This window comes from Myotis nattereri (assembly GCF_964212035.1).
Source record: "Myotis nattereri genome assembly, chromosome: 2".
NCBI classification, from domain to species: domain Eukaryota; kingdom Metazoa; phylum Chordata; class Mammalia; order Chiroptera; family Vespertilionidae; genus Myotis; species Myotis nattereri.
Window position 1 is genome coordinate 32783056 of NC_138076.1, and position 72089 is coordinate 32855144.

General features: G+C 37.9%; 2 protein-coding genes and 1 pseudogene across 4 annotated transcripts in view; all 3 read right to left on the reverse strand.

The window, feature by feature from the left end:
- Nucleotides 1-7685: 7685 nt before the first annotated feature.
- Nucleotides 7686-37447, reverse strand: TNFSF13B (TNF superfamily member 13b). 2 transcript variants are annotated; one of them, XM_081083254.1, is made up of 6 exons: nt 36909-37447; nt 36711-36798; nt 22079-22135; nt 12182-12294; nt 11944-12094; nt 7686-9293 (listed from the first exon to the last, which is right to left on the reverse strand). In XM_081083254.1, exons 1-6 carry the CDS (start codon nt 37257-37259, stop codon nt 9181-9183), a joined length of 873 nt encoding a protein of 290 aa, XP_080939380.1. In that variant the 5' UTR covers nt 37260-37447; the 3' UTR covers nt 7686-9180. The 2 variants fall into 2 exon arrangements, with proteins under 2 accessions (XP_080939380.1, XP_080939381.1); XM_081083255.1 differs by lacking the exon at nt 22079-22135 and having other exon boundaries at nt 36909-37431.
- A 21703-nt stretch (nt 37448-59150) lies between these two features.
- Nucleotides 59151-61381, reverse strand: ABHD13 (abhydrolase domain containing 13). Its single transcript, XM_081083256.1, has one exon. The coding sequence runs from the start codon at nt 61376-61378 to the stop codon at nt 60365-60367; it is 1014 nt and encodes a 337-aa protein (XP_080939382.1). The 5' UTR covers nt 61379-61381; the 3' UTR covers nt 59151-60364.
- Nucleotides 61382-71095: 9714 nt separating this feature from the next.
- The window catches only part of LOC308513321 (farnesyl pyrophosphate synthase-like), a 1052-nt pseudogene continuing 58 nt past the window's right edge, over nt 71096-72089 (reverse strand). The window contains exon 1 of the transcript in view: nt 71096-72089. This exon is cut by the window's right edge and continues 58 nt beyond it. The product of the transcript in view is annotated as a farnesyl pyrophosphate synthase-like (transcript).

Here is a 72089-nt window from a genome sequence, read left to right on the forward strand (position 1 = left end):
GCCCTTGAAATATTTTCTCAGACACAGAGGGTGTTTTTTTCTTCTTTTTCATCTTCCTCTCAGCCACTTCCCTTCCTTCTTGGGAATATAATTTCAAGTTTCTAAAGTTTTAAATTAAATTCTGTAAGATTTCCGCACAAATCTTCAAAATTTATTTTTTGAAAACATTCAATTTTGCATTTTAAATGGGTAATTTGTACCTTAATGAGGCTGTTAAAAAGGAAAAAGAAGAAAATCTGTAAGCTCTATCCATTGATTCTAATTGTATCCTCCAACATGTTATAGCTCTTTAAATATTGAAAATAGTCCCCCCTCCCTCCCTCTCTCCCTTCTTGCCTTCTTCTTCCTCTTCCTCTTTATTGTTAAAATTTATTGGGGGGGGGGGTCTTTCTTTTTTGATTTATTCTTCTTGTATAGAAATTTCTAGTTTCTTTACACTTCATTATTTGACAGTTTCCTTATTTTTCGCTCTCAGGTCATGTATTGGGAAACTCAGAGTCTCTCACCACAGGCGGGTGAACAACCTTTCTTTTCTCCTTCAAATTATAAGAGAAAATTTATTTGGAAAGTTACAGAGTAACTTACTTCGTAGAAGTGAACCAGCTGGGCTGGGTGGGCTCAGGAAATGAGTTACAGAGGCAGAAGGGCCCTTGGAGCTTAGGAAAGAGAAAGGCAAAGGTACCCTGCCTGGGGGGACCTAGAGGGGGCGGGGAAAGGCACCTTGGTGCTCCCAAGAGGGAGAGCCTGCTGCGACCAATCCTTCTTGAGACAGATGTGGACTCCTCATTCCCCGAGTTAACACTCAGGCAACAGCTAGCAGTCTGATGACTTATGAGTTTCACAAATGAAAATGAGCTTCCCCCACTCATTCAAATGGCTGGACATAACCTCCTGGTGATGTATCCACTCTGCTAATGTGGGTTAAAAGGAATGCACGCTAAGTGCTAAATTTCCTCTCTTGACACGTGTGAAGACAGATCCCTCAATGCACAGACCACATCCTCACTCCCTACGGACCCTAATTTCAACCCTAAAGCAGCCTAGCTTCTCTGGAGGGCTTCCCTCCCAGGCTGGATGGCAGCCTTTCAAGGTGATTGAGGCGATTTCTCAGCAGGCAGGATGCTGTTTAGAAATGTCTAGTTCATTTAAACTGCGGTTTTGGACTCTAATCTGGCAGCCCTGTCAACTCTGAGGTTTACACTTAAGAAAAGAAATTAATCCATTTGTCTTAACATCCAAGGGAGCCAAACTGCCATGTATTATGCAACAGACTTATCTGAAATGCAAGTGAAAATGTGGCTGTGGTTTTGTTCCCAAGTGACTCTACCCACACAGTCCTGTCCATACTGAGTGTGGCTGCCATTCCACTAGGTGATCAGGGACCCCAGCTCTGTGCACTCTCCCTGTTGAAACACCTCAGGAGGACCCATTCTTTCTCAGCACTTAGAGGAAGGCTGAGCAGAACCCTTCTCCCCTTTAACCCTCCTTGCTCCCAGCTGAGCCCTGCCTGCTGGTCTCATATGGAAACCCCTTGGCCCATGAAAGAGTCTTCCCTGTGGACATTTTTTCTCATCAAACTCCCTCTTATGTGGTTCTCTTGCCACTGCCATCTGATCTCCTGAATCTGGTTCCCTCTCACTACTATCTGGTTAAACTTAGCGTGACCTTCTGTTCCCATACTGAAGTTTTTGCCCCACCTGTCTCCTAAGTCTTGGAAATACTTAGCTTCCAGGGTTGGGTGTAACAAGAGATGTTTGTTTTCTTTTTCATTTGCATTGCTGAGTAGAGGGAAGGACCTGAAGAAGCGCCAGAAATGTTCCTAAACCCAAGGAACCCCTTCTTTCCTTCCTTCCTTCCTTCCTTCCTTCCTTCCTTCCTTCCTTCCTTCCTTTCTTCTTCTTCTCCTTCTTCTTCTTCTTCTTCTTCTTCTTCTTCTTCTTCTTCTTCTTCTTCTTCTTCTTCTTCTTCTTCTCCTTCTTCTTCTTCTCTCAATCATTCTCTCTCTCTTTCTCTCTCTCTCTCTCTCTCTCTCTCTCTCTCTCTCTCTCTCTCTCTCTCTCTCCCCTAATCTATTCAAGATATCTTAAAACTAAACAACCAAACCAGGTATTCCTGACAATTTACCTTAGCTTAGCTTCCATTTCCTTTGCAAAAATAAAACCAAAGAGTGCATGTCTCTTTCCTTCTTTTGATTTCCAATTCAAATCCCTATTCTTATGTATGTGTCTGAGGATGTGCGTATGCGTGTCTTTTAAGCAAGAGCATTTAGCACTTAGAATGTGCCAGACACTATATCAGTTCATTTATTTCTCATAGCAACTCCATGAGTTTACCAGTACTGTTACCTTCATCCCCCAAATTATAAAACTAGTAAACAACTGAACTGGGATTTGAATTCCAGGGGTGTGGCCCTAGAGATGTGCTCTTAACTACCATTCTCCATGTCTTCTCTCTAATATCTTCAAGCAGGGACACCTCATAATTTGTGCGGCCCAGTGCAAAATAAAAATGCAGGGCCCCTTGTTGGAAAAATATTATGAACTTTGCAATGGCAATAGCGGAGAATTAATCTAAAAATAGGGCCTTCCAGAGAGTGTGTGGCACCTTGTGCTGTTGCTTAGATGGCATATCCAAGAGGTCAGTTTTGTCTCCAAATACTCTTTTCTAATATAGTGTGTGTGTGTGTGTGTGTGTGTGTGTGTGTGTGTGTGTGTGTGGCTATAATGGCTTCAAGGAGAGGGGTGATGGGCAATTATTCACATGCAAGACCACGTTGTATCAAAGGTACTGTCCTAATTTTTATTTTAGTTCTGTAAAATGCTAACATGTGGGGAATAAAAGTAAAGGGTATAAGAGATGTCCTTGTACTCCTTCTTCTCTATATTTTTATAAGCTTTAAATTATTTCAATATGAAAACTCAGAAATTCAAAAACATGTAAAGCAGAGTGAATCAGTCACTTCAATGGTAAAGAATTCCCTCCTTTCTTTCGTACCGATTTTTTCCTGTTATTTGTCCATTCGTCACCATCATCTAATTTTGAATGATGCCAGTAAACAAGTTGAATCTCTTTTTTGGCCTCTGATATCCAGAGAGTGGGGTCAGGGCCTCGGTGTGGGGTCAGGAGGTTGCTGACAGTGAGCTTGCACTCAGTGGTCACATCATGGTCATCACAGAACCTTTTCCAGATGGAATTTTGCCACTTCATAGTCAGCTCCAGGGGAGAATATTTGGCCTGCTATTGGTTTTTACTACTCTTTAAAAACACACACAATAGCATTAGTTTTATAAAAACATTCTCATAAAATATATCTACCACTATCAACACAAGCCTAAAGGTAATGTTGCTACCTACCATCATAACTAGCTAGCTAATATTAAAAATAGGAAAGGAGCAAAGGGGAGGCCAGACATTATAAGCATGGTCATCAGGGCAGCTTCACCAGGAAGCTGCAACTTCACGCTCCACAGGGAACCATCGGTCCATTCGCTGCCAATCACTGGGGAAGGGATCCAACAAAGCGGGTGATGGGCACATGCCTAGAGAAGTGGGGTGAGATAGGGAAGGTATTTGCCTGTCAGTCTAACCTGGGAAAAAGATAATTAGCCACAGGGATGGAGCCACTGCAAGCATGTGAAATCCTGAAGGATTTCTTGGATAAGCTCCCACTTAAAATCCCCCAAACAATGAATTCTCTCTCTTGCCACTTGCACTCCAGTTTCTCTTTGCTCTGTGACCTGCACTTGTTGTGAGCCTCCATAGCCATGTAACCCCAGAAGCCATATGGCCCATGGCCATGCGGACTGCAGCTGGGAACATATGGAACAAGAACTCTGGGCAATGGCTTTGATCCTAGCTCTGCTGAAGACAAGATGGGTCTTTTTCCATGGCAGCATGGACGGAGACAGGACCTTGCAAACTAAGGGACTTAATTCCACAGAAAGAAAACTTTCCACAGCACCTCATTCTCCCATGGGGGCCTCAGGAAATATTTATTCTCATGACACCCCAAGAAGCCCACTTCCACCAGCAATAGGTGGGGACACAGAGAGCACCCCATCAAAAACAATGATACAACCAATGTTTTCCTCTAAATGGTCTAAAATGGATTTCATTATTTTATTCATTTATTTGTGAAAAAATGCTACTTTTGTGTAGCTGGAAATGTTAAACAAAGAAATTAATCAACTTGCACTGCTGCATACCAGATATATCATTGTTTCTGTATTGTTGACCTCATTTGTTTAGTCCTTGAAAATGACAAAGTAATCAGCCACTGGGTGATCCAAATTGACAGTTCAGTGTCATAACACCATCTCAAACATTTCTTCATCACACAGAGCTACTCACCCAATCTCAGCACATTGGTTCCTATCTTTGTGATTGGTTTTAAATACAGTGCACAGTTGCAGTAGGACCTACAAAAACATACAAGATAAAACTAAAACAAAACAAATGCCCAAAATTGTAGAGAAAAAAGTATCGCATATTCTAAATATATCATTCAAAGTATTGGTAAGGGCCATAAGATTGTGAAATAAATCTAAATAAGTAACAAATCTTTCCTTGTACTGTATTATTAAATATTTCTATAATTTTATTTTATCTTTATTTTTAAAGTGATCTTAAACACAATGTCATTAAATTATTTTTTAAATAACAAAAGGCTTAGTAACTTGGATAATGCCAATGGTGAAGATGAGAAAATCAAAGACAACTTCAAACCAAGCTTAAAAGAAAATTGCACTCTCTTCTGATGGTCTGGACATGGCTTCGCAGGGATAGCCCGTGTTTGGAGGTGCTGACTGCCCCATGCCAGCCCTTCATTCCTGTGTGTGGCCCAAAAAAGAGGAACACGGAGAAGCTACTCCGACGTGAGCAAGGCTAGAGATCTTAGATTCCCTTTCTAATCATAATTAATTTGTAAAACTTAATCAAATTTATTTTATATACTAGAGGCCTGGTGCACAAAATTCATGCACTGGGGTGCGGGGGTGTCTAAATTGGCAGTCGGACATCCATCTCACAATCCAGGACTGCTGGCTCCCAACTGCTCACCTGCCTTCCTGCCTGCCTGATTACCTCCTAACCACTTCCCTGCCAGCCTGATCAATGCCTAACTGCTCCCCTGCTGGCCCAATTGCCCCCAACTGCCCTCCCCTGCCAGCCCGGTAACCTCCAACTGCCCTCCCCTGCAGGCCTGGTCCCCCCCAACTGCCCTCCCTCCACTGCAGGTCCGGTCACTCCCAACTGTTCTCCCCTGCTGGCCATCTTGTGGTGGCCATCTTGTGACCACATGGGTGTGGCCATCTTTGACCACATGGGGACAGCCATCTTGTGTGAAGGTGTGACAGTCAATTTACATATTACCTCTTTATTATATAGGATATTTTTTTATTGTTGATGGTATTACAGATGTCCCTCGTTTTCACCACTTTATCCCCCTCCACCCAGCCTCTATCCCCATTTCCCAGGCCTTCACCACCCTATTACCCGTATCCATGGGCTATGCATATGGGTATATAACTTCTTTGGTTTATGTCTTCTCACCCCCCACCCCCACACTGAGGTATGTCAGTTTGTTCAATGCCATGCTTCAGGTTTTATTTTGTTGGTCAATTCATTTTGTTCATTAGATTCCACAAATAAGTGAGATCATGTGATATTTGTCTTTCTCTGATTGGCTTATTTCACTTAGCATAATAGTCTCCAGGTCCATCCATGATGTCCCAAAGAGTAAGAGATCCTTCTTTTTCACAAGTACATAGTATTCCATTGTGTAAATGTACCAAAGCTTTTTTATCCATTCATCTAAAGATGGGCACTTGGGCTATTTCCAAATCTTAGTTATTGTAAAAAAATAAATAAATAAATAAATTTTAAAAGGGAGAGATATCCCACTTACCCAATTAATGAGAGTTTGTTAATAAAGACAGATCCTGTGGTGAAACTCTCCTTCTAGTAACAGTTCAAGAGGTGAGAAGTGTTTCATCATTAAAACAGCGCATACTTATTGTAGAACACTCAGAGAAGGCAGAGAAAGGAAATTAAAACTATTCTATCATTCTAAGATAACCCCCTGCACTCAAAGACAATCACCATTGCTTTCGTGTTTGCTTTTCTTTTGTCCTTTATTTTTATGCTGATATTTTTTGTTTTACCAAAAATGGGATCATACTCTACATGCTGTTATAACCTACTTTTCCACTTGACTCTCTTGATCATCTTCCAGGACTTGGAATAGAGTTCTAGGACATAATTTTAATGGCTGCATAGCATTCCATTATGTAGGCATACCTTAATCTACACAGCCAGACACTTATTGAAGTTGTTTCTTTTTTTGTTAGGGTGTGAGGGGCTACTCTTAAAATCATGCTGTGACAAATATCCTCAAAGGGGGGGGGGGGAAGGAGGTAAATCAAATTTATACAAACTTACAAGATTAATTTTACAAAGTGAATGTGCATACAGTTAATGTGGAGTAAGCAATATTTTATAACACCCAGGTTCTTAGCATAGGGCCAGACAGATAACAGGCACTATTTTATAATTCATAATTCAAATTACAAAAGAATTTATGAAATTTTATCAATAAATTGCTGCATCCATAACAAACCACACTGGGAGGACCGTCTCTTACACGATGACTGAGAGTGGAGCTGATTTCTCCAGAGGTCACTGAGGGCTACACATGATTTCCCTCTGGGCTCTGTGCTAACTGGCTTAGTTCCCACACAAGTGAACAATTTAATACCCTCAAGTAGTTATTCATCACACTCCTGATTTCAGATTTGGACACGAGTGTCTGGACTGGATCCATACACTTAAACCTTAGAAATGTTCTGTTGTAGGTAATCCTAGTATAACATCTTTTTTTTTCCTAAAATAAGTTGGGGGAAGGGTAGAGCAGTGGGAACTCGGGCAGCTGCTGCTGCAGTGGGAGCCCCATACACACCTTAATTCTATTTCCTGATATCTAAATAAACTTTCATTCAACCAAAGTCTAATATTTCTCACATTTCATATACGAGGAAGACAGGGTTCACATTTTAACAATGGTTTAAACTGAAAGTAATATAAGATTTAAGAATATTTCATGTGGCTGAATTCTACACCTGCTGACAAAATATGCTAGGTCATTTATAAAGAATAATGGTGCAAGCTGCAGATTTTAATAGCTTAATGTGCAAGCTTATTATAGTGCAGGATTATCTTTTCGAACTTATTCTTCAAGAAATATGTAATTTATATCCTTTCTTTATATAATACTAATGTGTACAAATCCTTTTTTAAATTTAAATATATTTTATTGATTTTTTTACAGAGAGGAAGGGAGAGGGATAGTTAGAAACATCGATGAGAGAGAAACATCAATCAGCTGCCTCCTGCACACCTCCTACTGGGGATGTGCCCGCAACCAAGGTACATGCCCTTGACCGGAATCGAACCTGGGACCCTTCAGTCCACAGGCCAACACTCTATACACTGAGCCAAACCAGCTAGGGCTACAAATCCTTTTTGAAATATATAAAATATTCTTGATTTCAAATACCTTATTGTCATGCCCTAACACATGTGACTTTCTAATGTTTTACAAGTATGTACTTAATTTTTAAAGTGGCATTTAGTAGTTAAATGGAAAGAAACTAAAAGAGGAGTGGTGTTAGACAAACTCAATAAAAAATGAGGCGAAAGACTCGGAGAGTTTTTATTTGGCAATCCAAGTTAGCAGCAACACTAGGAAAATTCCTAACCACCTCCTGGTATCGAAACTCCTACCCTACCTACCCCTTCCTTTTAATGATTATATTGTAAAACAAAATAATTGCAAAATAGATTTTGTTTTAACCAAAAAAGTCAAAACTATAGTTTAACAAAGGTTAAGTTTATATACAAAAATACAAATCATTCCTTTTGTTTTGAAAATTGTACCTTTAAAATTGTTTTCATACAGTCTGGGGAAAATTTAGTGCTGAGCAGGGTCTATTCTTCCAGCTACTGATTAAACTAATGAAAGAAACTGTTTAATGAAGTGAAAGCTCTTTAAATTGATGACATTTAAAAAACAACAGCAAGCAAAACAAAGGGAAAATAGATGTAATAAATGTCAGTATTATAGCATTCTCAAATGTGGTTCTTTATAAAATGAAAATTAGGTGGTATCTTCTGGCATATGGTAACTTTATAAACAGCATATAGCATATAGCATAATTCAGGATGCCAAGAAATTGAATTAAACCTCACCTTCAGTAAAGCTAATAACATGACTGTTTTTGAAGGTTGGGACATGTGAACAGTAGTTTAAAACAGAAAAGGAAATAAAGAAAATTTATATTACATTATTACAAATGTATTCATTAATTTCTAGTGAAGGTTTTGTTTTTATATAAGAACAATTATAGTATTTTTTTCAATTAATGGTTATATGCATGAATTAAAATTACCCTACATTAAGTTTCTGAATATTAGCTACAAACAACACACATACGTGCAGACACATGAGTTATCCTCCTTCTATGAAACCTGTTGGGGAGTGTTCCATTGGGTAATATATAACATCAGAGAGAAAAATTGTAAACTTGAAATAAACCAAAAAGGACTTAAATAGTACTATATCTTCAACTGTTTAATATGATGTTTAAATTTAGGCTTTAATTACTTTTACATGTAGGAAATGCAAAATTTCTATATATTTTTTCTTTTTACTTTCTCCAATGTTAACTGAAAAGGAGAGGGGTGTATTTTACATAAACAGAGAGGATGAATTCTGAGATTTTCCCCTAATGTCTTACTGTCCTATGGAAATGGGCACTTGTTTCATAGTGAAAAATGGAATACTGTTTTTGAACAAATCATTACGGCCCTTTCGAACCCTGAGCTTCCTCTAAGACAAGAAGCTATGACTAAATTGTTTGACATGGCATTATGGTGAAAAAGTCTTTCTAATTCTATCTTTCCTTAAATGAGCTCTACTTCTTGTAATTCACATGACACCCTTTGGCTGTGGTTGTCTGTTAAATTTCCTGTCCGGTCTAGTTTCAGCAAACCAAAACAAATAGCTCACAGAAAAGGCTATGGTAACTACTTTTTTTTTCCCCTTTTGGTATTTCCAGTTAAGTGCTTTCTCCTTAGAGATACATTTAAAGGGAGGAAATTAGCCACAAACAAGGTGTAAATAGGTCACAGAAGTTTCAATGCACCAAAAAAAGTGCCATCTCCATCCTGTGAAATTTTAGCATCTCCACGTGGTATCGCAAGTAGAAGTTCATCTCCTTCTTCCAGCTTTGCAATGCCTGGAAAAGAATGGTTTACAAAAACTTTAAGTGGTTGTCCAATGGGGAAGAAAATAAAAAGGAATGTCAAATAAAACAATTTTGTTTTGGAAAAAGGTTAATGTAGGCATTTACACTTCAAATTACAACAGTGGACTTCTAAACCAGTTACTATTCTACTAGCCTAAAGAAAATTAAATGAACAGAAGGAGTTCCATCAGATGTAAATGTATTTACCACTTACTGCTTATAAAATGAAGAATCTAAACAGGAACCAAATGTTAAAGTTTAAGAAAAAAAAATGTTAAGTGCATCATAGCACATCCATTGATGGAATATTATATAGTTAAAAATGGTTTTGCTTCATTTTATTGACATGATAAACTTTTTATAATAATTTAAAACAAAAATACACAACTATATTTACTTCTAAATGTACATATAAGATGTATAAATCATTAAAAGTATAAAAAATGCTATTCATTAACAAAGCACATCTATTACATAGTTTTTCTCTAGACTAGAGGCAAGATTATGGGATAAGGAGTAATTTGGATTACTTTTTATTAGTCATTATCATAGAGATTAAAGATAATATGATATTTTGGCAAAGGCTATAGATCACAAAGCATTAAGTAATATTAACTCTTAAATAAAATGGGAATTAACCCCTACCAAAACCTGTTTTGTTTTTTATTTTTCTGTAGGAAATTGTCAAAAGTTTTCTAAAGTAGAGAGAATAATATAAACTCCATGTACTCAGTATTTAGTTTCAATGATTGTTAACCCATTCTCAATCTTGTTTCATCTATAATTTGAAGCAAATTCTAGACATCATATCATTTGAATGCTTCTGTGTGCATCTACACAACTTCTCCACAAAAACTGACTACTTTTAAGGTAGATTCTATTTAAAATTCTGACACTAAGTTATTGGCTATTTCAATTCTTTGCGCTTATAGCAATCTAAACTTTTCTACAATAAACACATTTAATTTGTAAATGGAATAATGAATAAGATTCTGCTTAGTGTACAAAAGAGGTTCTTTGGAATTATGTTGGGTCCCTCAAAAGGACCAGTTTTAACTTTTTTTTCAGGTTACTATGGAAGCATTTTGGACATTTACATAGTTTTGTATAGTTTTTAATGGTTTTGAACACATGTGCCCTAGAACAGATACAAACCTGAATTTTCCTATAGAATGGATTTATTTAATACTAAGCTTATTAGCATGGAGAAATATCTTCAGGGTCAATATTTATTCTTAAAAAGTAAGGCACCCAGGAAATCTGTCAAGAAAGTAAATATGAGAGCAGCAGCTTATTAGAAAATCTGAAAGTTTGCTGTAAAGCTATAACTACTAATGGGTATAAATAAATAGCAGGTTGGCATAGCCTCGTTTAATAAAATTTTGCAACACCAAAATACTAGTCACTGCTGGGTGCAGGGAAGCTTTTTTTTAAATGAAAATTAGGGGTTTCCAATGTAACAAATTTCCTCATCGCCCTATTAAAGCTGTTTATGGCTGCAGACCCAGAATGACATCATCTCTATAATCACATGCTATTTCCCTTTCTTCTGATTCATTGTGCATTTTTTAATAAAGGCCTTTGAAATATGCCATTTCAAGTTGAGCAGCCAGTCTCCAACCCTGTTTTTCCTACTGCCATGCATGGCAACTGCAACTGAAGACATTCCTTGGGGTTCCAAATGGATTTGTCAAACTCACCATAGAGGAATGAATGAGTTAAGATAAATATTATTTTTTTCTAATACCAGCCTTGATTCATTTGGAATTACCCCCCCCCAAACAAAATAAAGGCCACATCAATACAGCCCAAACAGACCTGAAATAAATAAAGCCTACCCTTTCTCTTTTCTCTCCGTATCTTTACTGCCCCTGAGTTGAAATACAGGCTCACTGCCGCAATTTCACATCCCCAAGTCACCTGTCTGGGATCCATTGCACCACATGTCACCTGTATGAAAGTGTGAGAAGCCACTGGGCAACTTGACCTGATGCTCACATCAGCCAAGGGGAACGCCTTCCATAGCAAGTAAAGAAGAGTTTCTGTTAGCTCACACTCTGGAATCAACCTGGCTGGTTTAAACCAAGTTCTGGAACTTGGTCATTGTGCAACCTAAGACAACGTGGGTCTTAGATTCCACCTTCTTGAAACAGGAGGGTTAAGTGAACAACCATAAAGCACAGACCAGGGCGCCTGGCATATGGTAATCATTCTCTTATTCTTCTACTAGAGGCCCAGTGCATGAAATTCATGCAAGAGTAGGCCTTCCTTCCCCCGGCTGCCAGTACCGGCTTTCCTCTGGCACCCAGGACCCAGGCTTTCCTCACAGCCCTGGCTTCATCCCGAAGATTCTCCAGTCTAATTATCATATTATGCTTTGATTAATATAGATTATTATCACTGTTGTTATTACAGTGTGAAGAAGATACAGCTTAGAATGGTTCTCAGTGTTGATTGCTATGAAGTTACTGCCCTTTTTATATGTATGTTAAATTTATTATGTGTATAAAAATGATAAAACTATTAGTAATGATTTTATCTGCTTCAATTAAAACAGACCAGCTTATCACTCAAGATAATCAAAACCACACAGTATATCGAGGAATGTCTTTTTGTCTATTTACAGAGAACTATTATTTACCAGCTGAATAACAGGAATTATTGGGTAGTGTTTCAGGCATGTTTTGAATACATCTGAACAAAGTCACCAGACTCAATTCATCCCCAAAGACATGGACTTTTTTCCTCTGTATTAGGTGTCCCATGGCAAACGTGCTATCGGTGTATAAAACCTGAGAAACAAACCAAAGAGCTTTGTCAGAGATGAGCACAAAATAGGAAGCATTGTACAGCAACAGCAGAATGAGGGTGGAACCTACCTGACCATATATAAAAAAGTAACCGGTTTCTTTAACTAATATTTTATTTTCTCTTTCTTCTAGGGCTCTTCCTCTTTTAAAGCTGAGAAGCCAGGGAACAAATGTGTAATCTCCTACAATGAAGAGAACAATTTATAAGACAGGAAATTGAGAAAGTCAGTTTTTCACCTCTGCCTGATTACTAAACTAAGTCTGAGACATAGAGGAGATTTTATCTTGAAGAAGAAGGAGGAGGAGGAGGAGGAGGAGGAGGAGGAGGAGGAGGAGGAGGAGGAGGGGGAGGAGGAGGAGGAGGGGGAGGAGGAAGAGGAGGAGGAGGAAGAGGAATAAGAAGAAGAAGAAGAAGAAGAAGAAGAAGAAGAAGAAGAAGAAGAAGAAGAAGAGGAGGAGGAGGAAGAAGAAGAAGGAGGAGGAGGAAGGTGAGGGGGAGGAGGAGGAGGAGGAGGAGGAGGAGGAAGAAGGAGGAGGAGGAGGAAGGTGAGGGGGAGGGGAGGGGAGGAGGAGGAGGAAGTGGAGGAGGAGGAGGAGGAAGGTGAGGGGGAGGGGAGGGGGAGGGGGAGGAGGAAGAGGAAGAGGAAGAGGAAGAGGAAGAAGAAGACAAATCACAGTACTCCACTGGTTTCTCCACTGTTATTTACATATTAACCCAGACAACTACCAGACATAGGAACTTGAGACCAAACCCTTCATTTGAAATGTCTGTTTTTTCTCTCATTCTTCTGAATTCCAGCAATTCACCTAATAAAGGCTGGATGGGAAAGGCTGAGGCAAAGGGTGTACAAAGTGTCTCCGAATAACACACTAAGAGAGATTTCTCAGTTTTCCTTCTGTTCCCAGAGCAGACTCAGTGAGTTTGTGAGAGTTTAGCAAAGGTTATCAGCAGAAAGCAAACTCCTCTTTTCACTGAAACAATGTTAGATCCACTGTGTAAATGGACTGGTTCCTTTCAAGGTGAAGAATGCAGATGGTTTGGTCACCATGATGAAGAGGAAGTAAAGTCCGTAGATGTCCATGTAGCAATCATGGATCCAGGATGTTTGTTGTTCAACTTTGAGTTGAGTTTAGCAAAAGGTCAGCGACTTAACAACAGTTCTAAGAACTGAGACACCAGATGTGCACAGGCCCCACCTACTCAGTGGCCTCCCTACTCCATTTTAGGTGACTCTGAGCAATGCTTATTGCATTTTATTTTTTCCATTACCACTTACTGGAAATATTCCTATTAAAGAGAGTACGTGTTTATTTGTTTTTATGTATTGTCTGTATTTCCCCCCACTGCACACACATGCATATACATCCACATTCACACTCACATACACACATGGATTCTACTCCATAAGGCCAAGGCTATGGTTCTTCTATGGTCATAGCTGTAAACCCAAATGCTAAGAATAAAGCCTAGCACATAGTATGCAAACAGTAATATATGCTGTTGAATAAATATCAAATCCTTAAAGAAAACAAACTAAACAGTAAATTAAAAGCTAGAATATACACTTAAGCATAAACATTATAACATGTTTCTACATCTTACAACTTAGATTTTTAGCATGCTAGTTAGACTAAGTGCTGTGATTTAAAGTAAATTTCATCACTGCCTTTATGAAATAATTATGTTGGCATAAAATAAACAAGAGACTTCCACTATCAACATGAGTATGAAAATACACCTCTCCTTCTTTACCTCCTATAAATAATATGAAATAAACAGATCTGTGTTCTACAAAATAACTGCAAATGAGATCACACTGAGGGCTGAGTGTAGAAGTAAAGAGAAGAAGAATAAAAAATGATGAGAAGGGCTGGGAGTGCAAACCTCACAAAGAACCAACAAAAATCAGCTCCCTAAAGGTGAACAACCTCTAACTTACATACAGAAATCTCTTACAGACAGACAATCCAGGAAATTTCACTGTCAGCTAAAACACTTGGGAAATTAGGAAGGGGGGCAAAGCTCATTTAAATGAAGGGGAAAAAAGTTTCTGAAGGGGGAAAAAGGTTTTGCATAAAACAAAATAAGATGGAAATAAAAAAGGTTAAGAAAAATGTACAACAATAGAATATAGAAAAGAGGTAGGAATTACCAGCATATACTTAATTGGAACCTTGGAGTTTTGACAAAACAAACAACAAAAAGTCAAGCAGGCTAGAGCTACTACAGACTGAAAGGGAACACCATGTGCCAGGAAAAATTGGTTCCAAATAGTTTTATTAGTTTACTAAAGGCCCAGTGCATGAAATGCATGCACTCGGTGGGGGTCCCTCAGGCTGGCCTGTGCCATCCGTCAGACATCGTTAGTGCTGTTCTCTCCAGACATGAGCCCGGCTCAGGGCTTCTGGCAGAGTGGTGCTCGCCCTGTGGGAATGCACTGACCGCCAGGAGGCAGCACCTGCATTGAGCATCTGTCCCCTGGTGGTCAGTGCACGTCATAGCAACCGGTCATTCTGCCGTACAATTGATTTGCATATTACCCTTTTATCATATTGGATTAGTTGCTGCTGTACCAAATGATCACAAATACACTGACAACAACACACATTTATTATCTCACAATTCTAAACATCAGAAGTCTCACTGGGCAAAATCAGGGTGTTGGCAAGTCTATGGGGTTTTTTTCAGGAATTTGGAAAACACATCCTTGCCTTTCCAGCTCTGCAATCTGCCTGTGTTCCTTGGCTCATGGCCTCTTCCATTTTCCCAGGCAGCAAGTACCTCATTCTGAAATCTGCTTTCATTACGATGTTACTTTCTCTGGACTCTGACCCTGCTAATCTCTCTTTTAAAAGGATCTTTGTATTTACACTGGGCCTACGCCAATAAACCAGACTAATCTCTCCTAATTCCTTTTCTTAATCACACTTGCAAAGATCCCTCTGAACTATAAGGTAATATACTCACAAGTTTTGGGGATTAGGATGTGGATATTTACTCTATCTACCACAATAGGCAATTCTGAGATATATATTAAAATAAGTATTACATTTTTAAGGTAAGTAAATAATTCTTTTAATAACCAAATAAGAAAGTCAAACCACTTATGAGAACAAAAATTTTTCTTATTATAGTTTTCTTCAAAGTACAAAAGACAGTGTAGAAATTTCTACAAGACACTCAAGTAAAGAAAGGGTAAACTGAGAATGTTATATCTAGCCATCTGTCCTAAAAGTGTAAAAACTAAAAAGAAACAGCTTTATCAGTGCAAGCACTTAATGACCATTGTTCTCATGAGCTCATTTAAAGTAAACTAGAAGAGAATTAAATTCATCAAAGAAGACATGAATGAGACCACAGCAAAAGGACTTGCAATAAGTATTGACTATATTAATTTGTAAAACAAAGACAAAAACACATAAAGAGAACTGTTTGACAAAAAAAGAATAAAATAGTTTAATGTCATGACAATATAGAAATTAAATAATTAACAAATTTAGAGAAGTAGAAGAGGAAAAATATTGGTAGTAAAATTATCAATTGTCTCATTTGTACCAGCTGGGGTTTAAAGAATGTAAATTAAAGTTGACAGATCAAGTAATAAAAATATAAAATTTTAATAGTAAATAGATAAAAATTAAGAAATATAATATTGCTATCCAAAAATGTATGGTGAACAAGAGGATAGAGAAATAAAGAGGAATCATATTAATTTGATCATAGATGATCAACAAATATTGTCTAAAAATATAATTATAGATGTCAGAATGATGTCATGGAAAATGGCAGAGTAGAAAGCTCAGAAAATAAGTCTCTTCACTGAAGCAGCAAGTAAGCTGGCAAAAACTCATAAAAGTCAACATTGTTGGATGTATGAAATATGTAGGTAAAATCTGTATATATGCAAAAAACTTGAGAGTACCAAGGGCCTTCATGAAGAGGGGGGGAAAAGCCATTAAGTTTCAGTAAGAAAGTATTATAGTATTTTTTGCTTAGTCATTTACCATCTTCCATCTTGGCAGCAGACATGGAAATAGTGGCCTGAGTCCCTGGTGGCACCTTGCTGGTGCCAGGAAGTGAAATACTTACTTTATTCTCAAACATTAAGGATATGCATTTTGACCCATCTTGAGGCTCCCTTCAGATGGATGCAGCTCCTCAGGCTGTTGTCAATCAAAAGCTTTGAAGACATATACTACCTGTAGCTACCTGGAGCAAGAGACAGCAGATCGGACAGTCAGCAGACTGACAAAAAGCCTGAGAAGAAACAGGCTAAGGAGGAAGATACTTAAAGGAATAAGGGCTTTCACACCCTATCCCATCATACGCCAAAGAATCTGTAATGCAACACGCATGCCCAGAGCCAGATCCATGCTCAGAAAAGACCTGAAAAAAATCTTAAGCCACCTCTAGTTGATCTTCAGTCTCTACACAAGTGGAAGGGGAAGTCTAAGGCAGAGTTGCTGGCAGCTGGACTAAATGCTACAGGAGTGCCCCAGCTCAGAGCCAATCTGCTAAGAAAAGGGGACTATTTTTTATTATTGCAGTTGTTCCTGGCATTTAAGTGAATCTCTGTTAGGATTAGGATTAGAGATTTAAAAAATAAATCTCTGACATATTTCCTTGGGTAAGGAAAACAAAAGAAAAAAAAAATACACAAATGGGACCACATAACATTAAAATGTTTTTGCACAGCAAGGAAAACCACCAACAAAACGAAAAGACAGCCTACTGAATGGGAGAAGATATTCACTAATGATACGTAAGATAAGGGATTAATATCCAAAATTTATAAAGAACTCGGACAACTTAACACCAGAAAAACAAACAACCCAATTAAAAATTGGGCAGAAGACATGAACAGACCTTTTCCAAAGAATACACACAGATGGCCAATAGATAAATGGAAAGTTGCTCAAAATCATTAATCATCAGAGAAATTCACATCAAAACCAAAATGAGATGCCACCTCATACTGTCATCAATAAATCAATAAATCAACGAACAACAGTGTTCACGAGAATGTGGAGAAAAGGGAAGCCTAGTGCACTATTGATGGGAATGCAGATTGGTGCAACTACTATGGAGAGTCTTTAAAAAATTAAAAATGGAACTGCCTTATGATCTAGCAATTCCACTTCCGGGAATATATCTGAAGAAACCCAAAACACTAATTCAAAAGAATATATGCATCCCCATGTTCACTGCAGCATTATTTACAATAGCCAAGATATGGAAGCAACGCTGCTGCCCATCAATAGATGAGCGGATAAAAATGTGGATACATATACACAAAGGAATAAATGTCATGCTTTTTAACTTAGATACTTCTATATAAATATTTAAAAGAAATATATTGTTTCTCTTTTTTTAAATGTACATATCAGCCCTGGACAGTATTTACCAGTGGTTAGAGCATTGGCCCATGCACTGAAGGGTTGCAGATTCGATTTCTGGTCAAGGGCATGTACCTCAGTTGCAGGTTCGACCCCTGGCCCTGGTTGGTAATGTCTCTCTCACATTGATGTTTCTCTCTCTCTCTTTCCCTCCCTCCCTCTCCATCCCTCCCACTCTCTCTAAAAAAAAAAAAAGAAAAGAAAAAAAATCATCAGGTGAGGATTAACAAAAAACACAAACAAAAAAATGTACATATTACACTAACCTTTTTAAATGTGCTTTTCAATCAACATTAAAATATTAAACTATATGTTGATATATGCCCTAATTAGTCTTTGCTAATAAATAATATTCTATGAAAAAAATCAGGCTGACCACAGAGCTAACAAAAAAAAAACTTTAGTGACCACACAGAATAAGAAATACAGTCTTTGCAAAAATATTTTTGAAAAATCAGTAAACTAGTGGACAACTGCAGCCCACAACAATCAACAGCAAACCTGTGGGATGGGAAAACATAATTTCCAAACTTACTACATTATAATATTTAAATTGTTCAATCTTCAGAGAAAAATACAAAACAAATAAACAAACAGAAAATTATGGATCATTCACAGGAAAAAAAAAAGAAATTGTCAAAAGCTATTCCCAAGGAAACCCAGACGTTGAACTTAACATAAAAAAAAGACTTTACACCTTTTAAATATGCTAAAAGAGCTAAAGGAAATCATGGAAAGGGAACTGAAAAAAACCAGGAGAATTTTGTTTGAATAAATAGACACTTGTCAGTAAAAAGATAAAAATTAATTTTGAAAAGGGAACCAAACAGAACTTGTGGAGCTGAATAGTAAAACAGCTGAGGGGAAAAGTTACTGGAGAGTTTATACAGCAGATAGAGCACACAAAATACAGAATCATCCCTAGCTGGTTTGTCTCAGTGGATAGAGCATCAGCCTGCAGACTGAAGGGTCCTGCGTTCAATTCTGATCAAGAGCACATGCCTGGGTTGTGGGCTGGATCCCAGTAGGGGGCGTGCAGGGGGCAGTCATCAATGATTCTCTCTCATCATTGATGTTTCAATCTCTCCCTCTCCCTTCCTCTCTGAAATCAATAAAATTATATTTAAAAATAAAGACAGAATCAGCAAAAGGGAAGACAGAACAATTGAAATTATCCAGTCTGAAGAGCAGAAAGAAAAAGGAAGTAAAGTGAACATAAGAGACCTGTAGGACACCATCAATCACACTAATATATGAATTCAGAGAGTTCCAGAAGGAGAAGAGAAAGGTACACAAAGAATATTTGAAGAAATAATTGCCAAACTCTTTACAACTCTGAAGAAGAATAAATCTATACATCCAAGAAACTCAATGACTTCCAAGATGGATAAACTCAAAAAGATCCATACCAAGACATATTAAAATGAATCAGTTCAAAGACAAAGACAGGATAGTATCTTGAAAGCAGCAAGAGAGAAGCAACTCCTCAAGTACAAGGGATGCCTAATAATAACAGGTGACTTCCCACTTGAAACTATATAGGCAAAAGGCAGTAGAATCACATAGTTAAAGTTCTGAATGAGGGATTATGTCAGCAAGACATGGCAACGTAGAAAGCCTTATAAATTACCCCTCCTCAGAAGTAATGATTTAACAATATTATTGGAACCAAAATACCTTGAAGAGAAATTCAGAATCCAGCTAAGAAGTTAGCAGTGTCCTAAAGAGCACAAAGTGTACTCACCTCAGTCCCTCCCCTTAACAGGTTTAGCTCAGCACCAAGAAGACTGCTTCAGCCCATGATTCCCCCCTGTGGAGGGGTGGGGAGCCTGCCTTCTGTGGAGGGAGTTTGTCTCATACCAAACACGGATAAAGCAAAAGAGCTTGGTCCCTGATACTGTTAGAAATAAAGAAAAGGGGAGAACATCCCCTTATAGCCAACATTTTTTGCATGATTGAAGAAAAGCAGAGAACTGATGCTTTTCCTTCAGCAGGGAAGAACGGAAGCAAAGGGGGGTCTTGTCCCTAGCCTTTGTGTGGCTAATACCAAGCCCTACTAACCAAGAAAATCCCAGTTTCCCAGTCAAAATCAGTCCAGAAAGACTGGAAGAAGTAGCTGCTTCTTCAAATGTAAAGATAACAAAGCAAATCTACAAGGAATATGAAGAATCCAAAAAGCACAACACAATCAAAGAAAGGAAACAAATTTCTGGTAAACAACCTGAAATAAATGGCTGAAATGAGTTGTAAATCACTTTCATTCTTGTGTAAAAGTTAGAAGACAAAGGTATTAAAAAGACCTATGACTACAGTAATTTAACAGTTACACATTATAAAAAGATGTAAACTATCACATCAATAACAATGTGTAGGGAAGAGGGAAGTGAAAGTTTAGAGTGGCTGAAAGGGTTAAAAAAATCCAACCATATGCTGCCTACAAGAGACTCACATTAACTTTAAGGACACAGAGAGTCTTCAATGGAAGGGTTAGAAAACAATATTCTATGTAAATAGTAAACAAAAGAGAGAAGTGGCTATTCTTATATCAGACCAAATGGATAGTCAAAAACTGTCACAAGAGACAAAGAAAGTCATTATATGATAATCATCAAGAGGATATAACAAATATATATATATCGCACATCGGAGACTCTAAATGTGTAAAGAAAATATTAAGAGCTCTTAAAGAGAAAGTAGACAATAATATAGTAAGAGCACAATTCAATACCCCATTTTAGAAATAGATCATCCAAAAGAAAATTAGTACAGAAATAGAATATTTGAACAACACTACAGACTAAGTAAATGTAACAGATATACAGAATATTCTATTCTACAGTACCAAAATATACAGTTTTCTTAAAGTACACAGGAAAATTCTCCAGGATAGATGAAATGCTAGGGTGCAAACGAAGTCCCAAAAGTTTGAAAAGACTGAAATCATATTAGGTATCTTTTCCAACCACAACAGCATGAAACTAGAAATCAATAATAGAAGGAAAACTGGAACATTCACAAATACATGCACATTAAACATGTTGTTCCTGAACAATCAGTGGGTCAAAAACCAAATCAAAAGGTAAATGAATCCCTGGCCAGGTGGCTCAGTCAGTTGGAGCATCATCCATTACACCAAAAGGTAAATGAAGAAATATCTTGTGACAAATAAAAATGGAAATAACATATCAAAATTTATGGGGCACAGTAGAGCAATATTACTGAAACGTACATGCATACTTACATTTACATACTGTCCAATGCTTGGTGCCGTCACAAAGCCAACCCATGGGTCCAAAGGGCAAAGGACCCAGATGTGCACCCTGGATCAGTGGAGAGCAGCCACCACACCAAGAAAATCATAACACTGAGCAATCCATGCTACAATAGAGTAGCAGCTGTATTTTTCTGTGTAGTTTATAGTATTAATTTTTTTGGCCAAATGTGCAAAACAAATCTTTTCCAAGTCACATTTCTAAAGATTTTATCTTTGGACCTTAAGGTCTTTTGCTGGCTTAATTTTAATTCTTAGGAAACAGTTTGCTGCCTATTAAAAGTTGAAAACATATGCCTTTGGCAAATGCGAGTCATAAATAGTAATATAATTTTAAATACTTTAATATTTGTGTTATGTTTAAAATAACTAAAATCACATAGAAAAATACACATGCAAGATAGCACTCCTGGGAATCATTACAAAGGGCAGTCCAAATTTGTCATCTGGACTTGTTTCCCCATTCCTGGCTCCAGCTTAATTTCCTGACACTTTTGAACTCCCTTTTATGGGTCACAACCCAAACATTCCCTTGCCCCTTGCTGCTTTATGTTTCTCAATAGCATTTAATTTTATGAATAGCATTTACATCTTATTCATTTCTTCCCCCCCCCCATATAATAAAAGGGTAATATGCAAATTGACCCTAATGGCAGAACGACCTGGAATGACTAGTCGCCATGATGCACACTGACCACCAGCAGTCAAATGCTTAATGCAGGAGCTGCCCCCTGATGGTCAGTGCGCTCCTATAGGGGGTGCTCTGCTAAGCCACAAGCCTCTCCCACCTCCTAGGCAGTGCTAAGGATATCCAACTGCAGCTTAGGCCCACTCCCCAGTGGGGGGACCAGGCCTAAGCTGTCAGTCAGACATCCCCCAAGGGGTCCTGGGCTGCGAGAGGGATGTCTGACTGTCAGCTTAGGCCTGATCCTGGTCTGCGAGAAGGTGCAGGCCAGGCTGAGGGACCCTCTGGAGTGCACAAATTTTCATGCACTGGACCTAATTTTTTAAATAATAAAAAATTGAATTTGCTTTAATATTGATTTTGTTTTATCATATGTTATTTAAAATTTCTAAGTATTAGTGTCTCTAAGATAATTCTGTTTTAAAACATTTATATATCTATTCCCTAATTATTTTGAATAAATTTGTTTATTATTTTACATCTGACTATAAGAAGTTTGAAGTAGAGAGTTGATTTGACCTGAAATTTGAATAAAGTCTTTGGACTTGATACTTACAACTAATTGGACTATACTGAATTCTAAATGGAAAAATTACTGAGACTATTTTATTACCTTTTCGTATAGTAGGCATGTCACTGTCTGCAATCAGTTGCAAGCAGTCTTGAATAACTGAAAAGCAAAAATGTATCATTTTAGTTACTTGAATAGAAATAGTAAGGGAACTAAGATGACTTAGAACATAAAGCTACAAACTCATTCTCCAGTAACACCAAATCTATTATACTTTCTACATAGCTTGTACATTGTTCCTAAAATTACTTTATGAAATTTGTCCACAGTTTTTTACTATAACTTGTACTTGAAATATAATTTGTCCTTTAAAATTTATGTTTTAGAAAAACTCTACATGTTGTTGAAATACAGTAAGCATATCATCTTTGCTAACATTTATTGAGAAGACACAAATCTCCTAAAAATTATGTGCTGAAAGCTAAGTCTTGTAGAGTGTAAACAACTTGCTCAGGACCTGAGGCGGAAAGCACATCTGTTTCACTATGGAGCCAAAGTCAGGCTTTTGTTAAAATATGTGGACCAAAAAGAGAAGAGCTAGAACATCTTTTAAAAATAAAATGAAAGCATTTCCCTAAGACTGCTTAATCAGTAAAGTTCCTGGGAAGCTTCAATGCATATCACATATTACATGTACAGTAGAATATTGCAGGAAATATTCAAGGGAATAAAAAACTATTCTGTTAAATAAAGACAAAAGCTGTCAGGTAAAAGCAAAATAAGTAGACTGTAGAAAAAGAAATCAAAATAGTAAATATATTTGAAATATATAAGCTTAAGTGTGCCTATTTTAAATTAAGAAACTATTAGTTTATATTTTTATTATCTAGCAAGTATTTTACTCAGCATTGAATAATTTAAAACATGCTTCTCAATGTATAGATTTCAAGAGCTTGACACAAGACTTTCTGCTCCACTTGATTAACTGAAATTTTTATAATATTTAAAGCCTAGAATAACGGATGTAATAATTATATATGATATTCTGAGGCTGTGCAAATGCATTGGCCTAAAAAGAATTCCATTAAAGGGACTTATCACATAAAAAAAAATCTGTTAAGAAATTTCCCTTGGCATTTAAAGGTGGAATATAATGTTAAAAACTGCAATTCCTTTATAACCAGGAAACTTTTCTAACACATTTTTATGTTAATCTGATCAATTGGATAGGAATAGCATGTTTGGCCTACTTTGTGATTCTTTCATACATTTGTAAAATGGGTAGTCAGGTCTGTGCCATAAGAAAAATGTGACTCAGCGCAGTTACTAAGGCAGATCCTCTGCCACAAAAATATGTAAAAGCATCGTAACAAGCAGAACAGTTGTAAGGAGGCTTTGAACTTAAGTAACAAAACATCCAAAGCAGCTAAAGTCTGAAGGTCATACCATATCAAAGGTCACACTATATAGCCACATTAAACCTCTTTTAGATGTGTTTCTATTTTTCTAACAAATACTTCTTAAGAAATTACTACTCACAAGGCACCCTGATTACTTTTGTGAGGGAGACAAGGGTCAGGCAGAGCACCTAGAGCTCTACTCTTTCCTCCACAGAGAGAAAAGAAGAGGATGTTGACAAAAGTCGAATTTCCCATCTTTTCTTTTGTCATTTTGTGTACATGCATATTATAAAGATTAAATGAGATAATACACATGAAACATTTAGTATATAAAAATTGCAAAATCACTCTTGGCTAGTAGTAGTAGTAGTAGTAGTAGTAATAGTAGGAGTAGTAGTGTTAGCATTTTTGTTCCTGATACAACATTGCGCCCAACAAACTGGGAACAAAATGAAGGACACTGTGAGAGCATGAAGACCAAGTGAAGCTGATAAAAAAAGGACCAAAGAAATACTATAACCCATTACTTCCTATTTCAATGAACCCTTTTCCTGTAAGAGAGTTTTATGCAATGAATGATGCCTCCACACTACCAAATTGATATGAAATCTTTAATTTTAACTGAATGTTAATCTCCAAAGCCTAATGAAACCTTGGCTACAACCTACATTTTGAAATACAAGGATCAAATCCCTCATGTAGTAGCAGAAATTTACTTTTTAGAAGAAAAGATGCTATGGAGAGAAAAGTTTACTTCAAGAAATACCCTTCAGAAAAGAAAATGGGATCTAAGGATCACAATAAACTGATGAATAAAACAGAACCAGAGGCATGGAAACATGGAACAGACTGAGGAATCTCAGAAGAAAGGGGAGAGGGGTTGGGAAGAGATCAACCAAAGGATTTATATGCAAGTATGCGTCACCCAGGAACACAGACAACAGGGTGTGGAAGGCCTGAGGTGGGAACCTGGTGGTGGGGGACAATGGAAATTGAAAGGGGGAGACATTCTAATACTTTCAACAATAAAGATAAAAAATAAAAATTAATGTGCAAAAAAGAACAACCCCACAAAAGAAAATAGGATATAAAAGTGACAGTTCAATAGTAGTGTTTGAACCATACTAGTCCTCACTAAAGCTAGTGCTATTCCTTATTTTTTATTATTATTATCCCAGAGGAAGTCACTGGGCTTTTCAAGGAGTTTTCTTGAAAAATAAGATTTCCACCCTAGCCGGTTTGGCTCAGTGGAAACAGTGTCGGCCTGCGGACTGAAGGTCCTGGGTTCGATTCCTAGTCAAGGGCACATGCTCCTGTTGTGGGCTTGATCCCCAGTAGGAGGCGTGCAGGAGGCAGCCAATCAATGATTCTCTCTCATCATTGATGTTTCTATCTCTCTCTCCCTCTTCCTTGCTCTGTGAAATCAATAAAAGTATACTTTTTAAAAAAGAAAAGAAAAATAAGATTTCCTCATTAGATGTTGCTCAGGTCCCATCAACCTCATCAGTGTTACCTATCTCTTCACATTTCAACTCTTCCTTCTTAGGAAATTTGATATCTACTACCCATTTATCTCCAGTTCAGACTTTTAGGACTCTCTATTTCAACGTAGGTTTGATCTTAACTATAGATTATTGCTTACAAAAAGTGGGCAAAAAAATGAGCATAGTATTTTCTGATATCTCCCAATAGCATAGATATCCAACCACAAAAGTTTTTACTGTAAAACACAATATCAATAACAATTATAATACGTAATTGATTGTGCTTGGCTTTCATAAGTCTTTCATACATCATCTTCTCTAATATAATTGAAGGGAATTGTACAAGAATTTGAGAATAGTTTATCTTTTTATCTAAGCAAGATAATAGCATACATTAAAACCTTTTGTGTCTGATAGGGAAACATATTTCTGAATATATATTTATTATATATATATATAATAATGTGGGAAACATAATTATTCTTGTTAAGTACATTTTGACAGCATAAGAAAATTTACTTTTGGAAATATTAAACTTTGTGTAAAATATTTCATTTTACACAAAGTTTAATGTTTCTAAAGTAAATATTTCTAAAACAAATTAATATATTGATGACAAAAATAGATTACAAGAGAGAATTCCTAAAATAAGAACTTTCACAACAAAATAATTTGCTGGTCAACATTTGATATGATAAAATCTAACCAACTTCACAAATAAAATAGCATTTAAATATTTTCTATTCAAAAACATTTTGGGTTTGACAGCTACCTTCTTAAGTATAATATTCAAATAGCATTTAATCAGGGAAAGGGACTTGAAAGTTAATGGGATTGTTAATATTTGTTGTGTTACTTTCTAATTCTTCATCGTTCTTCTCACTCATTTGGCTAGAAAATTTTAATTAGAAGAAATCCCTTAAAGAGCTAAACATTGACCTAATGCTAGACATAGATTTGTGAATAAATTGAAGACAGAATTGCTTTAGGATAAAAATTTCTACTGGAATGGAAACACAACAATTCCAATGTGGAAAACTGGATTATAAAGTTTTATTTGATCTATGATAAACAGTTTGCTTGGGTGGCTACTTATGAAATCAGTAAGAGTTGAGGGAGTTTTAAAAGAATTTCTAGAGAACTAGATTGAGAAATATGTACTTGACTACTATAAAACAGGAAAAATAATTAGGAATTGTTCATCTTGAGAGGAACCAGCCTGATACATGTTGATCATATATGTGTCTATGCATAGAATGAATTGCCATAAAGGGAGGCAACAGCATGCCAAGTTTCAGCTGTTGACTGGTAATAAATATATGAGGATCATTTGGTCTAAAACGCAATTGTACAAATGAAGTAGCCAAGATATATTGTGAAAAAAATTAAAAGTTTGTGACTAATGACTATATGAGTTTGAAGGAGAATTAAAAACTATAAAGAAATAAAACTGTTTTTTAAAAAAAAGCAAAAACAAACAAAAATATACAAACGTTCAATTCTGGGGAATTTAGAGAGATGGTATTACTATACTGGCTCTGGGGAAGTAGAAAGGGGAGCTGCTTTTTTGAGGGCTGGAAAGGAGTTGATAAAATAAAACAGAAATAACTACAGCTGATAGGAGTAAAGAAAAATATTTAAATTAAAGATTTTCTATGTGTGTATGTATAGACAGTTTTAAGCATTAATTAGGCATTGTCATGTACTACTCATAATATAATTATGTTCTATGCTTAAGGTAATGTAGGATATGTAAAATGGTAGCTCTTTACATAGCCTCATAGACACTAAGAGTAAAAAAAAACCCAAAAACAAGTATTTTCATCTAATGTTTTCTTTGTTTTACAATTGAGCAAATATTTTAATTTGAAATTATTAATTTTATAGTTGAGTCATCATTGCCACAGGTATGTTTTTTCTTTTGACATGACTTCTTTGCATTATTTTAAAATATTTCCCAATTAATGATGTATACTCAGAACTCATTGGATATCAGTAACTTGCCAGTGAAAAACAATATGCAAACTTCTGGATATTTCTGTCTGGATACCATAGTGATTAATCAAGTTCGACATGTCCCAAATCTATTTCTTTATCTTCCTCATACACTCAACTCTTACTCCTCTTTTTTTCTCTTAATGGATAAATAATTGTCCTCTGAGTTGCCCAAGGTAGAATCTATATACACGTACCTAATTCCTTTCTCCTCAATCTTGAAATTCAATAAGCACATTTTAATGGTTTGAATTTTTTTAACTTTTGTTCAATTTAGATTCTATATCTCATTCAATAATTTTACTGAGCACTACATTTACGTCATGTGTTGTGTCAGGGATAGAAAAAAAAAAAAGGAAAAACAATTCCTACCCCATAAAACAATCTAGTGGGAAGAACAGGCATGAATCAATATGATAAAAACAGAACTAAAGTTGCAATTGTGTGGGTGAGAGAGAATACTAAGACATTTGACCCAATCAGGAAGGCTTCTCTGAATGATGGCACTTTAATTAAAATCAGAATTAAGGGGATAGGATCTTTCCAGATAAAGTTAATAATCATGAGTATTGAGAAAGGCTGATTGGTGTTGGAAGGACACAGCAAGTATGTGTGAAGGAGAGAAAGAGAGAGAGAGAGAGAGAGAGAGAGAGAGAGAGAGAGAGAGAGAGAGAGAGAGAATGATGAAAATGGGAAGACCAGGAGCAGGGTACCCCATGTTCACATTTTTACCCTTATGGTTCTTACAAATTACATTTGCTTACTAAGTTGTGCCTCTTGTGTTTTGTTTTCTACAAATCCTAATCCATGATTTGTATTTCCTCTAACATTATCTTTCTAAACCTAAATTTTATCTTATTCTTCCAATATTTATAATTTTTTCAGTGGCCGCTCTTGAACATAAAACAAAGTCTGCTTTCAAAGCCTCATGAATTATACTCACCTACCCAGATGTACTTAAACACACAGTTTCAGAAAAGGAGGTCCTCTTAATGCACCCATGACTGTGTATCTGCCATTCCTCTGCATAAATAGCCCTCAGCTTTTCATCTGGTGAAAGCCCCTTCACCCTTCAAGGCTCAGATCAAATATCAACTCTTTCCCTGATCCCACTACACTGGGAAACATACATTTCACTATTACTAATGGTTTCTTTAACTGTCTCTCTCGCCAGACCATGAGTCACTTGATATTAAGGAACATCATTTACAAATTTGTAATGCCTGGTTTAGAGCAGACTGAAACAGAAATCTGTGAAATAATTTATAAAAGAAAATAGTCATCATAACCTTTCCAAATAATTCTTTAAAAGCCCATCCTTACTTCATACTACATTAAATAAATTAGTGCTTTAGGGAAAATAGGTTCTATAAAAAAAACTGTCTCCATAATATCTGGACCCTCTAACAATAAATCTTTGGACCCATGTTATATTGAAAACATTTTCATAACGAATAATTCTCAATAATAAAGTAGTTAATCTTCATCTACAGAACTGTAGCATGCGATTATATTTTTAAAGTAAATGGTTGTATACTTTTTGCCTGATTTCTTACTGATTATTTCCCTGACACACTCTACAGCAGCAGTTAGAAGAGAAAAAGGATGAGTGGATGTGTGACTTCAAAACTAATGTCAGAAGCTATGACGAGGCAGTTATTTTCAATTTCCCCTATTTCCAACAGTCCAGCCATAGGAGGGAGGGGAGGAGGAGAGAAAAGCCCGAACTTGTAAAAACACTTCAATCAATCAGCACTTGCAAAAATCTTAAAAATTTAGAAGAGTTAAGGGATAATGTCAAGATGTTGGCATGTGTTATGCCTCTTCCACCTACTAACATAAGGCCTCTTTTATACTTTTTCTGTTTCCTGTTTTATTATTGTTCTCATACTCTAGGACACAGTCTTCTCTTGCCCAAATCTACTGAGTCTTCCAAACCCAGCTCAACGCTTCTCCACCAAGAAGTAGGTAATCTTTTAGTCTATAATCATCATTACTAACATTCTATGATTCCATAACTATATGTCTCTCTCACTGTTAATAATATAGCAAAAGTCTGGGTGTCAAAGGACTCAGTAATTTTTCTCAAATTTGGTATCTTATTTGAACAGTAAGCATATAAAGCTTGCATAATTGTAAAAACTCAGAATTTATAGTCAATTGATAATGAATTGACTTCTTAAACCAATGAGCTGTATAATCATGAGACTGACATAATTTTGAAATGTTTTCTTATCTATATAATGAAGACAATATCTATTTCATAGTGTAAGAATCCATTGCAGTCATAATTTACATGTGCTTTATAAAAGCTAAAGAGCTTATTGTTTATTATCTTAAATTTTACATTAATTTTGTTTAATTCCTCTAACTAAATATTTAGTTTGTTAAGAGGAGGAATTGGGCCTTAATTATATCATCTAAAATAAAGGCAGTAATGACGATCTAACAGGGTTATTGGGAGGGTAAAAGATATCACAGGCCAACAGGGCATAACCCAGAGCTTACACATGGAACAAACCAATAACTTAGTTTCTCTCTTCTCTTTTCTGTATATTCCAGAGTGTCTACCTCAGAGCTTGGCAAAGTGGCTGTTCACTCTAATATCAGGAAAATATGTTTCTTCTCTAACTCTTCAAAAATGGGTATATCCTTTCAAAGAAAATCCCACCACAACAAAGGGACAGCTAACAATATAGTTTTTTAAAGTAGGACTTGACCTATAAAAATCATACTTAAACAGTAAAACTAACACTACCCATTCCTACAGAATTAATAATGAGAACACACCCCTCAGTATTAGGAAATTTATGTGTAAAATACCTTCCCATATCTGAACTTTTTAAAATTGAAAGCATAAAGAATTATTGAGCTTTCAGGAGAAGATAGAGAAGACTTACCCTGGCCGCCCCATTTGAAATGGAAACATATCCTCTTTCCCTTTCCTTGCCCTTAACCCTGCCCTAAATTTTTTACTTTTATTAAAAAGAAATTTTTCTTGATTTCTGAGAGGAAGGAAGAGGGAGAGAGTGATATAAACATCAATGATAAGAGAGAATCATCGATCAGCTGCCTCCTGCACATCCCATGCTGGGGATCGAGCTTGCAACCCGGGCATATGCCTTGACCAGGGATCAAACCATGACCTCCTGGTTCATAAGTCAATGCTTAACCACTGAGCCACGATGGCCTGGCTAATATTTTCACTTATTCAATGTATTTGGCATTTTCTAGCGTTATAATTTACTCATTAATTATGTTTATTGATTATTTTCTGTGTTTATCTGCTTTGTTTTCCAATCAATACCCAACAACTAGAATAATTCTTGGAAACCAGCAGCCTTGCAGGATATGTGGAAGAGATGCAATATCACTCTTGGCTCCATTGATTTGTTTCCTGGCTCTTCTGTTTCCCAAAACTTTAAACTTGACAAGAACCGGGTTCAAAGATCTGATTGTCAGATCACTATTTTCATTTCAAATACTTTTTTGAAAATTGAACAGAAGCCTGCTCTTGCAACACTGATAAAAAGAGTCTGTCATTACTGAAGCAGGGGGTAAAAAATAACACTCATGGAAGAATCTGGCCAAAGATTACCATGACAGCAGCCAGCTGTTTCTGTTCTAGGAAAGAATACACCCTTACTGGGCAAGAGGTTCCAGTTAGCCTAATTTTGATACAAACTGGATCATTGAGTTCTACATTTTATGCTTTCAACATGTAAGTTACAGCTGAGCCAGAAACGTCAATGAAACAGATGGGACCTTATAGACCCCTCGGGCTTCCTATCTTTCCTTGCAAAGGAAATGGGACTATGAATTTCAAAAAAGACTCAAAAATAGTATCGGTACTTTTTATTTTAACAATTGAAAAAGTTTAGCCCAGATTGACAGCTAAATTACAATAATAGGTGTTAATTTATATTCAAAACTCTGTTTGAAAATGATAATACAATGTGGTCTCTTGGATGATTCCCAGGACATAAAAAGGATATTAGTGGGAAAACTGGTGAAATTCAAATAAAGTCTGGAGTTTCATTATTAGTTAAATTCCAATGTTGGTTTCTTAGTTGTGACCAAAGTGCTATGGTAATGGAAGATGTTCACATTAGGGGACACTGGAGGAGGGATCTATGTCAACATCCTGTACTATCTTTGCAACTTTTCTATAATTCTAAAATAAGTACAAACTAAAAAAGTTTACTTAAAAATGAAGAAGCCCTGGCTGGTGTGGCTCACTCAGTTGGTTGGAGCGTCATCCTGTATTCTGAAAGGCTGTGGGCTCATTTCCATACCTAGTTTGCGGGTTTGAGCCCCAATCTGGGCAGGTACAGAAGGCAGCCAATTGATGTTCTCTCTTGCATTGATATTTCTCTCTCTCGTTCTTAAAATCAATAAGCATATTCTCAGGTGAGGATTAAAAATTAATAAAGAAAGAATAAAAATGAAGAAAAATAACAAAGCAGTTTGGTCAAAATCTTACAATAAATATTTAGATGGTGAAATATGGGCACTCATGTTTTTATATTTCTTTGATTTGTTCATTTTTTCATGACTATTCATTGTTACAGTTTAGACAAGTACAATAAACATTATAAAAATGTTTGTCTTTCTATAATTTAAAACACATGATTTCTAATAACCTATCAAAAGGAGAAAATACAAAGGCCACCTGATTTTATTTAAAATTAATAAATAATGGGTTCAGTAGAAGCCCATTTAAAGAACTCATTTTCTTGCTAAAGATGCTTATCTTTAGGTTTTTAAAAATTAATAGATTTCTATAAATTTAAGTTTATAATCAGTAAGTATAATTAATGATGAAGTGAGGTGAGGGTTCAAAATATGGGTCATCATGGTTCCATTTGTGAAGAAATTTTAATGAGTAATATTTTTAAAGGCAATCACTTTAATAATTAAAATTAGGAATATCTCCAAATACACTTTATGGGATTTAAAAGTGAATTTTTGGTTAATCTGAGCCATTTGGCAATTCTTTGATCCTGGATTTCCCCACATTTCTGCTATTTTACTATAATCAGAAATTATCTTATGAAACACATGAAACTTAGTAAGACTTTTATTTGAAATACAACATAATTAAGAAAAACAAACTGAAGCCAAAGTAGCAAATTTTAAAATTTAGTAAAAGCAGCACTTACCCCTGGGAGGACTGGAAGTAGTAGCAAGTGAGAGTGAGAGATGATGGTGGTCCCTTCATCTACTGCTGTCAGTTTATAAATATTCATCAAGCTATATTTTTGAAATATGAGCCCTTTATCATCTATAATACTAAAAGTATAATATGCTAATTAGACCAGACATCTTTCTGGATGTCCTTCTGGACAACCTTCCCGACGAAGCCGGGGCTGTGAAGGAAGCCTGGGTCCTGGGTGCCAGAGGGAAGCCAGTGGTGGCAGCCGGGGGAAGGAAGGCCTACTCTTGCACGATTTTCATGCATCAGGCCTCTAGTATGTAAATAATACCTCAATAAAAAGGAAAAGAAATTAAATAAAACCATTAATCCATAAAATTTTAGTTAAAGAGGTTGCTGAATATAGGAGCTTCTCCATAAGTTTTCAGTTCAAATGGTGTCTACTTGCTGCACCAAGAAGGTCTGAGGCAAGAGGTTCCCAACTCTCCCATGGCTCTAGTCTTGTGATCAGGCTTATTCTTTGGTTAATTGGTGGCTTTAAATGGAAAGTTTAAAATTTAATAACTTGGTCTCTAAGTGAAACATGGAAAAATCCCCCCAGCAAAATAATTCCAAGTCAATCTTTCTCGCTTCAAATTGAGGCCCAAATCCATCAACAGATATTAAAAGAATACCTACAGATACAAGTGCCATGATAAGTATACAGGAGAAGAAAAAGGAGCCAAACTGCATATCTTCCTACTCTTTAGTTGTGCAGACAGACATATACAAATGAATAGATGACAGTTTTCCTAGATGATATGTAATTTGTAGCAAGTGCTGAGGCAGTGCTAGGCTTGCTGGTGCTGGGGAGGTTGGGCTTTCTAGACCAACACACTAAAATTTACTTATAAGTGGTATATACACACAATAACATTGCAGTGGCTGATGAGATTTATGTTGGATTTATAAAAAATAAGTAACATTCTGGTGTATTAGTTGGCAATATTTAGCTATGAACTTTTTTGACATAGTTAAAAAATAATGGCACATTGTCATTGAGAAGTATATGTAGAAAGCAGAGTTCTAGATAAAAAATAAAAATAATATTATAATTCTGTTAACTATAAATCCATAAATATGTTGCTGTGGTTTACAAACAAGCATGAGATCAAATGCTATATCATTTATTTTAAATGATGTACATTTTTAACTGTTTGACAAGCTATTTGAAAATGCTAAGATTCCAGAACAGCAACAAAACTTTTTTAAATTAACTTGGAAAGAATAGTGAAACCTACACTTAAAAACACATGTCTTATTGGGAAATTAAATTCAGTATTTAATAGAGATATTAAACATTACTGAATATATAAATTAAACAGTGTAAAAATTCATTTGTCTCCTCAGTTTTAAATTCCAAGAAAATGTTAATGATCCCAAAGTGTATATAGAAAAGTAATAAATAAAAACAAAAGTGAACACTTTGAAAGTAAAAGGGACAACCAAAGGTTTTTGAGCCTTCCTGAAAATATATCAGAACTGGAATGGAAACAAAAAAAAAATGAGGAAAGCTGCATAGGTTCAATCTGCATAGAATTTTCTCAATCTGCAGAACATTCTACCAAATAACAACAACAAACTCAGAGTTTCAGACAACATTCTTAAGTATATTCATTCATTTTAGAGCTGTACTAAACAAAAGGACAGTGCCTAGAACAACAGTCCAGCTGATTTCATTGACAAGGAATAGCATATAGTACCTGTCACTAAGCCTCTTATCTTCAAACCTTCCATCTGAGATTATTAATGTTATGAGTATACAGAGAGAGATATAAAGATATATAGAGATATATACTATGTACAATATATATAGATGCATGATATATCTATATACATATATACTATATACTACACATATATATTATATACAGAGGTGGGTGAACTAGGTTTACAGCTGTGAGTACGTGAAACATAGTTTATTATTATTGTATTATTTTCCATACAACAACTGTAAACCTACCTTTGCCCACTCCCATGTACTATATTAAAGGTCTATAAAAATTGGAGGCAAAACATGATGACAACAATGATCACATCTGGACTGTGAAAACTGGGTAATTTTTATTCACTTGGTTAGAATTTTCTGCTATTCTCTAAGCTTTGTAAAAAATTGCAAATTATTCGAGGACATTTTTTCATCAGTATATAATTTTTTGTGCCATAAAAACACATATACTATGTAAGAACATGTGCATGGAAGGAGTTTTAAAATATTAATAGAGAATATTTGGGGGAGTAAAACTCAAGAGTTATTGATTTCTTATTCTATTCTTTTCTTCTTAAGTCTGCTGAGCCTATGTCCTCTTTGCAATGGTAAAGTTAAGGTTTATTTTTAAAACTAATCTGTAGAACCAAGGGAATACTTGCACATAAGGTTAAAGATGACTGAGGCATCCTGATCCTACTAGATAGTGAAGCTCATTACATTATACATTTACTTAAAATGTTTTATTTAATACAGATAAACAGATTAGCAAATCAATGAAAATGAGTCTCCAAATGCATTCAACTACATATGAGGAATTTAATATATTAAAGTAAGCTTTCCATCACAAACAAGTTAAAAATATCATCTAATAAATTTGGTTGAGATATTTAGCAGCAGTTTGGAAGGAAAACATTGTAGGAAGGGAAAGTCAAAGCTAGTATGACATATTCTACCTAAGTAAATTCCAAAAAGATTAATGAGTTGAATATCAAATTAAAACACTAAGTTATAAAAAAAAGTCAAAACAGCAGAGAATAGAGTAGACTAAGAGGTTGTTAATAAATGTTTTTAGCTTTGATGTATGAGAGAAAATCAAACGGAAACGTTTATCACATTAAAATATACAAATGCAATATCTCTGTACAAGTTTTAAAAAGCAGCACAATATTGTGAAAATATTTACATCAAAATTTTGATACACAATATGTCTAATATAGAGTTTATTCAAAGTTATAAAACATAGAAGAGACAAATGAGAGAAGTTATAAATAACAATTAGCAGAAGATAAAATTAGAAATTATCAAAATATGTGTAAAAATTTTAATTCTTATTTGTAAGCAAACAACAAATTAAATTTGAGATACTGTTTTACAGGTACTAAACAAGCCAAAATAAGTTTTAAAAAATAAGATGCTGTAAAACTGTGGAGAACTTGTACACTACATTTTAATTGCATTTATAACTCATTTTGAAAACAATATGGCAAAAGGTAGCAAGGGTGATAAAAATGAATATCCTCAGACATCCCATCTACAGAATTTATGTTGATCATATAATTCCACATACACAAAAGAGATTAGCACAAAAATTTTGGTGTATTCCATTATAGTAAAAAAAAGGGGGGGGAATGATTATGTTAAATCACTGCATAATGAATAAGTTAACATAGATGTGTGAGAATTACTCAGCAATTGGGGAAATGCTTAATATATAATGATAAGTGGATAAAAAATACCATGTTATGAATGCTGTATTTTTTTCAATTATGTAGAAAATACAAATGATAAAATGCAAAATATGAAAATAATTGATGTGTTAAAGTATAGTATAAATACATTTCCTAGTTTAAAAATATTTAAACCCAATTGTTTCTGATAATTAGCACAAATATATGATAACCAGATAAAAATATGGTTTTATGAAATAAAAATATTTTTTATAAATAAGACATTTAGTGAAAAACAAATGTACAGTCAAAGCATTGATTGTGGTGTGTGTGTGTGTGTATGTGTGTGTATGTGTGTGTGTATGTGTGTGTATGTGTGTGTGTGTGTGTGTGTGTGTGTGAAGAACACCTAGTCTCTATGTCTTTCACACATTTCTCTTCAGAAGTACAAATATGTATAAATAATTACACGTGTTGTTTATCTCACAGCCACTGCGAAGATGAAAGGAAACAGTAGGTGTGACAATACTTATCCTAGGACATCCCTGCCTGGCACATTCATTCTAGGTGCTCAAAAAATGTTCCTCAATACAAAGTCAAATAATGCCAAGGGTTTACTAAATTTTGATATTAGTAAACACGATGCAAATGTTCTTCTTCATCTTTATGAAGGAACTAAAACTGAGCATTTTAGGAGGCCCCACCAAATCTTAGGTTTCAGGAGCCTTTAAACTTCCATGGAACAAGTGGAACATGAAGAAAGATAGAAACCACGGATATGTATACATTGCAGAGAAGCTTTAAAAATCAGTGTGTCTGTGTGTATAAAATAAACTCTGTTAAGCACGAAACAAAATAAAGGACACACACCTGCTTCGTTTGATTTCACAGCGTGCCCTCAGGAAATGCTTGTCTGAAGCTGAAACTCCATGACCCAGGTGGACAAGCGCCAATTCTACGCTAACATGAAGTGCTTTTTTTTCTCTGGAGAGATAGGCAATGCTTCTGACACAGGAGTGAACTATTTGATGAGAAATATGTGCCCCCTGTTCCTCCTCAAATACTTCTATGCACACAGGCTGCTCATTGGAGGACAGAACCCGCTGTGCAGCCTATTGAACCTGCCGGTGCTCGGGCTTGCTGGAAAGCCACACCTGGTGGAGACGGTCAAGTTCGCAGTCCCTAGGCTATGTCCACCTCTCGCACCCCCAAACCAGTGCTGCCCTCCACGCCTGTGGAGGCTGGATCTCTGATCCCTCAAGGCTTCTGTGCCGCAGACATACCTGATTCTTCTGGACCCTGAATGGCACGCCTCTTCCTGATGCTCCGACTGAAGTTGCTTTCTTGCGCCGCTGGTGGTGCAAAGATCCCCTAAGAGCAGAAAACACCCAGGTTATGGCAACGATGTCTGAGGAAGGAGAGGCAGCACCGTGCGGAGAACTGTGCCTCGGCCTCACCCAGCTCAGCTGCTTCGAACTTACTTTCAGCGCCGAGGTGGCAGCTGGAGCTTCCTGCACAGCTGCCCTGGGGGCTGCTGCTCCCGCCCGGGGAGGGCCTGGCAGCTGCTCAGCTTGGTGCTCCAGCAGTTCCTCCCGGAGGCTCTTCAGCTCCGCTTGCAGGGCAGCCACTCTGCAGAAGGACACCACCGTGAGGCAGCAGGACACCAGGGCCAGCAGCAAGGTCAAGGCCGGCAGCGAGCCATCTCTGGAGAGCCGGGCAGAGGGGCTTTCCTTCTGGGGGAGGAGGGAGACACACTCCTTCAGTTTCATTTCTTCTCTTCTCTTCAGACCAGGAGAGAGGCCTGCCGGCTTCCCTTCTGTGGAGTCATTCATTTCACTCCTTGGACTTTGAAGGTTTGGGTCTTCAGAATAAGTGACCACGGGGAATGGGTCATTTCCTGTTATCTGTGTTTGTTGATGTCCTACATTGACTACAGCGGCCAGCTTGGCGCTTGCCCTCAGGAGAATTCTCCTGAATTTTCTTCTCCCCACAGGGCTGCATCTCTGCCCCTACGTGCAATAGGTCTTCCTGGCATCCGCACTTCCAGCCGATTGCTCAATCCGTCTTCCTCATTTCACTTTCAGTTTTTGTAAGAATTGTAATGACATCTCCAAACATTCAGACACACACGAGTCCCTTAAATCTATTGATTCTATGGAACTTAGGGTTTGAGAGAACTTGTAAGCGACATGAGTGTTTAAGGAGCTCCCCCTTTGGCATGATGAGAGAACTGGGTCTGCTGGGGCCATGTGGCTTTGCAGGGAAGGGGGAAAAGAAGACGCAAGTTCCTGCTGGTGTAAGAAAAATAATTAATGTGAAGGTCAGATAAGTGAAGTGCCCTAGCGTTGAACTGTACTCAGCTGGAGAGTGATTTATTAACAGCTCTCGAGTAGAAAATAAAATGAAGTATCCTCAAGGGGAGCATAGGAGTCCGCTGGGGAGCAATCTTTCTATTATTATCTTAGCAAAGTAATAAGAAGGATGTGACTGAAATGTGTACGCCTGTTTAGATTTGAGGAGGGTTCTTTACAGGAGGGGGAATACATTTTAAAGGGAAGCCTGCGTCATCTTTTACCTCTGGGACTCACTGCTAGGAAGTCAGTTACCCACAGGACAGCTTGCCCTGAGGAGGTGCCCACCCCTGCTGTTCCCACATCTGGAGCTTCTAGTACCCCTGTCTTGAAGGAGAATTGACCTTACTTCAGGCTCCCAATGCCTCAGCCCCACCATTCGTTGCTCTTTCCCTATAGCACCTTATGCTCCAGTCCACACTAGGCTGCCTCTGCCCCAGTCTAACAGGTTTACCAAGCGACCCATTCAAACCAGGGTCACTTTAGCTTCAAGTCTCTATTGTTAGGCTTGGTGTTGCGGCAAGGACACCCATCCTGAGGTGTTTACCTGGACATTCTCTGGTTTCTGGTTGCTTTGTCTCCAGCACCTACGTATCCTGTAAGGAGCTCACACTTCAATAACTGAGTTACCAAGTACTTGCCAAGGCCTGGTGAGGCACAACTGGGTGCTAAGACCGCGAAGCATTAGCTCTATCTCACCACACATGTCTATGTCATCTTCAAAAAGACAGTTCCAAAAATAGTTTCAGTGAAGGTAAGGGCTCCAGAGCCAGGGTTCAAAAGTGTAACCTCTCTGTTAAATGGGATGATAGCTGTCCCTAGAATTGGTAGTGAGGTTCACCAAAATGTAGAACAAACTACATTTCATATGCTTCCATTTTTCATTCATTTTTACTCATTGCCATTGTCGTGACATGAGATGTTTCTTTCATTCACCCATTCCATGAAATATGTTACATTACAACATCCCACAAGAGAGCACTTGTAAACGTCTGCAAGAGTTTCCCAAGCAAACAGCTGCTGAAGAGTAGGCACGTCTTCACCTTTACCGAGTGTCACCGAGCTACCCTCCCATGTTTCCTCATTGTCTCGGTAAGTGTGATTTCAGCTGACTTACTCATTTTTACCTACTGGGATTATTATTGTTCCCTTCGTGTCCACAAGTCCCAAGATCTTTTTCAATGACTTTACAAAAATAATAAATTATTCTAATCATTACCTTGGTCCTCCAAATGTGCTGTTCTCTAATCTCTCAAGTGGAAGTCTTCTATGAGAGACAGCAAACTCTTTTGGTCAGACATCACACAATACAAGTCTTTTGTCACAGCTCTTGTTTCCATGTCAGACAGTGTTTCAATTTTTAAAAAGCATTAGTTTGGGAATTATATTAAAGCCTTCTGACTGAAAGTAACTGATACTCACTCAAATTATATGTGTGTGTTAATAGTACCCGAAAACGTAGAAATAAAAGAATTCAAGGCAGTGCTAGAAATCAGTTGCTCTCTCTCTCTTCTTTCACTCAGAGCACCTGCTCATAGCCACTGCGTCTTTCTGGGAGTCAACCTTCTTCCACTGATGACTGGCCATTGGTCTCCATATTCTGTTATAAACGTTCTGATGAGAAAGGGAATAATTAATTGCTTTAGCGAATTCCCTCTGCCTTTGTTGCTCTGTTGGGCAGAGAACATCATTGCCGACCCTCTCAAGAGGGAGCCACTGACCACCCACATGCAGGCCATTTTACAACATGTAGCCCACCTTGAGCCAAGCAGTGGGCAACTCTGAACACAGAGGGAGCTAGTGTTTCCTCCCCAGAAGGCAGCACGGAGGCCTCCCCTGACCAGACATGGGGCAGGCAGACTGCCATTTGCATGTCCTCCATGATGAACACACAATTTCTCTGAAGAACAGGTAGAAAACTAAGAGGCACATCTGCTTTTGAATTTCTTATTAGAAGAACAAGAGGAAGTTATTCCATAAATTAAAGATCTATTTCCTGTGAAGGAAATGGTTTGATGGTAATTCAACTGAAATTCTGTTAAACAAATAGCATGTTTATGTACTGAATAATACACCAAACCACAAGTTTATTCATGGGAGGAAAAGCTGCCATACCTGAGCCACAGAGTTCTCTGTCAGTATTTTGCTATTTTTTATCCACTTCTTTTTCTCAACTGGAATGTACAGCATTCTCCTGTAACATAGCTATACCAAATTTAATTAACAAATTGAGATACCATGTTCCTTGTCCCATTCACCCAGGAGTGGGCAGTAAGGAATGTGCGAGGGTACATTTGAAAAGAATTTAAGTTATCCAAGGCACTAAACCTCAGCAAAAAATAAACGTCCACTCTTTGAATGCTTGCTTCTTATACTGACAACTTCACCAATATTTAAGAAGTTTAACTTCTGGCTTAATAATACTAGGAAGAACTAGCGGTTTGGGGAAATCCCTGGTAAACCCCTTTCTTTGAGGAAAAGGTTGCCTTTCATAAGAGTTGTATCACTCAAGCACAGAGATAGTTTTTCTAGATAAGCAGAAGTACCTAAAAACAGATCTGGGTAAAAATGGCTTCTAAAGTACTCAGAATATAAAAAATAGTTTCATTTCAGAAAAAAAAAATCATGTTGTTGTCTGGTAGAAATAGATATGCAATCAATGGTTATTATAGTTACAATGAAACTTGATTTTGAAGGCTAAATGCTAACCATTTGTAAACTTAACTGCAAAATAAGCATATGCTTTTAAAATTATACAACTCTGGTCATTTCCTGTACAAAAAATAATGTCAGTGGCAAGGCTGATTTCTTTCTTAATAGACATATTAAAAAGAGAAGTGTGAATGCATTTGCTGGAGCTTAATTTTTGTCATTGTTGGAAAAAAGGCACTTTAGTAAGAACTTCATTTTCATTCATAAATATGTTCTCAATTTGTTGTACAGCTGCTTTCAAATTTAATGCTCTTGAATGTTAGTCTTTATTTAAGTTTATTTTAAATAAATTTCCGTGTAATCAATGCTATTTTCAATTAGAGTGCAATTTAGTTGTGTCATTCTTTACTTTTATAATAATTATATAAGAATATTTTCATTAACATTAAGGTGAATATGTGCCAGTCAATGCGATCATCTACCTATTTTATAAACATGAATGAACAGCCTATAGAATACACATTGACACACAAGGACACTCATCCTATATAATAAATAGGTAATATGCAAATTGACCATCACACCTTCACAAGATGGCTGCCTACAACCAGGCCGGAAGGGCGGGTTAGTGAGGGACGACCAAATGACTGAACAAGCAGGCTGCATGGGGCGACCAGGCCAGCGGGCGGGCTGTGAGGTTGACCAGGCCAGCAGGGGGCATTTGGGGGTGACCAGACCAGCAGGGGGGGCAGCTGGGGGTGACCAGGCCAGCAGGGGGGCAGTTGGGGGTGGCCAGGCTGGCAAGGGAGGGGCGGTTGGGGGTCACCAGGCCAGAAGGGGGGGCAGTAAGAGGCAACCAGGCCAGCTGTGGGGTGGGGGGCAGTGAAGGGCAACTAGGTCGGGGGGCACAGTTGGGGGCAACCAGGCCAGCAGAGGGGCAGATAGGGTGACCAGGCTGGCAGGAGGGACAGTTAGAGGCAACTAGGCAGGCAGGCAGGTGAGTGCTTAGGAGCCAGCAGTCCAGAATTGTGAGAGGGATGTCTGACTGCCAGTTTAGGCCCGATCCCATACTTCAATCCTATTCATCCCAGGGATCGGGGCCTAAACTGGCAGTGGGACATCTCCTGAGGGGTCCCAGATTGGAGAGGGTGCAGGTTGGACTGAGGGGACCTGACAGCCCCCACCACCCCCACCACCTCCCCCTGGTGCACGAATTTTGTGCACCTGGCCTCTAGTGCTAGTATAATACCTGGTTAGATTCAACCACCTCAAAGATGTTGGGAGAAATGATAAAGTAATCCTACCCATGCAGGAAATATTACTTGTGAAATTCTCTTTACCTTTAGAAATTAATAAAGCAGAGTTTAGTTTTGAAACATATTTTTTGGCATTTCCTTTTTTTACTTGAATTTATTGGGGTGACATTGGTTAATAAAATTATGCAAGTTTCAGATATGCAATTCTATAATACATCATCTGTATATTATATCATGTGTTTTTAATGATTTATTTGAAATTTCATTTATTGAATGTAAGTAGTTAGGAGTTAGGAGTGCAGACTCTGAAGTCAGACATGTCTGTACACCCAATTTTTTGTCACCATCTTAACAGATTATTTCCTGCTCAAGATCTAGAAACTGATTTTGTTTCAATATCCATCTTTGTGTGATGCTGACCAATTGCATACTTCAATCCTATTCATTGCAATGCAGACCTAGTGGCTCCATCCAGTGGCTACTTACAGCTAAGAGTAAACAAATGAGAGGTTTTTAACAATCAGGTATTGTTATTTTTCCTTTTTGAAAAGGGTGACTGGATTTATTCTGGGTTCACATAGAAAATGCAGGTCCATTAGATACATCAATGTTAAAAGGAGGCTCATGAAAAAGAGTGCATCATTTTTTAAGAGAAACACAAGAAAAAGACACTCTTCTTGTTCTGTCACATATCCGCATAGAACAACCTAGAACAGTGCTGGCTGCCCACCTACTGCTGTGAAGTCCTGGCTGCTAGTCTGAGGGTAAGAGAGCAGATCAGAGAAGAAATCTGGGTCTTTAATAGCACCATTGTGCTGTTGACTTAATCACGTTCTCTTATTTGGGGCCAACTTCTTTTTTTTTTTTTAATCCTCACCTGAGGATCTGTTTTATTGATTTGAGAGAGAGAGAAACATCAATGTGAGAGAGAAACATCAATTGGTTGCCTCCCATAGGCATCATGACTGGAGGTGGAACCCACAACCTAGGTATATGCCCTGGCCAGGAATCAAACCAGCAACCTTGTGGTGTATGGACAACACTCCAAGCAACCAAGCCACCCAGTCAGGGCTGGGGACTTCTTATACTAAGTAATACTTTTTCCTTATTCTTTAAGCCAAGTTGGTTAATGCACCCAAAGACATCCTAATTCTGCTAGATTGAGAATATTTATATTCCTACAACTAAAGAACTTTGCACACAACAGTTTTGAATGTTCTTTTAGCATTTTTCCAAATGTCCTTTTAAAAACTACAATGTAAAAAGAAAAGGTCAGCACGCATTGCTAGAAAAACTAATTCATTTAAGAAAAGTCTTATTCTCAGTTCTATAGAGTTATTTTTTGATAACTTCAGTTATTTAGTAGTGTTAGGAAACTTAAGAAAACATCTCTAAAAGTGCTATTATGTGGAGATGTATTTAATGGACCTGCCTTTTCTATGTGGACCCAGATAAATTCAGTCCCTTCTTTCAAAAAGGAAATATGAAATCAGAATTAGGAGTCTCCTTGTAAGGAGTAAATCACCTCAAAGAAAAGACAAACCAAGGGAGGACCAGGGTATTTTGAGAAAAATGCAACTTAAGTGAATCTTTCTTCTCCTTCCTACCAACTTTTTAAGCTATCTATCTTTCCTGAGCTAAACTGAAGGGAGCCGAGAGCCTAGAGACTAGCTAGGCTAGATGTTAGTGAGACCTTGGTTCTAATTGGCCCTACACAGAGAAAAATGATGTGAGGCTTTTCCCCCAAAAGTAAGAATTTACAGTATTGTATATGAGACTGGAGTCTGAGTGGATCTTGGAATGAATGGGTAAGCAGAAATATATGAACTCCAGGGGTAGTTATCATGAGCCCCATATGAATTTGCCAAGTTTCCTTGACCTCTGAGAGCCCACAAAGGAACTAGATGGGTAGAGTTCCTCCTTCTGTCCTTAGACTGGGACAATATAAGGTGAGAAGAGGGAAAGAAAGTCTCCTTTAATGCCTCATCAGTAAACTGCAAGTTTCCCTGCAGGTACAAGCCCTCTGCTGGGGGTTTGTGACTTTGCAATGTGACTGTAGCTCTGCCTATCATAGGACTTTTCTATTTCCTGGTCCACTCTATCTGAGTTAACTTTGAGAGTTGCTTTGACCAGTAAGATATGGCAGATGTGACCCAGTTCAGCTTTCACTCTCTTGGACTGCGTCCCTGAGACTACCATATAAGAAAGTCTGCCTAGCCTACTTGGGGATAAGAAGACACATGGAGAAGCACCAGAGTGTCCCAGCCAAGAGCCAGCATCTACTGCCAGACATGTGAGCGAGGCCCTCTTGAGCCTCCCAGCCCAGCCTGGCTGCCAGAGGCATGTACCACATGAGTGAACTGAGGTGGAACTTATAAAAGAACCACTCAGAAAATCCACAGAATCACAAAAATAATAAAATCATCACAGTTATAAGACACAAAATAAGGGTGGTTTATTACATAGCAACAGATAATTGAAATATCCCACTCACTGATTATAATTTAATAAAAATAGAAATATTTACAAAAGTTGATCAAAGAGTAGATTACTTGATAATGTAAAGATACACAGGTAAAGTTTAAACCAAGGAGGTATGCAAAACTGAAGTTAGAAATAACTACAAAGTGATCAGAATGAAAACAATTTATACTAAAACAGCAAAAGTAATACTCATTCATAAAATTATAGTATTGAAAACAAAGCTATAGTTAAAATACAATGATGTTCAAAAGAATCAAATGCTCATGTGAAGAAATTAGAAAAAGAATAAAATAAGCCAAAATAGTACAGAAAATGAAAAAAAAGAAAACTGATGAAGATAAGCATTGATGATTAATTGTTAGGATGTGAGCACAGGACACATTTTCAAAAATGTAAAATAATAAAGTTGTTTTTAAAAACAATCTGGCAATACCTAATAACACTGAAAACATACACATACGTCAAATCACCAATCTTACTGCTAAGAATCTATCCATGCTGGAGAAAACAGTAAAAAAGAACATAAAATCTCACTTAAGATTAAATTCCAGTCCAGCTAGCATGGCTCAGTGGTTGAGCATCGACCTATGAACCAGGAGATCATGTATGATTCCCAATCAGGGCACATGCTTGGGTTGTGGGCTCGATCCCCAATGTGGGGCGTGTAGGAGGCAGCCAATCAATTATTCTCTCTCATCATTGCTGTTTTTATCTCTCTCTCCCTCTCTCTTTCTCTCAGAAGTCAATTAAATATATTTTGAAAAAGATTAAATTTTATATGTTTAGTCCTCTATTTAGAGCCAGTGAATACTTTATTGTTTTCTGTGCTACTCAAATATAAATCTACTTTTTTTTTTAATTAATTGCTTAAAGTATTACAAAGGGTATTACATATGTGTCCATTTTATCCCCCCGCCCTAGACAGTCCCCTAGCCTCCCCTATCCCCCAGTGTCTTATGTCCATTGGTTATGCTTATATGCATGCATACAAGTCCTTTAGTTGATCTCTTACCCCCCTACCTTCTGCCCCCCAACCCTCCCCGGCCTTCCCGCTGCAGTTTGACAATCTGTTTGAGGCAGCTCTGCCTCTGTATCTATTATTGTTCAAAAGTTTATAATGGTCTCTATTATCCATGAATGAGTGAGATCATGTGGTATTTTTCCTTTATTGACTGGCTTATTTCACTTAGCATAATGCTCTCCAGTTCCATCCATGCTGTTGCAAATGGTAAGAGTTCCTTCCTTTTTAGAGCAGCATAGTATTCCATCGTGTAGATGTACCACAGCTTTCTAATCCATTCATCTACTGATGGGCACTTAGGCTGTTTCCAGATCTTAGCTATGGTGAATTGTGCTGCTATGAACATAGGGGTGCATATATCCTTTCTGATTGGTGTTTCTTGTTTCTTGGGATATATTCCTAGAAGTGGGATCACAGGGTCAAATGGGAGTTCCATTTTCAGTTTTTTAAGGAAACTCCATACTGTCTTCCATAGTGGCTGCACCAGTCTGCATTCCCACCAGCAGTGCACAAGTGTTCCTTTTTCTCCACATCCTCTCCAGCACTTGTCGTTTGTTGATTTGTTGATGATAGCCGGTCTGACAGGTGTGAGATGGTACCTAATTGTTGTTTTGATTTGCATCTCTCGGATGATTAGTGACTTTGAGCATGTTTTCATATGTCTCTTGGCTTTCTGAATGTCCTCTTTTGAAAGGTGTCTATTTAGGTCCTTTGCCCATTTTTTGATTGGATTGTTTATCTTCCTTTTGTTAAGTTGTATGAGTTCCCTATAAATTTTGGAGATTAGGCCCTTATCAGATATGACATTGGCAAATATGTTTTCCCACACAGTGGGTTTTCTCGTTGTTTTGTTGATGGTTTCTTTTGCTGTGCAGAAGCTTTTTATTTTGATGTAGTCCCATTTGTTCATTTTCTCTTTAGTTTCATGTGCCCTAGGAGCTGTATCAGTGAAGAAATTGCTTCGGCATATGTCTGAGATTTTGTTGCCTATGGATTCTTCTAGAATTTTTATGGTTTCCTGTCGTACGTTTAAGTCCTTTATCCATTTTGAGTTTATTTTTGTGTATGGTGTAAGTTGGTGGTCTAGTTTCATTTTCTTGCATATATCTGTCCAATTTTCCCAACACCATTTATTGAAGAGACTATCTTGGCTCCATTGTATGTTCTTGCCTCCTTTGTCAAATATTAATTGAGCATATTGGTTCGGGCCGTAAATCTACTTTCTTGTTTGCAAATTGTTTTATTACCAAGTCTTGTTGCTCAACAGAAACATAATTTTATACAAAAATTTATAAAAGCTGTATTAGATAATTGCGGGAAGTCATAAAACATGTCTCACAGATTAGTAAGAATTCATCAATTATACTTATTGTTAATTACTCCTGAATTTATTTAATTTAAAATGAACTTGCTGACTTTTGTCTATTCCTCTGTTAAACATAAGCCTGTTTGTTCTGCTACTAGTGTTAAAAGAGAGAGAGAATGATACCCAGAATTTTAAGCAAAAGCATAATCTGTTATCTCACAGTTACAGCTGTTTACATATTTGAAAGTGAATAATGAGTTTCAAATGGTTTCAAAAATAAAACACAATCCAGACCCATGGTGATGTTTCCACACTCAGCAAAAACAATCATGATGCAGTGCCCAAAATTCATGTGAAATTTTCATTATTGTTTATCAGTTAACAATTAAGCTAAGATAACATGTCAAATCAAATAGCAGAGGTATAAGATGGCAGCAGAATAGGTAGATAGATCTATTCTGAACTGAACTGGAAATAAAAATTGGGGAACAGTCACCCTGAATTACCAAATGAATATTATCTGAAGAGGAGACTTTTAACCAAGGACTGGCAAAGGAGGCCACCTCAAGACTGGTTAGAAAGAGCTGAGACTTGAGGGGGGCTGGCCTTAAGGGAGGCAAGCCAAAGAGGCAGGTCTAAGCTTCATGCCTCTTGGGAAACCTCCTGCAACTGAGATATCCCTACATAACCTTAGCATGCCATTTTTCTTGAGAGGTAAAGTGATTCTATACCTGCAAGCTACTGGAAATTATTCAACAAAAAAAAAGAATACATATATGATAGATCTAAGCAATTGACAGAAAGGTGAAGCAAATGTGGAGAAAAACAGAAGCAAATTCTGAATCTAAATAACCAAAAATGAATGGTTATCCATTTTATTATTATTTCAACATCTGTGTATGTATAAAACATTTTGTAACTCCCCCAAAAGGAATAAAAGATTAATCCCTGTTTTTTCTATTTACAAGTTCTGAGGAAAGTAACTGTTGGAGGTGGCACATCAGTGTTTTATCAATGTACTTAACAACCCTTTTTCTAAAAAGTAAAATGATAACATTAAGTTGGTGTAAAAGAGCAACTTTTTTATTCGGCCATGATTTGTTCTTATATTAATGCATCTGTGTATGAGTTTTTGGTGTGAGAATAACATAGTATATAGAAGCAAAATAAATAACAAAAATAGCATACAGGCAAGTAGGGGAAAACATAAATATAACATAAAAGTTCTTAAATTTTATGTAAGAGGTATAATAATATTTGAAAATAAACTGAAAGTTAAAAAGAATGTTGAGAGAAGTTAAAGAAAGCCTCAAGATATTTTTAAGATATTAATTCAACCCAGATTGATAGTCCATTAATTTCTAGGCTTTGCCAAGAAAGTAGCATTCTGGTTTTGGTACTTGCAGGGAAATCCAACGAATTAGGATAGTCAAAAAAATCTTGGAAAAAAAAATGTTGCAAAAATATATAAATAAACGTTACAGATTTACATTAAATGGTTGCAAAACTTTCTGCAAAGCTTCAGTAAGTAAGAGGGTGGTATTGAAATGAAGATCGAGAAATAAATGAAACAGAATAATAAGGGCATTGTAAATAGCCTCTCCCTCTATGCTGATACAGTAACAGCAGAGGCAATCCTATCTAATAATAGAGAAACATGGTAATTAACCATAACTTTGCTACCTTTCCCATTGGCTAATCAGCGAGATATGCAAATTTACTACCAAGATGGCAGCCAGCAGCCACGCAGCTGAAGCGAACATGAGGCTTGATTACTCCAGTGACAGTGGAAGCCAAGGTTCCCCACCTGCCACAGCCCAGCTCTGAGCTCTGGATGCAACAATGTTGCAATTATAGAAGCTAAACAAACTCCAGAAACCTGCTTTCAGCTGGCATCAGGCTGAGCTTAGAGCGCCAGGGATGGTAACAGAGTTTCAATTATAGAATCTAAACAAACCCAGATATCTGCTTTCAGCCAGCCACAGCCTCAGAGCTGGAGCCGGCTCTCAGCTCCAGTGACAGCCAGAGAAGGTAAATAAATCCCAGAAGAAAAAAAAAAAGAAGAAAAAAGAGGCTGGAGGCTTCAGTCACCCACCAGCCTGAAAACGGCCATCAGCCCGTCATCCAGGCTGGCCAGGCACCCCAGTGGGGACCCCACCCTGAAGGGGGTGTGACCAGCTGCAAACAGCCATCAGCCCGTCATCCAGGCTGGCCAGGCACCCAAGTGGGACCCCCACCCTGATCCGGATCACCCTTCAGGGCAAACCAGCAGGCCTCCCCCCATGCACCAGGCCTCTATCCTATATAGTAAAAGGGTAATATGCAAACTGACCCTAACAGCAGAAGGACTGGGAATGACTTGTCACTATGACACACACTGACCACCAGGGGGCAGACGCTCAATGTAGGAGCTGCCCTCTGGTGGTCCGTGTGCTCTCAAAGCAGGGAGCTCTGAGATGCAACAATGTTGCAATTATAGAAGCTAAACAAACCCCAGGTACCTGCTTTCAGCCAGCCGGCCTCAGAGCTGGAGCCGCAACAAAGTTTCAATTACAGAAGGTAAATAAATCCCAGAATTTAAAAAAAAGGAAAAAAAGGAGAGACTGGCAGCTTCAGTTGCAGGCTTGGCCTGCCTGAAACAGCCCTCAGCCCCTCATCCAGGCTGGCCAGGCACCCCAGTGGGGACCCCCACCCTGATCTGTGACACCATTCAGGGTAAACCAGCCGGCCCCCACCCGTGCACCAGGCCTCTATCCTATATAGTAAAAGGGTAATATGCAAGCTGACCCTAACAGCAGAAAGACTGGGAATGACTGGTCACTATGACACACACTGACCACCAGGGGGCAGACGCTCAATGCAGGAGCTGCCCCCTGGTGGTCAGTGTGCTCTCACAAAGGGGAGCTCTGCTCAGCCACAAGTCAAGCTGATGGCTGCCAGCACAGTGGTGGTGGTGGGAGCCTCTCCTGCCTCCTCAGCAGCGCTAAGGATGTCCGACTGCAGCTTAGGTCTGCTCCCCGCTGGCAAATGGACATCCCCCGAGGGCTGCCGGGCTGCCAGAGGGACGTCTGATTGCCATCTTAGGCCCAGTCCCCTGGGGAGCAGGCCTCAGCCAGCAGATGGTCATCCCCTGAGGGGTCCCAGACTGTGAGAGGGGCACAGGCCAGGCTGAGGGATCCCCCCCCCAAGTGCACAAATTTTTGTGCATCGGGCCTCTAGTCCTATATAATAAAGAGGTAATATGCAAATTAACCCTCACAAGATGGTTGCCTACAACCAGGCCGGCAGGGGGGTTAGTGAGGAACGACTAAATGACTGAACAAGCAGGCTGCGTGGGGCGACCAGGCTAGCAGGGGGGTTAGTGAGGGATGACCAAACAACTGAACATCAGGCTGCATGGGGCAACCAGGCCAGCGGGGGGGCCATGAGGGACGACCAGGCCAGCGGTGTGTGTGTGTGGGGGGGGGTAGTTGGGGGTGACCAGACTGGTAGGCAGGGGGCAGTAAGAGGCAACCAGGCTGGCCGGGGGGGGGGGGGCGGGGGGCGGGGGGGCAGTTAGGGGCGACCAGGCAGGCAGGCAAGTGAACGATTAGGAGCCAGCAGTCCAGGATTGTGAGAGGGATGTCCGACTGCCAGTTTAGGCCCAATCCCTGGGGGTCCCGGATTAAAGAGGGTGTAGGCTGGGCTGAGGGGACACCTCCCCTCCCATGCACCAATTTCATGCACTGGGCCTCTAGTACTATAATAAACTGTCTTGGTCTGCTCTTGGCCAATGGGTGGTAATAATTCCCAAATCTACAAATTGCAAAGTAACAGAAATTCTAAATGTGAATACCATCATCTCTTTTTCTTACTCTTTTATCTTTATCATAAATATGTTAGTTTCTGCCACCTCTAAGTGTCCAGCAAAGGAAAAAAAGAAAATGTAAGAATTAACTTTGTCACCATTTTTATTGTCAAACTAGAGGAATTGACATTAAGTAAAAAAAGGTGTGGTAATACACTGCTTATGAGGATTGTTGATGATGAGCTAAATTCATGAATAAATCGTACATAACAGAGAAGCAATAAATTAAAGTGTATATTGAGAATATGATTATAGGTTAAGATGGTTAATAAAAGTGTTTCAGAAAATGATGCCTTATACTATCTCCATTTTAAACATTTTTAAGAACTGATAGACTTTTTCCAAAGTAGCTACTCCATTTCACATTCCCACCAGCAATGTGTTCAACATTTCTCCACATCCTCACTGATGCTTATTGTTGCCCATATTTTTTAAAAATATTTTTATTGATTTCAGATAGGGAGAGGGAGAAATAGATAGAAATATCAATGATGAGAAAGAATCATTGATTGGCTGCCTCCTGCATGCCCTACACTGGGGATCAAGCCAGCAAACTGGGGCATGTGCCCTGACCATGAATCAAACTGTGACCTCCTGATTTATAGGTCAACGCTCAACCACTGAGCTACACTGGCTGGGCCATGTGTTTTATTATATGCACCCTAGTGGTGTGAATATCTCAATGTAGTTTTGATTTGCATTTCCCTTATTACTAATGGCATTGAGGTCTTTTCTATGTGCTTATTGGTCACTTGTATATCTTCTCTGAAGAATGTCTCTTCAAATTCTTTGCCCATTTTTTTTTTAACCCTCACCTGAGGATATTTTTCTATTGATTTTTAGAGAGATTGGGAGAGAGAGGGAAAGACAGAGAGAAATACTGATGTGAAACACACCGATTGGTTGCCTTCTGCATGCGCCCAGATCAGGGCCCAGGCCAGGGAGGAGCCTGCAACCAAGGTACATGTCCTTGACTGAACTGAACCCATTACCCTTTGGTCCTCAGGCCTATGTTCTATCCACTGAGCCAAACTGGCTAGGCTTTGCCAATTTTTAAATTGGGTTGTCTTTATATTGTTGAATTGTGTTCTTTTTATATTCTAGAAATAAGATCCTTATTAGATAAGTGATTTGCAAGTATTTTTTACCATACTGTAGGTTGCCTTTTTATTTTCTTGATAGTGTTCTTTGAGGCACAATTAAAAATACACTTTGGCAAGCACAATTTATTTTTTCTTTTGTCGTTTGTGTTTTTGGTATCACAACTAAGAAATCATTACCTATTCCAAGGTCATAAAGCTATGTTTTGCAGCTATGCTTTCATCTAGGTCTTTGCTCCATTTTGTACTAATTTTTATATTGTGTGATATAGGAATCCAAATTCTTTCTTGTGCATATGGATATTCAGTTGACACATGCCATTTGTTGAAAAGACCATCCTTTCAATAATGAATTGTCTTATCAACAATCAATTGACTGTAAATATATAGGTAATATCTGTAACTTACAAACTAAGCTTAAGCTGAGCAAAGACACAAAAGTGAAAATACTCTTAAAAAAGTCAAGCAAAGAGCACAGAGATCAGATGAGATCATTAGCTTAGCAATAATTAGTTGAACTGGTGTAGGGTAAGACAAGAAGAACCAGAATGTCAGAAGGGCACATTAATGGAAGGCCAAAGAACCCCTTGCTGTGGGACATATACTATGGATGATAGTGATTATGTCCCAACCTTTTTTTTTTAATCCTCACCTGAGTATATTTTTTCCATTGCTTTGTAGAGTGGAACGGAGAGAGAGGGGGAGAGAAACATTGATGTGAGAGGGACACATCAATTGTTTGTCTCCCACATGCACTACTACCAAGCTGGGAAACCAGGTGTCCTTTACTGGGAATCAAACCCATGACCCTTTCCTGTGTGGGCTGATGCTCTACCACTGAGCAACACAGGCCAGGACTCAATTTCTATTTCTTCATTATATTTTTTCCCTGTATACCTGTGAGTCCCTTTAAATATATATATATATATATATATAATCATTATCCTTGTTATTTTAAAACCAATGAGATGTCACAGGCACTTAAGTTAATGTGACTTGTTGGCATTTTCATGACCTTTATTCCCAGGACATACACTTTGAGGTATGTGGAGAGCAGCTATAGCATTTGGACAGGTTCAAGCCTCAGACTGACTTGTAGCAAAGCCACATACAAGTCCCAGCTTATAATAGCCAAATTATAGCCAAAGGCTATGGTTGTAAGCTTGACCTTATAGTCTGGCCCTGCAGTCCTAGGTAGCTAAGGAATGTGGGCTGCAGGGGGTATAGCAAGTGCTGCCAAAACAAGGCTTGATAGAGTTCAGAGAATGGCAACAATAGGAAAGAAGCAGATTTGAAATTCACAAGAACATCGTAAACATCTTGCCCTTGTTTTGCTTTGTGTGATCTGACTATAAAATAAAGCTTGGGCTTACAGGCTGTGTCACTGTTTCCTCATCCAGGCAGTGATCCTACCTGGCCCCACCTGTATTCTTGTCTGTTTTCTTTAATCCATCACCACCCCTCCTCAGGTTCACCCCTGGCCGTGCTGGACATGGTTCAGAGGTATGAGTTCAAGGCTCCTCTATTGAGATATGCTAAGGTTTAGATCCCCCAAGTGGCATATGTCCTGAATAATTATTGCCCCCCCCCCCTTTAATACTGAACAGTAATTTCATCACATGGGTGACTTCTGATCTTTCCACTTTAATCATTGGTTTTGTGTGTGTGTTTAATTTCCCTTCCAACTTTGTTGTTATTCTAGGTCTCCAACTTCAAGAAATACAAAATATTACAGTAATTGCCTTTGTGCACCTTTTTCCTTCTGGAAGAAGGAAATGTTTGAACGAAGGCTTTAATTGGTGAGCCTGTTCTATACAGAAAATATATTTAGCACTATGAGGTGCTTAGCACCATGTCAGGTGCTGTGGGAGAAGAGAACCTTGACTGTCTGCCAGATCTTGGTTTACTGAAGTAGTAAGACACACAGAAGGGAAATAAGACAGTGTGTAATAAGGAATTGAATAGAATATAGTCAAAGATCAAAGAACAAAATGTAGTGAAGGCAATAGGTATTCAGAAAGGGGAGAAACTTGCTAGAACTACCATGAATTTGGGTCATGGCTCAGGAGTCTAGTGAGGTGAGAGGCTATTCGATTTAGAGGTTAAAGCACCGGGCATGAGTAAACACATACTAGTAGAAGAGGAATGAGTTTGATACATAAAAGAGAAAAAGTAGATAGCTTTTATAACAAGTTTAATTTGTGAAGGACCCTATCGACCAAGAAGTCTGACTTTGATCTAATGAGAAATGCAGTTACTAAATGCCCTTCAGTAGGAAAAGGCGTGAAGTTTTTCTGGCAAATTAGAACAGGACAAAGATCAAGGAGTGGGATCAGTGAAGTTAGAAACCAGTTCAGCCTATTCAGTTATCAAGAATGACAAAAAGAAGTCAGAACAATAGTTGGCACATTACAAGCACTCAATAAAAATGTTAGCTATTATAAAATAATTTCAGGGACTGGCATGATAGTAGTAGAAAGGTTGGGAAAATAAATCATACTGGAAAAAGAAATAGCAAAATCAGTTCCAAAAGTATGTTTCATTTTATGAGGAAGATGACTCCCAGATTTTTTGAGACTTGGTTATCTATAAAAGGCTAAGGAAAGAGTACGAGAGAAGTCCTATTAACTTATAGATTTTCCTACAGGAACATATATTTACTCTGAAAAGAATTAGTTGATTGTGTAATATTCCTAATATATTTATTCATAGTTCACTTGTTAGGAGTGTTCCTGAAGAACTAGTCTACTTTTAATTCAATTTCAACATCTTAAATCTATTACCATATGAATAAGAACTGTCAAACTGTTTGAGACAATGTACACTGAGTGGCCAGATTATTATGACCACCTCTAATTTGCCTAAAAAATATGTGCACTGGGGGAAGGGGATGTCCCTCAGCCCAGCCTGCACCCTCTCCAATCTGGGACCCCTTGGGGGATGTCCGATTGCCGGTTTAGGCCTGATCCTAAATTCCTACATTTTCCTACATGTGGACATCCCTCTCACAATCCGGGACTGCTGGCTCCCAACTGCTCACCTGCCTGCCTGCCTGATCACCCCCTAAGACTCACCCTGCCAGCCTGATCGATGCCTAACTGCTCCCCTGCAGGTCCAATTGCTCCCAACTACCCTCCCCTGCTGCCCTGGTCCCCCCCAACTGCCCTCCCCTGCCGCTCTGGCCGCCCCCAACTGCCCTCCCCTGCCAGCCCAGTTGCCCCCAACTATCCTCCCTTGCCAGCCTGGTTGCCCCCAACTGCCCTCCCTTGCCTACAAACGTCAGGTGATCATAATAATCTGGCCACTGTGTATATAGAACCGGAGACAGATTCAAATTATGGCTCCATTCTGGGTAATCTTGAGCATGTTACTGAACCACTTGGAGCCTTCTATAGTAATAAAAGGATAATATGCTAATTAAACCAACATCTTTCTGGACATCCTTCCTGATGAAGCTAGGGCTGGAGGAAAGCAGCCCAGGTCTGGGGTGCCTGCAGGCAGCCGGAGGGAAGCAGCCCGGGTCCGGGGTGCCAGAGGGAAGCCAGTGCCGGCAGCCGGGGGAAAGAAGGCCTACTCTTGCACAAATCTTCATGCAGTGGGCCTCTAGTTTTATTATAAAATGGGACTGAAAATTACTCAAAAGGTTTGTTGTGAGGGCTGACATTACATTCTACACTTGGGACTTACACTTGCAGGTATTAAAAAAAAAAAAAAAAAAAGGATTTTCCCTCCCTTCCCTTAATAAGATATGAGTTATATTCTCTAACCAGATCCAATTGTTTGTGAACTTTAAGATGTAAGATTGTAAAGCAACAATTGGAGTGAAATAGGAATGTGAAATTATCTTCTGAAAATAAGAAATAGTTCTACAAACTGCTTCATCTTGGGATTTAGGTTGGTGATCTTTCAGGGAAGTACATGAGAGATCCTACTTCCCACCAGATTTACCCATGGAAAGAGGGTCTCCAGGAAATGAATTCTTCATCTCTATTTGCAGGTGGGCTATTTAAAGTTTGTCATACACTTCCTAACATGCCACTATTCACGTACCAGTTTCTTGCTAAGAAAGGAAGCTACAGACTCTATATAGAGAACAGGCTGACAGCTGAAGGGGTGTGGGTGCAGGGGTGGGGAGGGGGTTGCTGGCCTGGGTGAAAAAGGTTAAGGGATTAAGAAGAAGAAAAAAAGAGGACTGATACACACACCCACACACAAAGAAAGCAAGGTACAAACCCCTAAACGTTGAAAGAGTATCAGGCCTTCTGCAAATCTTCCCAAGCCTTTAACTCAATACTAATGGGAGTGATGGTGGGATGAAGACCTAAGAATTTCATGAAAAGACATTTGATGAAATCCGAAGGCCATATAATGAAGAACATTTATTCCCTCCTAGATTAAGCAAAAGTTTTGGGGCCTATTCATTCACCAGCGACTCATATGTAGAAAATAATGAATATTAGCTTAAATTAAATGGACGCGAGAGGATAATGAGAAAAGAGAACATAAACTTCTATTTTCTATCCACACCATCATTATAATAAAAATTCATTAATTTCAGTATACATTCTGAATTTCATTTAACCATTAAGAAAACTTTAATGCCCTACCATATAACTTAGGTTAATAGAAAATATTTTTAAAAACCAAATACAAACTATTTTAAGACATTAATCAAACTTTTAATGTATAAATTTATTGCATGTCAGTACAGAAAAATAGAAAGTATATTTTAAAAGAAATTTATTGTAAAAAACAAATGTAAATGTTGGCTTGCCATGGTTAGCACATAACATTCAAATTTGAGCTAAAAATTTTATTACTTCTTCAAATAAAATATGGCAACAAAAATGATTTACATTATGAAACTGGATTAAATTATTTTATCTTGAGCAGGTTGAAAGCAACTTGAATTTTCAGTATATGCTGTACTGACAAAATATTATAAACTAACTTAATACACACTCCTCCGTTTCATATGAATATATGGTACTTTTTGTTAAAAAAGTGTCTCTTACCGTCTCACTTTTAAACTACATTTTTAAGATACAAAATATAAATGGAAGTATATTTGTGCCATTTGGTAAAAACATGTTGACTACTATTTGGATGAATGCATTTCTTTTCCAACACAAGTGAATATATTATTTTTAATTAGCTAAGATGACATATATATGGTAATATAAATAAACAGAAATACTTTTTCTATCCTATTATTTAAAAAATAAATGTCTGTGCTCTGTCATTTTCAACTTTACCTGAGTGATATGAAAATACATAAATTTAAGTGGATAATCAAAAGCATCTAATTTTTAAAATTTTTTTTAAAATCCATAATTGTTGTCAAACATAATAGGAGAAACAGAGAGGAAGAGGTTAGTGAAGGATTTCAGTATATCTCAACCATGACCTAATTTAAAAAGTGTCTTCTGTGATATCTTTTTTAAAAGTTTATCTATTAACTCCTAACCTCAAGAAAACAAGGAACTAAATAAAAACTACACTTCTACACTTAAACTGAGCTTGCAAAATAACATATAAAATTGAATATGGCCTTCACTCTTTAATTCCATCAACAAATCTATTCCCACCTCAAACCAAATCTTTCAAACTTAAGAAATGAATATGAAAGCATGAGGTGGTATGAATTCTCATTAAGAACTATTACGCTGAAACCGGTTTGGCTCAGTGGATAGAGCGTTGGCCTGCGGACTGAAGGGTCCCGGGTTCGATTCCGGTCAAGGGCATGTACCTGGGTTGCGGGCACTTCCCCAGTGGGGGATGTGCAGGAGGCAGCTGATCGATGTTTCTCACTCTCTCTCTCCCTTCCTCTCTGTAAAAAATCAATAAAATATATTTAAAAATATATATATATTACAACATAATTCAGTGACACATTACCAAAGCTGGAACTTTGGTAATTATCATGTGTCTAGACTAGAGCCTATCATGAAAAAGTAAATTTAAGCTGTCCTATTCAGCTACAAAATTCAGAATTGTAGCTCAGCCATGGTGGCTCAGTGGTTGAGCATCAATCCCGGTCAAGGCACATGCCCGGGGTTTCGGGCTCACTCCCATGTGGGGTGTGCAGGAGGCAGCCGATCAATGATTCCCACTCATCATTGCTGTTTCTCTCTCTCTCCCTCTACCTTCCTCTTTGAAAATCAATAAAAATATATTTTTTAAAAATTCGAAATTGTAATGAAAATATCTACCTTATAATCAAAGTGCTTGCAAAAATATAGGGTAGTGGCAGTATTAGGTGCTCCAGTCACTTGGTTAGAAATGTCTGGTATTTAACTGTTTTGCATTGTTATGTCTCCTTTTCACCAATCTCACCAGTTATTTCCTAGATCTACATTTAACACACAACCTTTCACTTCGTTGCTCTTTCTATTAGTATTCTTTTATCTTCTACAAATTATTTTTCCATATTTTGCAATATCCCTTTTGCCATTTCTCCCCAATAATCCCTTTTAAAACAATGGATTTTCATCTAAATAAATTATATCTTGCCATGTTTAAATATTTCCAAATTTACCACAGCTTAATAATTTAAAATTCATTCAGAAACTCCCAGAGCTGCTCTTGGATAAGTGAGCCAGAAATACACAAGACGGACACACTCTATTCCCACTAAACCTATGAATCCAAAATGAAGTGACTCATTCAGAATTCACATTTTATTAACACCAAATGCTTTGGCCAAAAATTAGACACGTTTTGAAGAACTGATTTTGTTTTCTATTTCTCCCTATCTAAAGAAATATTCTCAAATACAGAAATTAGGTACTACAACCCTAGAAACAGCCTCTTCCCTTTGCTGCAGGAAGAAAGGCTCCTTAACCCAAAGAGAATGAAGGTAGGGATGGGATACATGTACTTTACAACTTTTGAAGTCCTGACTTGAAAAAAAAAAAAAAGACTGTTTATAAACATGGAGTATTTTAAAAAGCATAAAACAAAACACTGATGAAGAAAAAGCTTTTAGGCTTCATCAGCATAATATTTACAACTAAATTTGATAAATTCCTTCATAGTGTAGATTAAATGATTACATGAAAACGTACAAAGGTACTTTATAAACTTCAAAGAATGATACGAGTCTAAGGTTTTCCATGTAAGCTCATGTCTAAGTACACTAGATCTTGTTGTATTAAATTTTTTCCCTTTAGTACATTACTATTTAAGACAGTCATTCTACATAGCAATGATTGACAAGAGGAAAAGTATCCTTTAATTGTCGTGAAATTATACATACAAAATACACTTTCCATGATATGCATTACCAAATTTGTTTTTAAAAGCATGACTTTTTTTACAATAATTTATAGAAAAACATCATATTTGCTGTAATTTATTGTTTTCTAAATATTGACATAAAGTGAATGAGACGAATGTTATTTGGCAAAAGTATTTCTAGCCCTATCTCCATAGAAAGAGTTTTTAAATTAAGGTCAAAACTATTGACCCATTATTTCTGTTCTAGCTGCTTGCACAAAGCCAATAAATATAGCCTAAATATTCAAAATATTACATTAAAAGCTGACATAATGCACAGAGCTCAAATACATCTAATTTTTGAGGATTGCTTGACACAACTTAGTACACTAATGTCTCAAAGCTTATATATATGTATATATATATATATATATATATTTAAGGTAAATCCTGCAATTTTAAGGAGTTTAAAAAATTTTTTTCATACATTTCTATATGACTAAATACTACTTCCCACTGATAGCCATTTAATAGTTAAATGGGGTAATATGTTCTGTGATAAAAAGCTGTAGCATTCCTTCATCCCCACATTCCTACATGTAGAAAATAATACTTCCTAAAATTGTCTTTTGTTGCAGTTCTATTTTATAACTAAAACATTAAACCAAAGAACATAGCTTTTTTGTTTTTGTTGTGTTTATTTTCAGAAAGTCCAATAAATGACACCTTGGCTTTAGTGGGTTAGATATACCTAGAAACTGGGACTTAAAAATCAAATGAGGGAACTTCTGTAAAACAGTATGTACAATTAAGTAATAAGAGTTCCTACTTTAATTCTTAAATAAGTTATCTTCATTATGACTGCCATTGGTGGTTTACCTGTAGACTTATGAAATTGATAAAAAGTAAAATTCTCTTTGCCACCAAAACTACAAATGTAAAAAAGTTCAAAGATGCACATTGAAGCTGCAGTGAAATTCTAAATTTCTATTTTTGCATGCCATGATCCAGACTGTACCTAACAAAACACAGTACATTTTTGTTGGAAAGTGGGGTCCCATTTATTTGTAAGAAAAAGCTGAATCTCAGCATACGCCAGAGCAAAATTCAATAGCAACCTGCACACAGGCCTCAATTTCACTTCTTGCCAAAACCAAAATAGTTTACATAAAAATAGATATAACCCAGGTTACCATATACATTGGTATATGACCAGTGCTATTTACATTAAAAACATTGCATTGCATAATTCAAGAAATAAAATATCATCATGCATTTTAAGGTGAAAAATGCAGTTATAGAATTAAGCTTGTATACCATGATTGTCCCAATATTTACTAAAGGAATAATATCCGAAGGTTTCTCGTCTGTATCTCCCCTTCCACACCCAGACATTAACTTTAAGTATCAGATAAAGTGTACCACTTTAGCAACAAGAAACTTTTGAATATATTCTACTGGCATATTAAACTAAAGATACAGACACATAAACACATTGAAAGGTTTGATGAAAATGTATGAAATAATCCCATCAATTATAGTTTTTCAAATGTAAAAAACTATTTGGATCATCTTTAAAGAGCACTAAAGTCCTTTCAACATTTAATGTCACTCTTCAGACAAGTACAGATAGAACACACTTCTAGAAAGGAACATTCTTTATCATTCTGCACAAACTAAAATACAGTGCAATAAAAAAACATTATATAATTGTCACATTAGATGAAGTTTTTGCCATTTCTTCAGGAGAATGACTCTTTATTACTTCTTTGATGAACTGTTCAAGGCTAGTGAAGTAACCCTGGCATTGCCATGTGTCATTATGAGTTCCATCAGGAAAAATGGCTAATCTCTTAGTCCGAGATGGGGAGAGTTCATAAAGCTGCTTCATCATTACTGGTGGAATTAATTGGTCAGAGAGTCCAGAGATGAAAAGAGAAGGCATTCTGCACTGAGAAATTTTTCTGTAGGACAAAAATTTATTTTTGTAGCACCATAAAGGAAGGTAACGCATTGGAAAGAATGAAAATAAAGTCCTGGCCATATGTGGTATGCTTAAAAATGTGTTCTCCACCATAATGGCTGAAATCCTATGTGAATTTTCAGAAGCCAAATGAATAGCCACTGCTCCTCCCAAGGAACGACCAAAAAGAAAAATTTTTGTTTTGTCAAGGTCAGGTCTAGTCATCACATAGTCTAGCACAGCTTCAGAATCTAAGTAGAGTCCTTCTTCACTTGCTTCTCCATCACTTTTTCCATATCCTCGATAATCAACAAGCAAAAGATTAACTTTGAGGTTAACCAACATAAGCAATGCATTTGGTAACCTGTGACCTATGTTGCCTGCATTCCCATGAAAATAAATTATGGTTGGAGAATAGGGTGAATTGTCTCCAGTATATCTTACCAAAATAAGATTCAGACGCACTCCATCTTTGGTTCTGATAAAAATGTTTTCATGTGGAATACCAGTGGGCATGGGAACATAAAGGCGTGAGGAAGATGGCTGTTCTGGAAAATAGAGCAATACATCCTGGAATTTATATAGAATACCTGCTATTGATATGAATATTAACAAAAGTAAGATAATGCCTCCATACAGATGAAAAGTCACTATTAAAGGTAAGAGAGAAATACGGCAGAGCGCCCAAGACCAGGAGGCCAAGGTTATTAGCCATCTTTCAACAAAGTTCCACAGCATCCAGGACTTTTCCATTGTAGCTCTCTGCAAGTGTCCTAAAGAGAAAAACAGAGAGACATTATCAGTAATCCAACACATCTTTTATTTTAAAGTTAGATCCATGATACATATAAATCTTGATACTAGATGAATCCTTGGAAGCCTCCATCAGTTCATCCACAAAAATGGTTGCTCTAATTTCCCCTGTCCCTTCTGTTAACAGTCTCCTTTCTCCCTCCAGTGCTATCACAGTCATCAAACTATATTCATTTTGTGAAATGTGCTTACTAGTATTTACTGGCAGGTACTTTCACTCATGTATTCTCCTTGATTTGATAGAAAATAAGTTGATGCCATGTTCCCAATTTTTTATATGAAGGAACAGGGAGGCACAGGAATAAGTATATGTGGATTGGCTGTATTTTCGTTTTTTTCCCAGATAAACAGCCAGAAGTGGAATTGCTGGATCGTATTATCTTTTTATTTTTAATTTTCTGAGGAACCTCCATACTGTTTTCATGGTGGCTGTACCAATTTACATCCCACCAACAGTGAACAATGGTTGCCTTTCTCCACATCCTTACTAATATTTGTTATTTCTTGTCTTTCTTATACTAGCATTTTAACAGGTATGAGGTGATACCTCACTGTTTTGATTTTCATTTTCCTGATGAGTAATGTTTTCATGTACCTATTGGCCATCTGTATATCTTCTTTGGAAAAATGTTTATTCAGACATTCTGCCCTTTTATTTTTTAGCTACTGATTTATATGAGTTCTTTATATATTTTGGATTTTAAACCCTTATCAGATATATGATTTGCAAATATTCTCTCCCCTTCAAAGGTTGTCTTTTCATTTTGTTAATGGTTTCCTTTGTTGTTCAGAAGCTTTTAAATTTGATATAGTCCCATTTGTTTATTTTTGCTTTTGTTGCCTTTGCTTTTAGTGTCAGAGCCAAAAAATCATTACCAAAACTTATATTAAGGAGCTTACCAGTTTTCTTTTAGGAGTTTGGTAATTTCAGGTCTTACATTGAAGTCTTTACTCCAATTTGAGTTAATTTTTGTGCATGGTAAGATAGTGATCCAGTTTTCCCAGCACCATTTATTGATATTATCCTTTCCCATTATATCCCTGGATTCTTTGTTGTAAATTAATTGACCATATATGTGTGGGTTTATTTCTGGGCTCTATTCTGCTCCACTGATTTATGTGCCAATGCAATACTGTTTTGATTACTACAGTTTTGTAATACAGTTTGAAATCAGGGAGAGTGATGCCTCCCACTTCGTTTTCCTTTCTAAAGATTGCTTTGGCTACTTGGGGTCTTTTGTGGTTCCATAGAAACTTTAGGATATTTTATTCTATTTCTGTGAAAAATGCCATTGGAATTTTGATACAGATTGTATTAAATCTGTAGTTTGCTTTGGGTAGTATAAACATGTTAAGAATATTAATTCTTCCAATCTATGAGCATGGAATAGCTTTTCACTTAATTGTATCTTCTTCAATTTCTTTCATTAATGTCTTACAGTTTTCAGTGTACTAGTATTTCACCTCCTTGGTTAAACTGATTCCTAGATATCTTACTCTTTTTGATGGAATTAAAAATAGGATTGTTTTCTTTATTTCTTTATTTCTCTTTCTGATAGTTTATTTAGTGCATAGAAACAGAACAGATTTTAGAATTCTACAGCATTACTGAGATAGTTAGAGGGCAAACCTGATTAAAGAGGTAGTTAACAGACTCTAACCTATCAAGACCAATCTGACATAATATTGTCAATATTCTTTTTACATTGTAGGAAAAAATATAATTAAACAAATCAGAACAAGAAAAATAAAATATTTTCCTCTCTACCTGGAGGTTTTCACAGCTAAACTTAAAAATAATTTATTTAAATTAACCATTAGTTTCTAATATTGTATTTTCAGGAAAAATGAGTAATACTTTGTCTTTCCCATATGATTAAAAAGAAATTTCAGATTACTAATATAACAAAATATGTAAAATCTTTTATATAGTTCTTATTGCAATTTCATACCAGTGAGTCAATACCGATTGCTATTCTGTATTGATAAAGCCATAAATACTAGGGGGATAAGTTAAAAGAAACAGAAATTCTCTTTGTGAGCCAGAGAAAAATTTAAAAATGACTTATTAGAGACAAATTTTTTAAAAATATTGCTGAAAAATACAACTGATAAAAGTACAGAAAAAAGCTATCAAAAGTCAACTTTTTAATCAAATAAAAAATGTATGCATGCTGTCTTAAAATGGCAAGAGGTAAGACACATTACACTTTTTCTTATATATTTACCAAGTTTTAAAAGACATTAAATTCTTTACTACAAAACTATCAGAAAGAAGCCACTCTTACATTTGATACATAATTGTTAAAGACTAATTTTTAAAACTATACTGTAGCCATAAGCTAATAAATGTGGCATTTTAATTCATCATGTTAGGTTTAAACACTACAGAAATATAAAATAAAGTTAGAATGGCTATAAAGATGAGTTAGATGATTTAATAGATTCAATTTTTCACTATTATTTCACCATATTTACTATTTTGTTAAACAGATTTTAAATTTGAATTCTTGTTCAAATGACTGCACATAAACCCACAGTATTTTTCTGAAGTTTCTCTGAAATCAATACTGCCACCCAGTTGCAGAAAGTTTTATTACAATGAGCACTATACTAGAGAAAAGCAGGTATGTCAGGTAAACAAAAACCCAAACCTAAAAACTATAGAAGCAATACCTGAACACTAGGTGTCAGAACTAGTTAAAAATCAGACTGAAAGAGTAAGCCAATTACAGTAAATACTAAAATCATTGTTCCTGGTCAACAAAAAAAGGCCTTTCACAATCTATGACTGTTATTTTACCAATAGCTTAAAGTAGACAGGGCTACTCTCTATACCCATTCGTTGTTGTGGATAATTCTCAGTAACATATCTAGTCACTTAACATTTAATCTAATGTTTACTTAGTTTAATTTTACTTTTTTAATTATAAGCAATATCTGAGTGATTTTTCATATGTACACAGAAGTTGTATTGGGCAAGTATGAAAACACACTGGCATTAACTGTATACATCAAAATAAAACAATTTTATGTAATAATTAGGATTAACAAGGTTTGGGATATAAAATATAAATATACTAGAGCACTGTAATATTTCAAAAATAAATTATTTAATATATTTCTTTAGTGAAAAATTTTACTTTTTTTTCATAATCAGGCCAATCATTTGTGAGAAGTATCAGAAAGATGGTTAACTCAAACATAGTAGGGGAAAAAGGCACAAAAATTCCATCAGTCTTAAAGGCTATGCCAGGGGTGGGCAACCTTTTTGTGAATGCATGCCAAAACCAGCAAAATCTCTTACTCAAAAATTCTTCTGCGTGCCAACGCTAATTTTTTGAGAACATGTTATGCCTACTTGATATCTCTTAAGGTGTATGTATGTATGTGAAGAACCTTGAAGAAATAAAATTCATTCGAGCAACAAAAACACAGTATATGATGATGAAAAATACATTTATTTTTTAATGTATGCATGTACACTGATAGTCCAAATGAAAACTTTATGACTCCGTTTGATATTATCAGTGGGACTTTTGCTGCTGACCTTCAGAGATATGCACGAGCCACTACTTTCATCCGTTAGGCTACTATTATGAGACTTAACAAAATTCATCACTGAGAACAAAGATTCACAAGCGTATGTGGATGAAAACATGGAGAGTAATGCTGTTGCAAAGGTTTTTAAACAGAAAAAATTTTCTGGAATGGCATTCCAAGTCCTCAATAGTTCGTTTTCGACACTTCTCTCCGGTACTCCTGTCTCTAATCGCTTTTTTTCAATGTTTTCCAAGTCAACTCTAAGGTCAATAAATTTCTGCTTCCAAATTGAGCTACTCTGAAATTCAATCAACTGCATTTCAATGTCAGCCATGTCTATCCATGAAAACATTTGTAAGTTTAGTTCCTCCAGTTTCATGCTGTCTGGAAACCTCATGAATTTTGCTGTCTCTTCCAGTTCTCTGAATTTCGCAAATCTTGAGAAGAACTGCTCAATAGTTGACTCGATGATGTTTAAAAACAGCTTTTGAAGGCTTTGACAGTCTGTTCTGTCATCTTTTGGGAGGTCTTTGATGTGCCTCTTGAGGTTTGGGAAATATCTAAATCTCTCACCATCCACATCGCTCTTAAAGACTTAAAGCTTTTCAAAAGCCTTTATGTAACCAAACATAACATCAAGTGTCTTGCCAGTTCCTTGTAATTTAACATTTAAGTCATTCAAATGTTCACAAAAATTGTAAATGGAAGATTATAAGAGAGGGTTTTGTGTGCCAGCAGAAGTCACTGGCGTGCCATGTTTGGCACGCGTGCCAGGGGTTGCCCACCCCTGGTCTATGCTATCATATACCTATCTGCAGAATAATCTTGGGTTTATCACTTATTTCCAGTCTGAATTCTTTTTTCAATAGAATGAGAACTTAAAAATGCCTACATTATTAAATGAAATTTTAAAAAGCATTTATAAATGCTATAGATCTATTAACTTTATTTGCTTTTATGACCTAGTATTTCTGGCATTCTTAACTGTGTTCTGCTCAAGTTAACATAAAATCAGAATTTACCACACAACTATAAGAAAAAAAAATCAGAAAATTTGAAAAGGACATGATAAAGCATTTCTATAACCCAGATAATCCCAGGAGTGAATTGACTCAATTTTCAAATCAAACAAAGTGTATAGCATGACTTAAAAAACTTATTGCAACACCAGATAAAATACAAAACTTCTAATATCTAGACAAGGCATATTTTTAAATTCAAACCACACACACACACACACACACACAATCTATATAGTTAAAATTTTCAATTATTCAAACTGAAAAATAATTTGTTTTAAGTAGCTTCTTTAGTTTCTAATTTCAACATACAATATTGAATTTAAATAGACCAGGAACTATGTTTCTCTTTTTCACTACTGTATTCCCTACTAGGTTGTATAACACTTTACATATACTCAAGAGTAAAAATTTTTAAAAAAACAACCCAGTAATATATCTGAATTATTAAACTTCTGCTCAATCCAGATTTCTTTCCACTTCTAAGAAAGCATAACTGTATTCTGAGCACCGGGCACATGGTTAAGAGTGGATATCAGAAAAACTGAATATTTGAGTCCATTATTGGTTAGGGAAAATATTCAACTTGCAGTTTTCCACAAAGCATTCCTGAAACATCACTTTAACTAAATGACTTTGTGATAAACAAACATAATCTTACAATGGATTGTTAAACGGTGAGAGTCAGAATAAAAGCCAATTCATTTTGAGGAACATCTAGTGGAAGTCAATTTTAAGGGCAGGTTAGTAAAAACTGCTCTGGATTGTCTACTTGTCTTTTCTAATATGTTTATGGCATACTAATGGTGTAGAAAGAGACCTCCACTCACTGCCTTATTTTTACATAATCCAATTGCCAATAATTTCTGCTCCCTGGTCTTTATCATAAGGGAACTAGAACAAGCAAACTTAATACAGGAAGATTTTTTTATTTACTAAATTTGCTGAAACTATCCCAGATGTTATGATAGTTGATGTAAATGAATAGTGTCTCTGATACAGTCCACTGTAGGTTCTACAGCAAGCTTTATGCAAGTTTTCCATTTATTTTGCTAATAAATTGAGTAAAGGGTTAACAAAAACCTTTTCTCTCCATAAAAGAAATTACCTCTGGCTAACCTTCTAGCATGGTTTCCCTGGAAACCTCATAAAGGCAGGATATCAGTTATGTTTCTAAGCAACGTTTTATGTGCTAAACTTGACCACTATTGGTGAGCTAAATCTGGATTGAGGAGACAGGGAGCAGGGCTACACATGCCAAGTGAGAAGTAAAAAGAGTGGGCTTTTCTGAATGGTACATAATCTGCAACTGGCCTGTCCCTCGGCTGAATCCTGGACACTATGCCCATGTGCTGTTACAAAAGATATTGTATTGTGGAGCACAAAACAAGTCAGGAGGCACCCACCCACGTGTCATCTTTCCACTAGCCTATACTGTCACTCAGGAACAATATACCTGATGCTGATTTCCTGGGTTTTCTATCTCATTTCTTTCAACAAAGCAGAGAGGCTTGTGCCAGGGATGGTCCATTGGGTTTTGTGAGTGTGAATGCCCAGCTGAACACAAGACCACTGCTGCTGGTCAAGAAGAAAACGCAAGGTGATTAGTTACCCTCTAAAGCAGTGGTTCTCAACCTTCCTAATGCCGCGACCCTTCAATACAGTTCCTCATGTTGTGGTGACCCCCAACCATAAAATTATTTTCGTTGCTACTTCATAACTGTAATTTTGCTATTGTTATGAATCGTAATGTAAATATCTGATATGCAGGATGTATTTTCTTACAAATTGAACATAATTAAAGCATAGTGATTAATCACAAAAACAATATGTAATTATATGTGTTTTCCAATGGTCTTAGGTGAGCCCTGTGAAAGGGTCGTTCCACCCCCAAAGGGGTCGCGACCCACAGGTTGAGAACCGCTGCTCTAAAGTATGTCCTTTGGGGCAAAATATTTGTAATATGTGTTGCCAGGAGAGATGGATTATTTGCCAGGTTCTTTTCCATGCTGAAATGCATTTGCTGATATCATCTTAGCATCATAAACAATCAAGAGGAATGTTGAGTTTCATATATTCAAAGTTCAATCAAGCTTAATACTACTAAGAAGGGTACCTTACGGGGGAAAAAGGATTAGATCTGTGGAGAAGAGAATCTTAGTCAACCAATAAACTCTCATCTCTCATGCTTCAACATTACTAGAAGCCTGGTGGGGTCTGGCCACCAACCCTGATCGGGGGCAGGCCAGCCAGGGGGAGGGGGAAGGGTCGGTGGGCTGGCCCTGGCCCCTGATTGAACTCCCGGTTGAACTCCTGGTCAAGGGGACAATTTGCATATTAGCCTTTTATTATATAGGATTAGAGGCCCAGTGCATGAAATTCCTGCACTCGTGGCGGGGGGTGGGGGGGGAGGTCCCTCAGCCCAGACTGTACCCTCTTACAATCTGGGAGCTATTAGTCGGACATCCTTAGCGCTGCCGTGGAGGCGGGAGAGGCTCCCACCACCGCTGCTGCGCTAGCCAGCCATGAGCACGGCTTCAGGCTGAGTGGTGCTCCCCCTGTGAAAGCACACTGACCACCAGGGGACAGCTCCTGCATTCAGTATCTGCCCCCTAGTGGTCAGTGCATGTCATAGCAACCGGTCGTTCTTCTGTTTGGTTGATTTGCATATTAGCCTTTTATTATATAGACTAGAGGCCCGGTGCACAAAAATTTGTGCACTCGGGGGGGAGGGGGGGTCCCTCAGCTCGGCCTGTGCCCTCTTGCAGTCTGGGACCCCTCGGGAGATAACGACCTGCTGGCTTAGGCCTGCTCCCGGGTGGCAGAGGGCAGGCCCAATCCCTAGGTGCAGCCCCTGGTCGGGCTCAGAGCAGGGCCGATTGGGGAGTTGGGGCGCCGCCCCGTCATGCACAGAGCAGGGCAGATTGGGAGGCTGTGATGCCACCCTCAGTCACGCTCAGGGTAGGGCCAATTGGGGGGTTGGGGCACCGTCCCGTCACACTCAAGGCAGGGTCGATGGGGAGGTTGCGGCGCCACCCCGTCACGCACAGAGCAGGGCCAATCAGGGGGTTGGGGCACCGCCCTCTATCACCACAGAGCAGGGCCGATCAGGGGATTGGGGCGCCGCCACTCTCTCACTCAGTGCAGGGCCAATGGGGAGGTTATGGCTCTACCCCATCAACACAGAGCAGGGCTCATGGGGGCGGGGGGAGAGCTTCCCCCCTATCAGGCACAGAGCAGAGCTGCTCAGGGGGTTGGGGCCCCGCCCCCTGTCACACACAGAGCCGCAGGGCGATCAGGGGGTTTGGTCGCTGCCCCCTGTCACGCTGATCCCAGTGCCGGGAGGCATATTACCCTTTTACTATATAGGGTAGAGGCCTGGTGCATGGGTGGGGCCAGCTGGTTTGCCCTGAAGGGTGTCCTGGATCAGGGTGGGGGTCCCCACTGGGGTCCTGGCCAGTCTGGGTGAGGGGCTGAGGGCTGTTTTCAGGCTTGGAGTGACTGAAGTTCCCAAATGCTCCTTTTTTTCTTTTTTCTTTTTTATTCTGGGCCAGCTTTACCTTGAGGCTTGGCTCCAGCTCTTAGGCCTCCGAGGCTGAAAGTAGGTTTCTGGCCTTTGCTTACACTGTTGCGAATCTGCTGGCTGAAGTCCGGCGGTATTTGTTACAATGTTTCTTAAACTGCAGGCTCAGAGGCCTGCAGCCGCAGGCGGGGAACGTTGGTTTCCTCCGTCACTGAGGCAAGCAAGCCTCATGTTATTTTCAAGCTGCCTGGCTGCCGGCCGCCATCTTGGCTGACAGTTAATTTGCATATCTCGCTGATTAGCCAATGAAAAGGGTAGCAGTCGTACGCCAATTACCATGTTTCTCTTTTATTAGTGTAGATTATGTGTTTAACCTTATGTCAACATCTCAAATAAATGCCTTATTACCATTTCTCACTTCTGCCTTTTGCCATGTTACCACACCAGCTGTCACATGTCAAATGTCTCTAATACCTATCTGTAACTTTAACCATCCCTGGTAACTCAACTACTTATTATCATGAGAATCTTATGTAGTATCTCTTACAATGATCCTATATAATAAAGAGGTAATATGCAAATTGGCTGTCACGCCTTCACAAGATGGCTGCCTATGACCAGGCCGGCAGGGGGGTTAATGAGGGACGACCAAACGACTAAACAGCAGGTTGAGTGGGGCAACCAGGCCAGCAGGGGGCCTGTGAGGGGCAACCAGGCCGGCAGAGGGCAGTTGGGGGCAACCAGGCCAGCAGGGGGGGGCTGTTAGGGGTGACCAGGCTGGCGGGGGGGCGGGGGGGGCAGTTAGGGGCGACCAGGCCAGTGGGGGGGGGGTGCAGTTGGGAGTGATCAGACCGTCAAGGTGGGCAGTTGGGGGCGATTAGGCTGGTGGGCGGGGGGTGGGGGGGAGTGAGGGGTGACTAGGCCAGCGGAGGAGGGCAGTTGGGGGCAACCAGGCTGGCAGAGGGGGGTGGGCAGTTAGGGGCGACCAGACAGGCAGGCAGGTGAGCAATTAGGAGCCAGCAGTCCAGGATTTTGAGAGGGACGTCCAACTGCCAGTTTAGGCCCGATCCTGGCACGAATTTCGTGCACCGGGCCTCTAGTCACTCATAAAAAGCAAACCTCACTTGCTAATAATTCTAATGTATTTTTCTCAATTCACACTGCAACACCATACCCCTAAGTGGCACCAAACATTAATTCTTTCTCAGCTTCCAGTATATTCAAATTCCTGTGTTTTCCCCTCTGACCTACTCCAATTTAAGCATTTTCCAAGGTCCTATCTACTTACCTTCTTTCTCCTCAGTGATTTCATTCTTTATCATGGCTCCAACTATCATACTTGTGTATGAAGTATTTCCATTGTCTATGTCTACTCCATCTACATCAATTTATCTGTTCCTTAAGTACCTGATGCTTCATCAACATCTCAAAATCATCCAAAACTACACACTTCTTCCTCACCTAACATTTTGCATGCTATATGTTTTTTAGAAAAAAAGCATGTGTAAACAAATACATATATTTTTTGAAGATTTATTGTAATTTATTGAGAGCCTCTCTCCACCCTGGCAGTCACTTTATCCACTTATAGATATTGTGTACTAGCCTCAGAAAGATAGCTGGGGGTAGAGGCAAAGAGTACTGCTTGATGAGACCCAGAAGGTGGCTGCAATTGTCTTCCTCATACTACATGAACACAGCCTATAGATTCAGCTCCTCACAGAGTACCTTTACTTGGGCCACCTTCTCAGCCTTTCTACCCATAATTATCCTGCAGGAGCTGGCACTGTTCCAGAGAGGCCCATTGCAGACACTGAACCACCAGCCAGCTGCATTTGTTGTCCTGGGTGTCAGTGCCAATCTTGCCCATCACACTGGAGTCCCCAAAGAAGTCAAAGTAATCATCCTAAATCTCAGAGTTCTCCTATCTCCAGCAGGATCTTCCTGGCATTGGCGTGTTCCTTCTTCCCATCAATGCCCGCCATACACCTGGCAGCAGCTACAGGAAGAGAGAAGTACAAAGCTATCTTATACTTGACAATAGATTTGTACCTCTTTCCAGTGAATCTGCCAAGATCCATGCTGCCCTGGGAGGCTATGATGAGGTCCAGGGTCTGTTCAACCTCAGTCTGATAGGAACTCTGCAGGAAGAGTTCCATCAGGTTCAGGTAATAGGGATGCTCCCAACAATAGAGCTTCAGCAGTCAGGAGATAAATGCTTCCAGAAGTATAGCATCATTGATGGCATCCAAACCTACACCTGGCTTCTGATACCAGCAGATCTGCCCCCATCAGGTGAGGGATGAATCCATGTCATCTGACACCAGGAAGAAAGCTTAGAGCAGTTCCACACACCGGCCCACAGTCATGGCCAGTTGGAGACTATCAGCATCCTGCTTTGTTAGTTCCACCAGGTCCTGAAATGTTATCAGCACCGTCATTCCCTGTTAGTACTTCCCTCCAATGACATTGTACTCCAGGACCTCCTTGAGCAGGGCAATAGCATCTTCTGTATCTGGATGCCCCATGTCATCCTCAGTCAGTACCTTGACAATCTGGGAGAAGT

Excerpts from the sequence above, each read along its gene's own strand:
- TNFSF13B (XM_081083254.1), bottom strand. The coding sequence starts at position 37,259 with ATGAATGACTCCACAGAAGGGAAGCCGGCAGGCCTCTCTCCTGGTCTG. Across the intron at positions 22,136-36,710 it reads TCAGGGTCCAGAAGAATCAG|TTATTCAAGACTGCTTGCAA; the intron begins GTATGTCTGCGG and ends TTTGCTTTTCAG. Across the intron at positions 12,295-22,078 it reads CATGCCTACTATACGAAAAG|GAGATTACACATTTGTTCCC; the intron begins GTAATAAAATAG and ends TCTTCATTGTAG.
- ABHD13 (XM_081083256.1), bottom strand. The coding sequence starts at position 61,378 with ATGGAAAAGTCCTGGATGCTGTGGAACTTTGTTGAAAGATGGCTAATA.